Genomic DNA, 71,078 nt, shown 5'->3' on the forward strand with positions numbered 1-71,078 from the left:
TGTTGTCGATACCAGAAGAAATAATCAGAAGGTGACACTTTGTAAGTGTAGGTCAGAGTAACTGTGCTGCCTTCTACGCTGGACTCTTCATCTTTGACTGGAGTGAGCTGATCACATGTGACACCTGAAGGAAGAGAGAACGTTTTCAATCAATAATTGACGTTAATGAATCATTTAATTGAACATAGTTTCCTGTGTAGGTGAGCAGACCTGTGAGAGTGAGAAGAATCAGAGGAAACACACAGTGATGTAATGACAGCATGTTGAGGAACATAAAGTTTGTTTTGTGTTGAACTCTGTTGAATGTGGAGGTTTTTCTCTCTTCTATAGTTCAGTAACAGCTCAGCTCCTCCCTGAATCTCTGCTCCTCCTCTCTGCTCTCAGTCACTCCTCCTCCTGTGCTTCACACACTTTATAACCAGAGTTGCTGGTTGCTTCATCATCCCAACAAATGCTAGTTGGGATGATGAAGGTTTCAACTCTTTTGAAAACTTTTCCATTATGTGCAACAAAGAAAATTTGCTCTTTTGAATAAAAATGATTAAAACATGAAAATCTTATATCATCCATGTTTTCCTTCCAAAGCTGCTGCAGGACTTGTTGTTGCTTCTTTTAAAAAGGCTGATGAATTGCTAACGACTAACTCTTGCTGCCTGCAGTTTTGCAGTGCAGCTTGGACTTTGTAAAAATCTTCCACACGTCACATTTGCTTACAGAAGTTTTGTTCAGTATACCGATGCACATGAAACACTAATAATAAAAGTGTGATGTGAGCAGTGAGCCTCACATGAACAGAAAGTTTTGACTTATTTCTCTCAGATTAGTTGTCTTGATTTGTAGAAACGCACAGACACGTCACATTAGGCCTACGAGATCATTTCAAATGTCAGTTATTAACTGACGTATGTCTGTACGTGGGAGCCTTTGTCAAGGCGGCCTTTTGCCAATGGATTTACAGTGAGACCGAGTACGGTGGAAGCAGGGGGTGTTTATTTCCACACACATATATAACGCCATGGATAAGTAACGGCAGCTCAAGCAACAAAACCATGATCCTGCCTAATGACCAATGGCAGCCTTAAATCATTTCAGCTGTTAAAGGATTAAACCTTTACTTACTGTAAATGACTGTGTAAAAACAGTGTCAACGTCCAGCAAACATCATGTAGAAAAAGAGTTAAATATGTAACTTCTTTGCACTGAGAGAAAGTTTCACCGGTCTGACCCACTTAAGATCACAGTGGGCTATGTGTGGCCTGTGGTGGTCTAACAGCCCAGGCCGAGTGCTCAGTCCACTCGCTCATCGTTACAGTCTGACAGGACAACACAACAGCTTCTTTCTTAAAGACGTCTTGATGCACGGGCGAATATTCAGGTAAGGAAATCCCACAAGGTTGATTCTGTTCATCTGTAGCGTTTCAGTGGGAGAAGAAAGCAGCAGACACCATGAAGGTATCACTTTTCTTTATTGACAACAATTTCGAATATTTAAATTGAATTTAATATATTATTTACTATTATTGTAATTTTCTTACATTTAGGAAGACATTATGATGTAAATACATCAGTTCAATTAGTTGCCATAATTGTCTTTAAATAATGATAATAATTAGGGGTGGTTGATGTGAGTTTCCATCAACATCAATGTTATTTCTTATATTTTGCTTCATAAGTGAAATGAATCCAGTCTGTATCCACACAGACTGTTTATAAGATTAAAACCTGCAGTCAGCTGAGACTGAAGAAGTCACCTGATGATGATGATGATGAAACGTTTCTCCCACAAAACGCTACGAACAGATGAACAGAATCAACTTTTAGAGATATCCACACAGAGGTTTAACAGTGTGTGGCTCCCTCTAGTGGATGTTGTGGAGTATTCTGTTGTCTTTGCTCCAAAGGTTTTTGTACAGAGTTTTGCTGTTTCCTGTCACTGTGGGCTGCAGAGCACAGTAGTACACAGCAGAGTCAGTCAGCTGAAGCTTCTGGATCTTCAGAGGAACTGACTTTTCTTGTAGCGTAGCCGTAAATCTGCTCCTCTCAGAGTCTTCATGTTCTGTTGATCCAGAGAAGCGTCGTAGTATAAACTCTGGAAAGCGTCCTACTTTTTGTTTGTACCAGAACAATCTGGGGAAATTGTCTGATGTTTCATATCTACATCCAAGTGTAACTGTGTCTCCTTCAGCAGCAATGACATCTCCTTGTTCCTGGATCACTTTGTCTTCTCCTTTACACTCTGAGGAAGAACAGAACATGCAGAGGAAGAGATGGATCAATAAACATGATTAAAAACTCACCATTAATCAGACTCACACATTTATTTAAGCAGAGGAAACATGTTGATGTTTGTATCTCACCAAAGAAAAGAGCAGCAAGAATAATCCACAGCCAATGTTCCATCTGTACAACAAGGTTTAAATCAACAGGAGAAACTAGCTGATGTTCAACATTCAGTCTGAGAATTGTTCTCTTCACAGCAGCACTTATTATTGACACAATGGTTGAACACAGTGCAGAAGGAGAGCCCCGCCTACTGGATGATGTCGCCCTCTGTCTCCTCTTTGAGTCTCACTTCTCTCACTTCCTCTTCCTCCTGGTTCACAGACTGTTAGCAGCATTTGAATCACTGTGAGGAGGGAGGAGGGAGCACTTTGCACTGTGTGCAAGGACAACGAGCCAAATGTTCTCCATCACTGAGCTCCCACGAGAAGAGCATTGAAAGAAAATATAAATGGTCACAAACAGAACTTGTTTCTTTGGGATTCTGGTGGGTGGTTGGACTGGAGCGGTGTCTTGGGTAGATAATGATCACGACATGGATTTGGGCGAGTGGGCACTGGGTCGTCAGATTGTTGGTTTCTTTATAATATTGCAGGGTCTTTGCTCTTTGAGGCAACTTTGATGTTTTATGTGTTTATGCGTTGGATGTGACTGTGGACTTGGTTAGGTTGATCGGTGCTGTGAGTCTTATGGATGTGTAGTAAATACTTCAGCATCGACATGCGCGAGGCAGAAATAAAGAGCATGATAAAGCAGAAATGGTGGAAACGTTGGAAAAGCAGTGGGCGGAGGAAAAAGAAGGATGACGGTGTTACAGGACTCAGAGGAAAGCAGGAGAGAGAGGACATCAGCACTTTGATTTGGATGCTCTGGTTTAAACAGCACATGGTTCATAACAGGAAACAGGACACAAGGACATGTGACAGCGGTGAGGAAACCAAGCATCATCTTACACCAGGCTGTCAGAAACATGCGGCTGAGAGCTGCAGACTGACCCCAAACCTCATTAAAGTCACTGACAGCGAAACTTTCAGGTCCTGTTAAACAGAATCAGTTCTTTTTCTCAGTGACGCGCTCGTTCACACTTCCCACCAGCAGATGGCGCTAATGCACTATTTCCCTGTTTTCCAACCACTAATATCTGCCTTCAACTGACGGAACTTCACATTGTGACACCAGGCGGAAGTAAACAAAGAAAAGGCGGAAGAACCGTTAGCTTTCCTCCCGTGTGTCTGAGCACGAAGTGTGTGAGCTGAGTGTGTGAGCCGCGGCAGCAACGATGCCTTCAGTTCAGTATCTGAGAGAGTTCATCAACGAGCGACTAACTGCTGCTGCTGAACAAATATTCTTGGAGTTTGAAAAAACGATCGTCCAGTACGAGGAAGAGATCGACCGTCAGCGCAGACTGCTGGATATCACCTGGAAACCCCAAATCAAGCTGCACAGGACAGGTGAGTGTCCCTCTGAGGGAGGATCCTGATCACAGCTCTGCGGGACGTTTCTGATTGTGAGGTAGAAAAACCTGAATGCATCATTTTCACCGAGCCGGTGTGTGTGTGTGTGTGTGTGTGTGTGTGTGTGTGTGTGAATAACTCTGAGCTGATGGACTCTGAGTTTGTCTTTAATGACAGTTTAATCCGAGCAGCTGCTCAGTGAGATGCAGCTCAGATGCTTCTTATCTGTGATCAGTCTGTTTACCTTCAGACAGCTTGAACTTTAAAACTGATAGATGTAAAAACAGGGCTCAGAGTCTATTGGAGAAGCTGGCTGGTGTCATTTGTTGCCATCAGGCTGTGAGCATGTGCTGTTTATATCAGAGATAAACTGAGAACATGACACACGTATGAAATTATGAGTTTAGAGCTTATCAGTGTCTTAAAATGGAACTGCAGCGCTGGCTAGTGTGAAGCTTCTGACAATAAAAATTCATATATGAACTTTAATTTGTATCATATTTGTTACAGCTGGTTTTTTTCAGTTCATTGGTTGCATTTTTATTATTTATTTATTTTTAATTAATTTAGGATTTTCAGTGGAGAGAAACCCACTGATGATGTAAGTCTCAAAAACTCACAAAGACTCACAAATATGATACACCAGGTGTTAAGGAGTTAAAGACTTCAGCAAATGAAACAGAAACAATCAACAGTTTCTCCAGATCTCTGTCAGTGTCAGTGTATCTACAGGAAATGTTGCAAAATGATGATTTGGTTAAAAATGTCTGCCAGCTGACTTCAAACCTGCAGAAGCACTTTGGTTAACAGCAGCTCTTCTGAATGGAGCTGCTGATAGTTTTTAAGCTGCTTTTACTGCTCAGGGGACGAGCTTTCATGTTCCAGAGCAGCTGACATTAACTTCCACTATGGACCCGCCTCATCTGCAATAATTCAGCAGTCGTGAATGCACAAATACAAAAGTCAGCCATTACTTTTATGTAACTCTGGGTATAATCGGCTCTGCTCACAACCTCTTGAGATTCTGAGGAGCGAAGCTGATTTTAAAAAATGAGTCCAACGTCTAACATCATCACTTTTCTTCTTCTTGTGTCCTTTTTTTCCCTCCAGACGACCCACAGCAGCCTGTCTGTAAGGAGGAGGAGGAGGTTCTCCCTGAGCAGCAGCTCTGGAACCAGGAGAGGAGCTCCAGTGTGGAGCAGGAGGAACCAGAAGCTCCACAGATTAAAGAGGAACAGGAGGAACTGTGCAGCAGTCAGGAGCGAGAGCAGCTGGGACTGAAGGAGGAGACGGATACCTTTATGGTGACTGCTGCTGAGGAAGGAGAGCACAGTGAACCAGAAGCAAACACTGACCAGCTCCCCTCTCACAGCTCTGACACTTTTATGTTTCTTCAGTCCAAATCTAAAGAAATATTTGAAGTTATTAATAATTCTATCCTGTACGAGGAAGAGAACGACCATCAGCACAGACTCATGGATATCAGCTGGAAACCCGAAATACAGCTTCACATTACAGGTATGTAAAAGTCTGAATGAAGTCACACATGAATGGGACTCATGTAAGTTATGAATCTGAATCATGATCAACATGTTTGAAGGAGGTCAGGAGAGAGGTCTAACAGTCGGCGTCTGCAGCCTTCTGTTGAACACGGTGGAGGTGCTGTCATGGTTTGCGCTGCATTTCAGCCAGTGTTGGAGCTCATATTAAAACTGAAGGAATTATAAATGCAGAAAAGTACATGCAGATTTAATCCACCGTACAATATCACCTTGAGACTGGAAATGGCTTCATTTTCAGTCTGAGCATGATCACAAACAGTCAGATGATGCATCGGAAGGTCATCTAGATGGTGCTTTACTGTGTGTTTTTTCTATGAGTCATGGATCAGTCTCCCTGGAACTCAGACCTCAACATTGTTCAAGAAGTGTAGGGTTTTGACAGGCAACAAAACAAAATTCAGTCAATATCCAAAGAATATCTCTAAATCTTTTTCAGGAACCCTGGAGAACTCTTTTTTTCAACACTACCTGAATAAATGACAAAAGCTGCCAAACTGTTCAGTCTGTGGTGAAGATTAAAGGTAGCCAAACCACATTAATCAATACCAAATATTTAAAATTGTACAAACCTTTGCTTTGTATACTGTATAATGCATTTGGTTTTGCACACATTTCAATAAATCTGCCGTTTCATTAACTTGCTACATCATTTCCTCATTTTCCAGGCAAAACATAAATGAAGGATAGCTTTAGACTTTTGCACAGTATTACACTTTTATTTATCTCACTCGTCTGTAAATTTTTACCAACTGACATTTTTAAAATACACATGCAAAATATAAACATTTATTTAAATGTACTGGAAATGTATTCAAACTGAAAGTTCTTTAAAGAATCGACTAAAAGACAAAAACCTGCATGAATGCCATAAAAACGACACAAACACAATCTTTTTATTTTGTTACTGTTGGTTTGTCGTGTCATACTGATCATTTATTCATTCAGTATATGTTCACTGCCTGCAGCTTTTCTACCTTGCCATTTAACCTCTCTCTTCCTCTGTTGATTTCTGGAGTGGCAGCCTTTGTGGATGACACTTATTTTCTCTGTAAAAGTCTTATTTTGACAATGTGTTTTCTCGGGGATGTTTTTCTATTATCACATCACTTTTCTTTTTCTCGTGTCCTTTTGTCCTTCCAGACGTCCCACAGCAGCCTGTCTGTGAGGAGGAGGAGGTTCTCCCTGAACAGCAGCTCTGGAAGCAGAAAAGGAGCTCCAGTGTGGAGCAGGAGGAACCAGAGGGAGAGCAGCTTGGACTGAAGGGGGAGACTGATACCTTTGTGGTGACTGCTGCTGAGGAAGAAGACCACAATGACCCAGAAGCAAACACTAACCAGCTTCTTTATCACAACTGTCCTATGAATGAGAGCCAAAATCATGAAGGAAGCTGGAATTTAGATTCAGGGACAAATGGTAACTCAGAGAGTCGGTGTAACTCTGACACAGGTAAAAAGTCCTTAACGTGTGATTTTTGTGGAAAATCCTTTAAGAATAAGTACAACATGAATCAACATCACAGAATCCACACAGGTGAGAAGCCGTATTCTTGTGAAACATGTGGGAAAGGTTTTTATGTGTCATCATCTCTTAAAAGCCATAAGACTACCCATACAGGTGAGAAACCATATTCTTGTAAAACATGTGGGAAAAGTTTCACACAGAGGGGTAGTTTGACTATACACATGAGAACGCACACAGGTGAAAAGCCGTATCATTGTAAAACGTGCAGGAAAATATTCACATGTAGCAGTCATTTATCAGTGCACATAAGAACACACACAGGTGAGAAACCATATTGTTGTAAAACATGCGGGAAAATGTTCACATACAGAAGTCAGCTGTTCGGGCACATAAGAACGCACACTGGTGAGAAACCGTATCATTGCAAAACATGCGGGAAAATGTTCACATATAACAGTCATTTGTGGCGTCACATGAAAACTCACACAGGTGAGAAACCATAATGTTGTACAAAATGCGGAAGAATGTTCACATCCAGAAGTGTCTGTTTGGACATAGAAGAACTCACACCGTTGTATCAAGCGTATCATTTTCAGAAATTGTAGTCTTGAAACATGTGGAGAGAAGCCAAGCGTGAAAGAAGATTGGCAGATTATACGTGTTCACAGGAGAGCTTTCAGAGTTCAAATATCTTTAGACTGTGTTCCGACAAGCATCATTTATTGCATGATTATTATGTATAAAGCAGAGTTTCATCTAATCTGTTCTCATCTAATTCTTCAGTGAAAATATGGTGACTCTTAAAAAATGAATTTTAGTTTTGGTTTTATTTATTGATATACAGTCTTTATTTACAGGGGGATTGAAACTCAATTTGTATATTAAGTTTTGTATTTGCTGTCTATTAATGGATAACCAATGACTGTTGCTGGTTGGTGTCTTGTGATGTAAAACTGCATTCGAGGTATTTGTTTTTTAATAAATAGAAAATGTTGACTTTTTTTTATTTTGTTTTTTATATTTGAAGCTATTCACTTTATTTGGTTCATAATATCTTTGGTTATTTAGTTCATTTAGACTGACTTTGTTTTGTTGTGTTTTATCTGCATAGCAGTAACTAATGACAATAATAAAGTAGAAAGTTTCAAGGAGATGATTGTTTCCCTTGGACTCCTCCAGCCTTCAGCAAAGACCTCGTTCCTATAGCTGCACATATGTTTCTCTGCTTGAGAGCACAGTGTGAGGCAAAGATGTTTTTCCTGCATCAGGGGGACCTGCCAGAGCTGAGGAAGGCTGGTTTGAGCTCAACTTTCATTCAGCATCGCTTTAAAAGGTCAACGAGGGTTTTAAGCAGAGTAGAATAAGATGGAATAGGGATAAATGAAGATAAGGGTTTACTTCAATTTTACCTTTATAATGTTTGAATAGATTTTTATAGATTATTGCTGTTAGCCTTCTGCATGCATTAAATAAATTGAATCTGTTATTAAAGTAAAGCCCACCTGTCATTACTTATTTCATTCAATAGTTTCTTTCAGATTGTGTGTTAGAGAAACATTTTTACCCCTTTACCTCCATCATTTTGGTTTGTGTACACCTGAACTTTGTTGAAAACTGTTACACAGGGGTCTATGTCTGTTCCTCAGACTCCTCCCACCTGAATGCTGTCATTATACAGCCACTTGAGCTCGGTCCTTAAGATGTTTGAGATTAAATATCTGGCACTATGGCTCCATGAATATGGACTCTCAGAAGTGGAGAGTCCACTGCAGTCCAACATCAGGCTGGTTGTGCTTTGACTTGTGCAGACAGAAATCATCTCATTGGTTGAGTTCAACATCAGTGGGTGGAGTCAGAAACAGTTTCAGGTCAGTCTGTGAGGTTATTTCTGTCTTTACCTCTGTGTGTTACTCTACTCGATCTGTTTTCTTTTTCTTGTTTCCTTTTGTTCCTCCAGGCGTCCCACAGCAGCACATCTGTATGAAGGAGCAGGAGGAGGTTCTCCCTGAGCAGAAGCTGTGGAACCAGGAGAGGAGCTCCAGTCTGGAGCAGGAGGAACCAGAAGCTCCACAGATTAAAGAGGAAGATGAGGAACTCTGCAGCAGTCGGGACGGCGAGCAACTTGCATTTGAAGAGACTGATACCTTTATGGTGACTGCTGCTTATTAGGAAAGAGATCATAGACCATAATAGGAGTAGCTCCTCTCTCACAGCTCTGCCGTAGCTGAGAGAAAAGATCAGGAAAGAAAGAATAAAGATTTGGGATCATCTAAAAATTCAGAGTCAAAGTCAAAGAAGAGACTTCACATAAACTGACATCACAGCAAAAATGTAAAAGACTCTTCTATCAAAGAGTCAGTGTGACTCTGGTGCAGGTAAAAAGTCTTTAAAATGTGAAAAGGTTCCAAATGAATAAATTTCACAGAATCCGCACATGAAAGAAGTCTTGCTCTTGTAAAGAATGTGAGAAACATTTTACTCACAACAGTACTTTGACTGTCCACATGAGAACGCACACAGGAGAGAAACCATATCATTGTGAAACCCACGGAAAAACATTCAATGTAGGAGTTAGTTGTCAGTACACACAAGAACTCAGACAGGTGACAAACATGAATGTAAAGCATGTGGAAAAATATTCATATTGTGTAGAAATATTTTACGCCAGCGGTCTCCAACCTTTTTTGCACCACGGACCGGTTTATGCCCGACAATATTTTCACGGACCGGCCTTTAAGGTGTCGCGGATAAATACAACAAAATACAACTAGTACCGGTACCGAAAAAAAGATTTATTCATAACACACGTGAAAAGACCCAAGAAAAACGATAACAAAATAATGCTGAAAACCGATAAAAACCCTGAAAGCCATACATTTCACACCTGAGCCTCAACTCTCGCAGCCCGGTACCAAACGACTCACGGACCGGTACCAGTGTGAGGCCCGGGGTTGGGGACCGCTGTTTTACGCCACACTGAAAATCACATGGGTCAGAAGTCCTAGTCTTGACAGTTAAATATTAGGGAATCCAGCTTTGGGCAAAACATCCAAAAATGTGTACATGTTTCAGTTTTCAGAGTTCAAACTCCTTTTGTGTTTGAGTTTATTACGTGTAACACTGATCAGTCTGATCTGTTATCCATCTACATCAGGCTTCTCGGTGATGTTCAGTGAAGCTTTATTCTGATTAGATTTTGTTGTTAAAAAAAACAAAACATAGACAGTTGTTTAGTTTATTTGGCTCATTTTCGATTATGAAGTTAATTTAAATCAGTTTATTGTTAGCTTTATTTAGGACAGCTTCCTTTGAGCTCATCGTACAGCCATGCGTCACATGATCCCAGGCAGTCATGAGTAGAGTTGGATGAAAATAATGGAAGATTCATTTTTGTCTTCATGCATTTATTATTTTGAACATAATTTCACAGAATATTGCTGTTAGCTTCTGCAAGCTGTAAATAAAGCATTTAACTTGTTGTTAAAGTAAAACTCTTGTCTTTATTTTATTTGACTGTTTCGGTTTCTTTAAAATGCCAGTAGCCTCTCCTCAGTGATCTAAAATACAACTATGTAGTATGAGTGCGCTTGTTTTTAAAAAGTTCCTTCATGTAATGATCTGCTAGAGGGTGTGGGGGGGGGGGGGCACAGCCCCGTCCTCCAGGGCATGAAGCAGGTATGGAGGAGATCAAAACTCCAGACATCCAGAGGCCCCCAGAACACAAGAGACCAAGGAAGACCAACAGAGGGGCAGCCGCGCCACTGTCCCAGAAAGAGCTGAGGAGAGTCCCAGCCAGCTGTGCCAGAGCGACCGAGCCCCAGGCCGAGAGGCTGAGGGCACCCCACCCCCGAAGTGGCCCAAGTGAGCCCTAGGCTCCACGCTGGACAATCTAACACCAGACAATCAAAACTAGAAATACCGATAACTAAGCTACGAACAAGTCACACAGAGAAAACAATAATGAATGAACAAGACTCAAAAAAGCATAAAGACAAAACAAAGAGTCAGAAACCCAAGGACCCTAACAGTTTTATATTTAGACTATTATTTACTCGATTCTGTCAAAAAACAGACAAATATTCACATTGGTTGGTTGAATCTATGAAAATGCAAAAGATTTGACATAATGAAATGAATGAGGTGATTCTCAGCTACTAGCTTGAAAATGGGAATTTTATTTAAATATGAGAAGAAAGAGTTCTTAGTCTTTTATTTTATAAAAGAGAAATTACGCAAAGGAATCAAAAATATGAAAAAAAAAATGACCTAAAGACTTTTAGCTTCATGTGAGAGATTTTACCTTAAAGAGATAAACCTCTGTTACTCTGTTTATTTTGCTTCTGCTGCATTTCTGCATGTCCTCATCCACTAAATATAAAATAGTGTAAATGAGCAGCTTTTGATGTTTGACAGTTTTTATTGTGTCTGAACGTTCCTGCAGTTGGTTTGTGGTTGATGTGGATTTGCTGCTCATGTGAATCCTCCCACAGTGTTTCATTAGCAGCTGTAACCACAGTGACTCTGATAAAACAGGAATTAGCAGAATCCATCTGATATGAAGCTGTGCTTTGAATACCACTTCCCTCCTCTTTGAAGAGTAGTCAGATATCTGTGTTCAGGTTTTTGTACAGCCTCTTCTACACTTTGTATCACTGTGTTTCTAGAGCACAGTAGTAGAGAGCTGTGTCTGCCAGGGTTAGGGCTGCTATGGTCAGATTAGTTGTTGTAGGTGAGGTTTCTGAGTCATAACGTTTATCAGGAATATATTCAGCTGTCCATCCTTTTCCTTGTTTCCAGAGTATAAACTGAGGAGCCTGAAGGTCAGAATCATGTCTGTACCAGTGAAGCTCAACACCATCTGCATCTGTCTCATAGCTACATGTGAGTGTGACAGATTCTCCTTCTGTTTTAGTGACTTCAGGTTGTTGAGGAGTGATTGAGTCTCCAGCTGTTAGTCCTGGAAAAAGAAAGAAGAAAAGTAGTGAAATGCAGTCTGTATATCTGCTTAATGCAGCAGCTTCAACTAAACTTTAATCCCTGTTCTTAAACTCACCTATAATGTGAGATAGAAGCAAAAAGAGGTGCAGCAACATGTCTTTGGAGTTATTAAAGCCAGACAGACAGCACATGAACAATGTTCTTCCACTGCAGCACAATGACCAACAAATAATGTCATTGGATGAGCTCAACTTCAGTGGGCGGGGACAGTTTAATAGCTCAGCCAATCAAATCGTTTTGTGCTTCCACAGCAGCTCTGTCTCTGTCTCTGATCTTTACTGCTTCATGTTGTCTTTGTCATCAGTCCAAAGACAAAAACATATGTGAACTGCTTCAGTCTTTCCAGTCATGTCAAGGCTTCCAAAGTTTACAGTGAAATGATGACTTATGTGATGAATCTTAAATTATCTATTTTCACTAAATGATGATATATAGACAGATACTTTATATGTACAGAAAACCTAAAAAAAAAAACAAATAAAAGAAAAAAGGAAGTCAGTTAAAAACATTCGTGATATTTAAAGTCCCTGAACTGAATATTTCCTTTGTTTTTTGCCAAGTTACTGAATTAACAATGGAAATGAGTTTATTTGCTCTGTGTTGTTCTAAAGATGGTTTTTTTAGATGCCAAGACAGATTTCTCTCTTTTTTAAAACTGGCTTTCAAATGCATCACTGGCCTTGTCCCAGAGTTAGTGACCAATATGATTCTAAAAGTCAGCTCAGGGAGCCTGCAAACTACCAAAATCCAAAACATAACTTGGTGAGTCCTCGTTTTCTTTCAAATGTCCTCATATTTTGAATAGTTTACCATCTGCAATAAAACTAGCTGATGTTCAACATTCAGTCTGAGAATTGTTCTCTTCACAGCAGCACTTATTATTGACACAATGGTTGAACACAGTGCAGAAGGAGAGCCCCGCCTACTGGATGATGTCGCCCTCTGTCTCCTCTTTGAGTCTCACTTCTCTCACTTCCTCTTCCTCCTGGTTCACAGACTGTTAGCAGCATTTGAATCACTGTGAGGAGGGAGGATGGAGCACTTTGCACTGTGTGCAAGGACAACGAGCCAAATGTTCTCCATCACTGAGCTGATTAATACTTGAAATTTAAGAATTATATGAGGCTTAAGTTTGACATGAACAGAATTTCACCAAAACAGAATCTCTTACAGAATTCACCTGCTTGCTGCTACTACTGCACATTCACCTAATGTATATACTATATATATAATGTTCTTCCTCTACCCCCCCACCACCACCACTATTTTTGCACATGTCGAGGAGCGTGTCAGGTTACATTTCACTGTGTGTTATACTTGTATAATTATACATGTGACAAATAAAGACCCTTGAACCTTGAACCTCTTATGGTTATGATTAGAGAAAAATACACATGGCATAAGTCGAACAGGGAATTAAAAGCAAAACTAAAATTGAAAAGAACACATCATCTCATCTATATGAAAGTATGAGCACCAGAACTTCTGATTTATTAGACAAAAGGCCAAATATTTAAGATCTGAATATAATAAAAAATAATTCATGGCCAAATCGTAATAATAATTAACACATAATTTATTCTGGAAATGCTTTGTGAGTTCCTATGTAATCAAACTGTGTTTGTTGTAGTGGTGGATTAGCAGGTAGCTGAGCTAGCTCTCCTGAGCCTCCAGAACACGAGGAGAACAGCTGGACGGGCTCACCTGAGCTTCCAGAGAGGTCAGAAACTGCACCTGCCGGGCACAACACCCGAGGAGCAGTTTGTTTGTTCTGAACTCACCAAATCCAAACAGTAACTCCTTTTTTAAAAATAAGATTTAAAAATGTCATATTATTCTGTGGTGTCAGTTTAAGGAGGCAGTGGATTCAAGATAGGAATCATGTTAAAGTTCAACCTAAGAAAATCATTCAGATAATTTCAAAACAGAAAACTTCAAATTAAATTTATAATATTTGTGATTTTCTTGTTTTTCATGGATGTAGAAAAACATTGTTTTCAGCTGGAAACTGATTTGAAACAGAGAAATCTTCGACAGCGGAACAGTTAAAGGTAAATGCTCTCTGCCGGAACAACACCGTGTGACACCAAGCGGAAATAAAGAAAGGAAAGGCGCGTGTGTGAACAGAGCCGGGAGTGTGGGACCGAAAGAGTCAGCACATCACTGTGGTGTTAGCGGCTTTGCACTGACTCACCGAGCTCTCTGTAATACTTTACATTCATTAATAAGAGAGAGGGGGAGGTGCGTTAATCACGTGACACCAGGCGGAAGTAAACAAAGGAAAGGCGCAAATTGCGTTAGCTTTCCAGAGACTGTTGTTGTTGTGTGAGCTGAGTGTGTGAGCCGCGGCAGCAACGATGCCTTCAGTTCAGTATCTGAGAGAGTTCATCAACGAGCGACTAACTGCTGCTGCTGAACAAATATTCTTGGAGTTTGAAAAAACGATCGTCCAGTACGAGGAAGAGATCGACCGTCAGCGCAGACTGCTGGATATCACCTGGAAACCCCAAATCAAGCTGCACAGGACAGGTGAGTGTCCCTCTGAGGGAGGATCCTGATCACAGCTCTGCGGGACGTTTCTGATTGTGAGGACTTTTTGGAGATGTGAGCTAACAAAGAGCAAACAGAGGACAGGACTGCACTGCGCTCCATTCAAACAGCAGGCGCTGAAATCATTTAAAGCTTTGAAGTCTGAACTTTTTCCTCTTGATGGTTTTTTAGCTAAGGAATCAGATTTATATATAAGACCAAGCTAAGAGAAATCTGAGCATGGATAGTGTGTGAGGCTGCACATGTGTTACATGTACAGGGAGTGCAGAATTATTAGGCAAGTTGTATTTTTGAGGAATAATTTTATTATTGAACAACAACCATGTTCTCAATGAACCCAAAAAACTCATTAATACACTGAACAAAAATATAAACGCAACACCTTTGTTACTGCTCCCATTCCCCATGGGATGGACGTAGAGACCTAAAATTCATTCCAGATACACAATATAACCATCCCTCCCAAACAGTGGTCACAAATCAGTCCAAATGTGTGGTAGTGGGCACATCTGCCATATTGAGATAATCCATCCCACCTCACAGGTGTGCCACATCAGGATGCTGATCTGACATCATGAGTAGTGCACAGGTGTACCTCAGACTGCCCACAACAAAAGGCCACCCTGGAATGTGCAGTTTTTTGCGCTATTGGGGGTCTGGGGACCCAGAACCGGTCAGTATCTGGTGTGACCACCATTTGCCTCATGCAGTGCAACACATCGTCGCATGGAGTCCATCTCAATATAGCAGATGTGCCCACTACCACACATTTGGACTGATTTGTGACCACTGTTTGGGAGGGATGGTTATATTGTGTATCTGGAATGAATTTTAGGTCTCTACGTCCATCCCATGGGGAATGGGAGCAGTAACAAAGGTGTTGCGTTTATATTTTTGTTGAGTGTATCAAAGCTGAATGTTTTTGGAAGTAGTTTTTAGTTTGTTTTTAGTTTTAGCTATTTTAGGGGGATATCTGTGTGTGCAGGTGACTATTACTGTGCATAATTATTAGGCAACTTAACAAAAACAAATATATACCCATTTCAATTATTTATTTTTACCAGTGAAACCAATATAACATCTCCACATTCACAAATATACATTTCTGACATTCAAAAACAAAAACAAATCAGCGACCAATATAGCCACCTTTCTTTGCAAGGACACTCAAAAGCCTGCCATCCATGGATTCTGTCAGTGTTTTGATCTGTTCACCATCAACATTGCGTGCAGCAGCAACCACAGCCTCCCAGACACTGTTCAGAGAGGTGTACTGTTTTCCCTCCTTGTAAATCTCACATTTGATGATGGACCACAGGTTCTCAATGGGGTCCAGATCAGGTGAACAAGGAGGCCATGTCATTAGTTTTTCTTCTTTTATACCCTTTCTTGCCAGCCACGCTGTGGAGTACTTGGACGCGTGTGATGGAGCATTGTCCTGCATGAAAATCATGTTTTTCTTGAAGGATGCAGACTTCTTCCTGTACCACTGCTTGAAGAAGGTGTCTTCCAGAAACTGGCAGTAGGACTGGGAGTTGAGCTTGACTCCATCCTCAACCCGAAAAGGCCCCACAAGCTCATCTTTGATGATACCAGCCCAAACCAGTACTCCACCTCCACCTTGCTGGCGTCTGAGTGGGACTGGAGCTCTCTGCCTTTACCAATCCAGCCACGGGCCCATCCATCTGGCCCATCAAGACTCACTCTCATTTCATCAGTCCATAAAACCTTAGAAAAACCAGTCTTGAGATATTTCTGGGCCCAGTCTTGACGTTTCAGCTTGTGTGTCTTGTTCAGTGGTGGTCGTCTTTCAGCCTTTCTTACCTTGGCCATGTCTCTGAGTATTGCACACCTTGTGCTTTTGGGCACTCCAGTGATGTTGCAGCTCTGAAATATGGCCAAACTGGTGGCAAGTGGCATCTTGGCAGCTGCACGCTTGACTTTTCTCAGTTCATGGGCAGTTATTTTGCGCCTTGGTTTTTCCACACGCTTCTTGCGACCCTGTTGACTATTTTGAATGAAACGCTTGATTGTTCGATGATCACGCTTCAGAAGCTTTGGAATTTTGAGACTGCTGCATCCCTCTGCAAGATATCTCACTATTTTTGACTTTTCTGAGCCTGTCAAGTTCTTCTTTTGACCCATTTTGCCAAAGGAAAGGACGTTGCCTAATAATTATGCACACCTGATATAGGGTGTTGATGTCATTAGACCACACCCCTTCTCATTACAGAGATGCACATCACCTAATATGCTTAATTGGTAGTAGGCTTTCGAGCCTATACAGCTTGGAGTAAGACAACATGCATGAAGAGGATGATGTGGACAAAATACTCATTTGCCTAATAATTCTGCACTCCCTGTAGAGGTGACAGTATCTTCATGTAGTTGACTTTATTCCCCTTTTCAATTTTTTTTACTCGTACAAGCTTATGGTTGCAGAGGATATTTACTGATTTGTACATTTTTTTTAATCATCGCATCTGTTTTATTATTTTCATCCCTCCAGACGTCCCACTGCAGCCTGTCTGTGAGGAGGAGGTTCTCCCTGAGCTGCAGCTCTGTGACCAGGAGGAACCAGAACCTCCACAGATTAAAGAGGAACAGGAGGAACTGTGCAGCAGTCAGGAGGGGGAGCAGCTGGGACTGAAAGAGGAGATGGATACCTTCATGGTGACTGTTGCTGAGGAAGGAGAGCACAGTGAACCAGAAGCAGACCGTGAACAGCTTCCATCTCTCAGCTCTGATAACTTTTTTTGTACCAAACCAACAGACACGGAAGACATTAGAATTTTTTTCCAGTACAAAGAAGACATCAACCATCAACAAAGGCAGTTGGCTGTCACCTGGAAACCAGAAATAAAGCTCTACAGAATAGGTGAGTCAGTCTCAGGGAGGATCCTATCAGGAGGATCAGAGGAGCAGGTCATTGATCCATAAAGAAACTGACCACATGACTGAAACTATAGTCAAATGTCTGTAGCTCAGTTTGTAGAGCAGCTCACCTACCAACTAGAAGGTTGGTTTGATCCCCATTTCTGCCACTCAGGTGGGTTTTTGCTGTTTTGCAGCTTGCAGGCGTGTTTCACCTGCATGGAGAGCTCCTTTGACCGCATGTTGTATGTTCACAGCAAAATCTTCCAAATGCAAGCACCACAACTCAGATCAACTGCAGGCATTTTATCTGCTTAATTGATAATGACATAACAAAAGTATTGCCCATGAAATGGTATTTGAGTCAACTGTCCAATTACTTTTGGTCCCTTTAAAAAGAGGGTGGCACATGTTAAGGAGCTGAAACTCTTAAACCCTTCATCCAATTATAATTGGAATAAAATGTTTCATTTCATCTGACCAGCTCCTTTGCTGATTAAAATGAGAATCTTGGGCTTATTTTTACTATTTTCTATCCAGAAAAGAACTCAGGGTGTGACCACTGGATTATCAGACTGGACTGGTGGTACTGTCTTTTAAGAAGGGAGGGTGTGCTCCAGCTGTGTGGGGGATCACACTGCTAAGCCTACCTGGGAAGGTGTACGCTGGAGTACTGGAGAGGAGAATTCATCCATTAGTCAAACATCAGATGGAGGATGTACAGTGCAGTTTTCATCCTGGTCATCGAACGCTGGCTCTTTATCCTCTTGAGGCTGTTCGAGAGTGTGTGGGAGTTTGCCCAACAGTCTACAGTGCTTTGTGGACTTGGAGAAGGTATTCGACTGCAGTCCTTGGGGTGTCCTGTGAACGGTGCTTTGGAACTATTGGCTATTTTGCCGTTGTCAAAGGGCAGTTAGTCCCTGTACAGCTGCCCTGAACTTGGTCCATGTTGGCAACAATAAGTTGGACTCATTCCTGGTGGATGATGGGTTCCAGCAGTGCTGCCCTTCATCACCAGTTCTACTTTTATATCATCAGGACTTCTTGGTACAGCAAAGTGGCAGAGAGTCTCAGGTTTGGTGGTCCCAGAATCTTAACTGTGTTCAACAGACGACTTGTTTCTTTTGGTGGTGACTTGATGCACTTTGCAGCTGTAAGTCACCTGGTGCAGAGTGTGAAACAGCGGAAATGAGAATTTAGCATCTCAAAGTCCAGAGCCATGACTCTCAGCTGAAAAAGGGTGGCGTGCCCAATTCCAGGCAAAGGCAGATCTGATATCCTTAACTGCTGTCTTTGCACAGTCATGTGGTTGATTGTCGATTATTGCCATTCCTTCAGCCATGTTGAATGTGTGCCATAGGTGATATGCAGCTGTGTAAGCGTGCTGGAGATCTTTGTCTTCCTGGCTGGTGTCTAAATGAATGCACTTGAGCTCAAAAATGCCACTACTCCATGGTTTGTGTTGAAATCTCTCATGCCAAAAGCCACCAACCGACACCTCTGCCAGCATTCCATATTGGGACAAATCGTGGTCCTGGCTGCTGTTGCTGTAGCTTTGGTTCACGCTCAGGCTGTGCTCGTGTAGCCAATGCAGCAGCCACAGATTGTTGTATCTCTGTTTTTAAGTCAGCTGATACAGCCACCATTTGTTTAGCTTTTGTTTTGTTCATGTTAAACTCTGAGTCCCTTTCTTCCATCTAATGTTTAAGCAACCTTTTGGTTAATTGTTTAATCTTTTGCTCTGGTTTCTCTCCATGTCTCCTGACATGATGTTGCAAGTGCTCTCTCCATAACGAGTCTGTCATAGCACTCAAGTCGACCACCCCATCCAGCGAGTCTTGTACAGATCTTGGCACTGATTTCTCCACAAGAGTAAGGTTGCCTCACTCGTATCAGGCCGCACACTTGTGTGATGTTTTCAGAGTTTGGCTGCTTGTTCCAGATATTCAGCCAGAGACTCGTTGGCTTCCAGCTTCAATCATTTGAGTGCCCTTTAGGGCATAGTCGACTAGTCACAGATTATTTTTGCGATTAGTCGACTAATCAGATTATCATCCATTGGACGTAAAACGTACAGCTTATTGCACCAACATGAATCTGCTCTTATATGTGATTAGCTTACAGCTTTAAGTGTTTAGTAGGGGTGCAACGATACACAAAATTCACGGTTCGGTTCGATACTTTGGTGTCACGGTTCGATATTTTTTTCAATACAAAAAAATGTTCATGCCTTTTTAATTAACATTTATTAAAATTATAAATATATATATTTTAACTGAAAAGTACAGTTTTTAATTTAATGTTGCTGAAACTACAAAGTAATTTAAAAAATCTATCTGATTGAGGAATCACTCATCTTTGGAAAAGAGAGTTTATTACAGAGAAATGTCTCTTTCCAAAATAAAAGCTATACTATCCGCTTCTTCTGGGCTATATTCTCAGCAGCATATTAAACATGTCAGGTCCCCATAAGGAGAATCCTGTGCTAACGGCTGTCTAAATGACTCGGGTAAAGTTTGTAGCATGCTGCTTGTTGTTTTTGTCTGCTTCCACTTGTCTTTGCACTAGGATGATGTCGGAGTAAATGTGCAGTCATATTCGTTGTGTTCCCACTAGTGCTGTCAGCGTTAATCTCGTTAAAATGACGTTAACGTCACAACACGACAAATCTCCGTTAACGAGCTACCGTGGATCGCCCCGTGCGTGGGGCTGGACGGCCAACACGTTAACAAGCTAACTGCGCTAACACACTAGTTCCCACCCATGTAATTGAGCATTGCGTGGCACATCCAACATACTGTTTTACTTTAGTCCATGACGCGCTTACCTTCAGGGTCATACGTCACATGAAAACCAAATTAGTTCCAAACGCCAGATCTGAATGAGGGTGGGGGAGGTTCAATTTCGGGTAGCGTTGAGGCAGTTGCCATGTTGCAACGAGCTTAGTTTCTGTCTTGCTAGCTTGTGCTGTGCTCAGTGGATCTGCGCTCGACAGTGCAGCCTAGGCAGAGTAGTCGAACGCAGATCCACTGAGCTCTCAACACAGACAGCATCGTCAGGAGAAAAGTTGATAAAATAAATGAAAAATTTTGTATTGTTCGATACATATGCGTACCGAACCGAAAGCAGTGTATCGAACGGTTCAATGTCGATACGAGTATCGTTGCACCCCTAGTGTTTAGGTATGTACTAACTAAAAACAAAGACAAGATGATAGTTTATTAAGTTTTGATGATATTTGCAGATTGTTTCGGTGGAGTTTAATAAACTCACCCGTCTGATCCTTGCTATCTAAAATATAACAGGACACCGGAGTAAATTCTCGAGCATCTCACACTTCTGATAATCAGCTGTCTGCTTGACGTTTATTCAGCTGTGTAAAAACTTTAATCTCAGCCAAACCGATTTACTCAGGAACAAATAAAATACTGAAAAAAGCCAAACAATAACATTTTTAAGTTCTCTAAGTGACTCATATATCCTGTTGAACCAGAGTGGCAAAAAATCTTGAGGGGTTTAAAACAATTTGCCGGGAGTCTGGTGTTCTCACGGCTCTAGTGAGCCTAGCCCCCGGCTCGCTGTCGAGCTAGTGGGTAACAGACGTCTCCGAAAACGTCGGAGCTCTTTTGAAAATATGTGGTGTCCTGATAAACTGAGCAGATATTTGAGGTTTACACAGCTACATTCTCGCCTGAAAATATGTTAAACGTTTATTTTGTGACCCAGAAAGAATAATAAGAGTAACATTAAAACTAACTAGCTGCCGCCATTGTTGGAAACTGAGCTGGGCTATGAATTCTGGGGCAGGTTGGGCCACGAGGGATACACCCAACCCATCCTTCAAATCTGGGGAAATGAAGGACGCATTTGTCGGCCGCGTTTGTCGGAGTCTTTAAATTTGGACAGTCTTCGTTGTGTAGCTGTAACGTAATTGGCCTACAAATGCGGGCACAGGAGGATGCGGTTCCTCAATTTGGACACAGCTACGATACCGGACACTGCTTCTTCTTCTTCTTCGTGGATTAACAGCAGCTGGCATCCTTGTACATGCAGTGCTGCCATCTTCTGTTTCAGTCCGATATTACACTCTTAAATCCTGCTACTTATTCCTGCGTCTTTTGGGATCTTGCAAAGCTTCAAACGACGCGTCGACTATTAAATCAGTCGTCTACAATTTTGATAGTCGACGTAATCATAACTAAATGACTAATCGTGGCAGCCCTAGTATTAAAATACACCAAATGTTTTCCTTTTAAGCACATTTTATATAAATCCGATTTTACCAGTAGGCTACCATTGTTATTAACTTCTCAATGCACTCTGGGTAATGATGTCATACGGTTGCACAGCATTGAGTTCACAGTTAGCAGCGCACTGAAAATGGGTTCTGTTCAACCTTTCCAGTATGAACCAGTGCAAACCGAGAGAGGATGAAAATAGTCAACCATAGTCTATGCGGCTGCTGCTTGCCAATGGCAACGGTGACTGAGAGCATAAAGAGCTCAATTTTATGGCAGCAGCTATCCATGGTATCGCATAACTGCATGATCAAACCATTAACACATTTTAATTTTTATTATATAGTGAAATTACGATATTGTTGTTCTTACAGATTCTCCATGCAACACAGTGCACCAAAACTTTGAAGCCGTATGTCTTAATACAGATGTTCTTTAGGCAGCCCTCGTTAGCCTCCATGACCGGCATAGTACTGGTTTACCAAGTCGTAACCAGGTCACTAGTAGGCAAGTTAATTAACACCCTCGCCGACAACCAATACGTGTTATCGTCCCAGAATGCATTGTGTACGGAAAAACATGGCCGCTCCCACGGCTCCAAAAATAGTTTTAAACAACAAAGATTTAATGGAAAAACAAAAATTGTAGTTATTCTCAACTATGTTTTTATGTAGTGAAGATAATTTGTAACATATTTAGAGTAACTTGTCATAATAGCCGGGGGTCCTTCTAAGGCGTTAAAAAATTCAGCAAATGAAAACGAAACGATCAACAGTTTCTGCCAGATCACTGTCGCCAAAGTGCTGCTCATAGGGGGTCATATGATTGTTGGGATTTTCTCTGTATCTGTTATTATAGGATGTACTGTACAATATAAAGCGCCTTGAGGCAACTTTTGTTGTGATTTGGCGCTACATAAATTGAATTGAATCGTCGGCGTCAGTGTATCTACAGGAAATGATGATTTGGTTAAAAATGTCTGCCAACTGACTTCTTCCCCTCTTCTGTGGAACCAGCTTCCAGTTTGGATTCGGGAGACAGACACTATCTCTACTTTTAAGATTAGGCTTCAAACTTTCCTTTTTGCTAAAGCATATAGTTAGGGCTGGACCAGGTGACCCTGAATCCTCCCTTAGTTATGCTGCAATAGACGTAGACTGCCGGGGATTCCCATGATGCATTGAGTTTTTCCTTTCCAGTCACCTTTCTCACTCACTATGTGTTAACAGACCTCTCTGCACTGAATCATATCTGTTATTAACCTCTGTCTCTCTTCCACAGCATGTCTTTATCCTGTCTTCCTTCTCTCACCCCAACCAATCACAGCAGATGGCCCCGCCCCTCCCTGAGCCTGGTTCTGCCGGAGGTTTCTTCCTGTTAAAAGGGAGTTTTTCCTTCCCACTGTCGCCAAAGTGCTTGCTCATAGGGGGTTATATGATTGTTGGGTTTTTCTCTGTATCTATGAAGCGCCTTGAGGCGACTTTTGTTGTGATTTGGCGCTATATAAATAAAATTTAATAAAATTGACTTCTTCCTAAAGCCCTATCAGCTCGCTGATCACATGAAAACCTGCAGAAGCACTTTGGTTAACAGCAGCTCTTCTGAATGGAGCTGCTGATAGTTTTTAAGCTGCTTTTACTGCTCAGGGGACGAGCTTTCATGTTCCAGAGCAGCTGACATTAACTTCCACTATGGACCCGCCTCATCTGCAATAATTCAGCAGTCGCGAATGCACAAATACAAAAGTCAGCCATTACTTTTATGTAACTCTGGGTATAATCGGCTCTGCTCACAACCTCTTGAGATTCTGAGGAGCGAAGCTGATTTTAAAAAATGAGTCCAACGTCTAACATCATCACTTTTCTTCTTCTTGTGTCCTTTTTTTTTCCTCCAGACGACCCACAGCAGCACGTCTGTAAGGAGGAGGAGGAGGTTCTCCCTGAGCAGCAGCTCTGGAACCAGGAGAGGAGCTCCAGTGTGGAGCAGGAGGAACCAGAAGCTCCACAGATTAAAGAGGAACAGGAGGAACTGTGCAGCAGTCAGGAGGGAGAGCAGCTGGGACTGAAGGAGGAGACGGATACCTTCATGGTGACTGTTGCTGAGGAAGGAGAGCACAGTGAACCAGAAGCAAACACTGACCAGCTCCCCTCTCACAGCTCTGATATTTTTGCGTTTCTTCAGTCCAAATCTAAAGAAATATTTGAAGTTATTAATAATTCTATCCAGTACGAGGAAGAGAACGACCATCAGCACAGACTCATGGATGTCAGCTGGAAACCCGAAATACAGCTTCACATTACAGGTATGTAAAAGTCTGAATGAAGTCACACATGAATGGGACTCATGAAGCATCCTGATCACAGCTCTGCGGGACGTTTCTGATTGTGAGGGCTTTTTGGAGATGTGAGCTAACAAAGAGCAAACAGACTGCACTGTGTAAGTTATGAATCTGAATCATGATCAACATGTTTGAAGGAGGTCAGGAGAGAGGTCTAACAGTCGGCGTCTGCAGCCTTCTGTTGAACACGGTGGAGGTGCTGTCATGGTTTGCGCTGCATTTCAGCCAGTGTTGGAGCTCATATTAACCCTTGTGTGGTGTTCGTATTTTTGTTACTCAGCCAGTGTTCATGGGTCTGGTGGACCCGCTAGAGTTTTGGCTTTCCAAATTAACCCTTTAAGACCTACCATAGAACCAAGTCCGCCAGAGCTTATATTATATTTTTACATGCTGTGTAGCCATTTTTGGGAGCATTTCAAGTTGCTATACATCAATACAACCATTATAGCCCAAACTTTAATAATATGTCTGCATTAGGTGCATAGTAATTACATAAATTGCAAAAAAGTGCAATAAACTACAAAAAAATTGAAAATTGTTTTTGTTTTTTTAACATATATTTCTAGTTAGAGAAATTTAAGAGGCTTATCCCTCAAAACTGTAAATACAAAAAAGTTGCACAAACTAGTTTCCCACCACAGGAAATTTATTTTGAGTGTCTTCATAGTTTTATTTTTGAAATACACCAATTTTTATACACTGCAGGAAAAACGAAAATAAATATTATAGTGCAAATTTGCAAAATAACAGCATATGCATCAAAATAAACTATTTCCAGCAGTGCAATATGAGTCCTCAGCATCCCAGAAACGACACAGAAAGTCATAAACTCAAACATAACTTTTTAAAAACACCAGTATAGGCTCATAAGGCCCCGATCGTAAAAAAAACTAAATTTCCGCAAAATGACGTCACTTCCGGTTTCGGGCAGGTCATGCGGTCATGTGATAGTTCGCGCTGATGGACGTAGGAAGTGTTACAAACAGCTGATCAGATCGGCGAAGCGTGTTTCTGGAATATTATGTTTTTGTTGCTGCAAGTGATTTTTATGCAGTTTTTGCAAAGCTATATGTGGAAGGAAACTGTGACCGAGGACAAGCTGATGGCATAAGATGTAAGTACAACTCCTCTGGTTTCATATGCAAAAAAAATTATTGCGCTAGCTTACGTGGTTGCAGAGCTACCGGGATTTAAAAATAGTTACGCAAAATGGAGCGTGCCCGCTCCGATCGGCTGTAAAGGGTTAACACTATCAAACAATTTTATGTTAAATTACTCAACAGATGTTTACTTCATCCCAATTACAAGACATATGAACAGCAAACATGGTTAATTTTTTCCCTTTACCTTTGTTAGATCACATTTATGAATTAATGTGCTTCTCGTTTTTCTTTTATATAAAATGTTATAAATAAATCAGTTATAATCAAGTGGAGTGAGTGGAAAGACACAACACATTTACACGTGAAAAAATAATTAATTGTTTAATTTTTCTTTTGAAAAAAACTGAACACGGGTCTCACAGACCCGAACACCATACAAGGGTTAAAACTGAAGGAATTATAAATGCGGAAAAGTACATGCAGATTTAATCCACCGTACAATATCACCTTGAGCCTGGAAATGGCTTCATTTTCAGTCTGAGTATGATCACAAACAGTCAGATGATGCATCAGAAGGTAATCTTTGTTAATGTTGTTGTTACTGTTAGAAAGTTGGTTTGTCGTGTCATACTGATCTTTTTTTTTTTTTTTTCTTTTTTTTTGGCCTGTCCCGTTTGGCTCTTTTGCATCAGAATTGTTGTCTAAAGGCAAAGAAAGATGCCCAACGGATTTACTTTACCAAATTGACCATCCCAGCCTTGCCGTAATGGTCCATTTGATTCACCTTTTATTGTTTATTTTATTTTCACTTACTGAATACGGGACAGACTTGACTGGAGGAAAGAAGGGGAGAAAGAAAGAGGGAAAGAGAAAGAGCTGAGAAGAGGGACGGGGGAGAAGGGCAAAAAACAAAAACCAACAGAACGGGCAGAGAAAAAAAAAATGCATATATCAATCACCTGGATCACCTGCTGTGAAAGAAAAAAACAGTTTTGATCTCCTCCATACCTGCTTCATGCCCTGGAGGACGGGGCTGTGGCCCCCCCACACCCTCTAGCAGATCATTACATGAAGGAACCTTTTAAAAAAACAAGCGCGTCCATGCTCACAGGTGTACACACGGGTGATCACACCCACAAACTACACCCTTTTTGGCTCCTACCTCAAAGCACACTGTGTTCTGTTGATCTTATGTGCTGCACAATAATGTGTAATATTTAGTATTTACTGTCATATTCCCATATATCATTGTGATGTTGTTTATTCTATTACTCTTGTTCTCTTCTGCTTGCTTTCTTTTTTCTTTCTCAGCAGGTGATCCAGGTCATACTGATCATTTATTCATTCAGTATATGTTCACTGCCTGCAGCTTTTCTACCTTGCCGTTTAACCTCTCTCTTCCTTTACTGCTGCACGTCTGCTGATGTTCCTCTGTTGATGAGCTTATATCTGGAGTAGCAGCCTTTGTGGATGACACTTATAGTCTCTGTAAAAGTGTTATTTTGACAATGTATTTTCTCAGGCATGTTTTTCTATTATCACATCACAGAGGGAGAGCAGCTTGGACTGAAGGAGGAGACTGATACCTTTATGGTGACTGCTGCTGAGGAAGGAGAGCACAATGACCCAGAAGCAAACACTGACCAGCTTCTTTATCACAGCTGTCCTATGAATGAGAGCCAAAATCATGAAGGAAGCTGGAATTTAGATTCAGGGACAAATAGTAACTCAGAGAGTCGGTGTAACTCTGACACAGGTAAAAAGTATTTAACGTGTGATTTTTGTGGAAAATCCTTTAATGAAATGTACAAAATGAATCGACATCTGACAATCCACACAGGTAATAAGCCGTATTCTTGTGAAACATGTGAGAAAAGTTTCACAGTGAAGGGTAATCTGACTGTACACATGAGAACGCACACAGGTGAGAAGCCGTATTCTTGTGAAACGTGTGGGAAAAGTTTTCATTTGTCATCATCACTTAAAGACCATAAGAATGTCCACACAGGTGAGAAACCATATTCTTGTAAAACATGTGGGAAAAGTTTCAGAAACGGGGGTAATTTAAATAGGCACAAGAAAGCACACACAGGTGAGAAGCCGTATCATTGTAAAATATGCAGGAAGATGTTCATTCGTAGAAGAAGTTTATCTGAACACATAAGAATGCACACAGGTGAGAAGCCGTATTCTTGTGAAACTTGTGGAAAAAGTTTTTATTTTTCATATTCACTTAAAAGACATATGACTGCCCATACAGGTGAGAAGCTGTATTCTTGTAAAACCTGTGGGAAAAGTTTAACACAGAGGGCTAGTTTGACCATACACATGAGACTGCACACAGGTGAGAGACCGTATCGTTGTAAACGATGCAGGAAAAAATTTATAAGTAGTAGTTGTTTATCGGTACACATGAAAAAAGCACACAAGTGAGAAACCGTATCATTGCAAAACATGTGGGAAAATGTTCCCATACAGAAGAAGTCGTAGTCTTGAAGAATTTAGAGAGACTGACATCTGAGAGACCTAGCGTAACAGAAGATCTAAGGATTTATACAGGTTCACAGGAGAGCTGTTAAGAGAATATTTATCTACCGGGTGGTTGAAACTCAATTTGAATATCAAGTTTTATATTTGCTGTCTATTCGTTGATAGCTGATAGCTTTTGCTGATTTGGAGTTGGTGTCTTGTGATGTAAAAGTGCATTTGAGCTATTTGTTTTTTAATAAATAGAAAATGTTGAAGGTTTTTTTTAATTTTGTTTTTTACATTTTGTAGCTATTCAGTTTATTTGGTTCATATCATTTTTGGTTATTTAGTTCATTGACTTTGTTTTGTTTTTGTTTGTTTTTTACTTTTCAGTTTTGTAAGAATGTAGACGTTGTTATGCGTTGTTATCATCAGGTTATAACTGTACCAGCATTGGGGAGGGTCTTTGTTTTGTTGTGTTTTATCTGCATAGCAGTAACTAATGAAAGAATATTTTGACAGTGATAAAGTAGAACATTTGTTTCCCTTGGACTCCTCCAGCCTGCAGCAAAGACCTCGTTCCTATAGCTGCACATATGTTTCTCTGCTTGAGAGCACAGTGTGAGGCAAAGATGTTTTTCCTGCGTCATGGGGACCTGCCAGAGCTGAGGAAGGCTGGTTTGAGCTCAACTTTCATTCAGCATCGCTTTAAAAGGTCAAAGAGGGTTTTAAGCAGAGTAGAATAAGCTGGAACAGGGATAAGTGAAGATAACAGTTTACTTAAATTGTATCCTTTATAACTGTTGAATAGATTTTTATATATTATTGCTGTTAGCCTTCTGCCTGCATTAAATAAATTCAATCTATGATTATATTAAAGCCCATCTGTCCTTACTTTATTTCATTCAGTAGTTTCTTTCAGTAGTCTTTCCTGAGTGATGTAAAATCCAGATTGTGTTAGAGAAACAGTTTTCCCCTTTACCTCTGTCATTTTGTTACATGCCTATTGTTACAAGCTGGTGCCCTCGTGGTTTACTGTGGTGAAGCTCGCTCACTGTGAGAAGCTGATCATTGCATCCAATTCAAATGTTCCTCTACTCTGGAGAGGTTTCTGAAGAAAACAATACTGATGAAGAAAGGCATGAAAAACATTTATTTATTTTTTTGTTTTATCTTTTTTGTGCTACAGATGGTCAGAATCCCCTTTGCAGTAAAGACTTGCACCCATACCTGCAGAGGCAACTGTTTGTTTATAGTTTCTTTAATTTTCTTTATTTTGATATTTTTTTTGCATCATTTTAATACTGATGCTGTGCATTGGGGTTTTGTTAAAATCTAGACATGACTTTAGAATCCAAAGATGGGTAAAGGGCCACCATGCACTCGGGAGATTTTGGGTTGCTTTTTTTACACAGCGGCACAGGAGTGCAGTTTCTTCGCTTGTCTGTGTCAAAGATTTTCAAAAAGCAGATGCTGATTAAAAATCCTCACGGGCTGTTTTTGGTCGTTCGTACTCCCTCAGCCTGTTCCTGGACCCACCTAGATGTTTGGAGGCCTCTGGTCACTTAGCCAAGAAGCACAAATAAGGCCACAGCCTGAAGTAAAGATGCTTTTTCTCCTTCATGGGGACCAATCACAGCTGACAACAGCTGCCTCATTCAACTCATTCCCAATAAATCCTTCAACAATTTTTGTTTCAAACAAACAACTTTCACTTCAAACTATTTGTAACTTTTGTCACTGGACTGCTTCATTAGTTTGCTACACTTCTTCAAAAAAGCAACAAGTTAAACAGAACGTGAACGTGGCCAGACATGGGAAAGAAAGTTCAGTCTTATAAAATAAAATGTGGTTGGGTCTCGTGCCCCAGTCCTGGGTTTCGGCACCACTGTAAAAGATGCACAACAGACCTGACCACATGATCGCACTTTTTAGTACACTCCTTTATTGAAACTGTCAACTTACACACGTGGCCGCAGCTTTTCAGCAGATGCTTAACATGCGCAACTAATGTTGAACGTTAGTTATTTATTTGTTTTTCTGCCAGGTAACTGGTGCCCCACCTGTCAGAACCCCACCAGTGGCGCACGCCACATACTTTGAGAATAACTGTTTTAAGCTCATCTATTATCCAGCCATGTTTCAAGATCCAAGGTGGTTACAAGTACAGGGAAAGAGAACCAAGGACAGATTAGAATAGTTGACTTTTTTTTTTCTGAATGCATTTATAACTGCTGCAATAAAACAGAAAACCACTGGTTAAAATAAATCTCCCCTGCTTATTGTATCAGTGGTTTCTTTAAAATGTCAGTAGTCTCTCCTAAGTCATGTAGAAATACAGATTTTGTGGCTAAGTCAGATCCTTAGTTGAAGTTTCTAAACAGTTCCATCTAAATTGCACATAACTTAGTACTAAGAACATAAATTCACATTTTAGTATTAAATGCATAAATATGTATTTAAAGTCAGTGGGTTTTGAATTTCAGCTGTGTGAATTTGCTTTTTTATTTCTTTGTGCTTGAACGTTCCTGCAGTTGGTTTGTGGTTGATGTGGATTTGCTGCTCATGTGAATCCTCCCACAGTGTTTCATTAGCAGCTGTAACCACAGTGACTCTGATAAAACAGGAATTAGCAGAATCCATCTGATATGAAGCTGTGCTTTGAATACCACTTCCCTCCTCTTTGAAGAGTAGTCAGATATCTGTGTTCAGGTTTTTGTACAGCCTCTTCTACACTTTGTATCACTGTGTTTGTAGAGCACAGTAGTAGAGAGCTGTGTCTGCCAGGGTTAGGGCTGCTATGGTCAGATTAGTTGATGTAGGTGATGTTTCTGATTTATAACGTTTATCAGGAATATATTCATAACGACTGCTGTCCTTTGCTCCTTTCCTGAGTATAAACTGAGGAGCCTGAAGGTCAGAATGATGTTTGTACCAGTAAAGTAAAGCACCACTTGCATCTGTCTCATAGCTACATGTGAGTTTGACAGATTTTCCTTCTGTTTCAGTGACTTCAGGTTGTTGAGGAGTGATTGAGTCTCCAGCTGTTAGTCCTGGAAAAAGAAAGAAGAAAAGTAGTGAAATGCAGTCTGTATATCTGCTTAATGCAGCAGCTTCAACTAAACTTTAATCCCTGTTCTTAAACTCACCTATAATGTGAGATAGAAGCAAAAAGAGGTGCAGCAACATGTCTTTGGAGTTATTAAAGCCAGACAGACAGCACATGAACAATGTTCTTCCACTGCAGCACAATGACCAACAAATAATGTCATTGGATGAGCTCAACTTCAGTGGGCGGGGCCAGTTTAATAGCTCAGCCAATCAAACAGTTTTGTGCTTCCACAGCAGCTCTGTCTCTGTCTCTGATCTTTACTGCTTCATTTCTCTGTTGTCTTTGTCATCAGTCCAATGACACAAGAATCAGAGGTTTAACAGTGTGTGGCTCCCTCTAGTGGATGTTGTGGAGTATTCTGTTGTCTTTCATCGCTTAGAAGTAAACGTGGAGGTAAATGGACTGTGTGGAAATGAAACAACCTTGCCTTTGATTCAAAACAATGGCGATGAGCAAGCTAGCACACAGCTAAGGAGCACAGATAACATGACCAAGAAAGTAGACTCTGTGCATTATTATAAATCCTCAAGTGATAATCCCCCCTTAGACTGTCTTGGTGCAAAACCAAGACATAAATCATGTCTCCTGGAAGGGGGAGGACGTATCACAGGCAGGGCACAGCGAGCTGAAATCTCTGAAACCGACTGGCCTTCACTTCCTACGAGACAGAGAAGCTCTTCTACCCCTGTATACGGGAGGAAACAGGACTGGACAACCGTGAATAGGAAGGTTAACAACAAACCTCCAAAACAACTGAATGTGAAACTGCAGAACAGATTTGCTCCACTATCAAAGGACCCTGGATCTATATCGGACAACCATCCATCTAAAAGCAGCGAAATAAGGTCTGAAAATCTGTTGAAAAGTGAAAGGCCACAGGGAAAGCTAACGGCTAGGCCTGAAACTCTGATTGTGGGTGACTCTGCCGTAAAGGATGTACAAAGGATGTGTGGTAAGAACACTAAAGTCCTCTGCTTTCCTAAGGATATGGTCAACAACCTGAAGGAGAGAATTCTTCAAATTGCAGATGAATATCCAACTGTGACAAACATTGTTCTGCATACAGGGTCAAACGATGTGTCCAAACAACAGTCGGAGGTTCTGAAACGGGACTTTACTGGATTATTAAATACTGTAAACTCTCTGAATGCAGCTGTATTCATCAGTGGACCTGTACCGCCGGTCAGAGGAGGAGACGAGAGATTCAGCAGGTTGTTTACACTGAATAAATGGCTTATATCAGCATGTGCTGACCACTCAGTGCACTTTATCGACAACTTTAATATTTTTTGGGAACGCAGGCATCTGTTCAAAGCAAATGGATTTAATTTTAACAAGTCAGGGGTGAAACTGTTCACCTCCAACTTGTTTTATTCCATACGTCATCCATCCGTGCTTGGTGCCAAGGCTGAGATAAACGAGGAGTTATCTCATAAAGAGGAACAAACAGTACTCCAAGAACAGACAAAGCCCAGCAGAAACCTTGAGGAGGAGCTCCATCTGCCCCCACCCGGGAAGAGCCTCAGAAAGGAGAGACATCTAAGGCAAGAAGAGGGGTCCCTATTTGCCTCCAACTCTCTCAACAACACCAACGACCAGGACAAGGGACCACGACCTTCCCCAGTCCCCCAAACCCCTGACAGGCCATCACCCTCCTCCCCCTCCCTTTCTCCCTCCTCCCCACACCTGAAATTCACTGAGGAGATGATGGAGCGGGTCAATGCTGGGCTCAGATCTACCCCCCGTCCCAATCCCTTTTTGTCCCCCATAAACCCCCCACCAGAGCGGCCAAAGGTTCGCCATCGAGCCCCACCCTCAACAGAGCAATCGAAGTCACATTGCCCAGCCTCGCCCCCCTTAGTTCCTCTTCATGCCCTGTCTCCGCAGTCTGATGCGTGATGTGTGAAGGGTCCGGGCTGTGAGGATTATGGCAGTGATGACTTTTCCCAGGAGAAGCTGGGACCCTGTTTACTAGAAGGTTTTAAAATCTCTGTACTTTTAGGTGACAGGAGACATGTGGCCTGGTCAAAACACAGAGAGCTGCACTCTAAAAGATCTTTAAACATAGTAAACATACCTTGTGTGCCACAGACTGCTCCCAAACACGAGGGGACAAGTAATACCTCTAAAACACTTAAGTTGGCTTTATTAAACATTAGATCTCTAGCTGGGAAAACATTTTTAATTAATGATTTAATCACTGAGCACAGCCTTGATTTTATGTTTTTAACTGAAACTTGGTTGGACCAAAGTAACAGTGGAGCTGTTCTCATCGAGACGACCCCTCCTAACTACAGTTTTATCAGTGAGGTCAGGGCGAGCAGGAGAGGAGGAGGGGTTGCTGTCTTATTTAATGAATCATTTCAATGTAAGCAGCTATCTCCTGGAAGTTTTCAGTCTTTTGAATATGTGGCTTTACAGCTGAAGGCCCCATCCAAAGTTGTGTTTCTTAATGTTTACAGGCCTCCCAAATACTGCACAGACTTTTTTAATGACCTCAGTGAACTGCTGTCTGTGATCTGTGTTGATTTCGACTGTGTAATTATTGTTGGGGATTTTAACATTCATGTGGACAACCCTCAGGACAAAGGGACTAAAGACCTGAGTAACACTCTGGGCAACTTTGGGCTGACTCAGCATGTAACAGAGGCCACACATAATAGAGGACACACTCTTGACCTACTGATCTCCAAAGGCCTGAGCATTTCAAAGGTTACTGTGTCTGATGTGGGCCTGTCTGATCATTACTGTGTTTTCTTTGAAAGTAAAATCTCAGCCCACACAAATATATCAACAACAGTGATCACAAAACGGTGTATAACTGAACACAGTAGTGCAATTTTTAACCAGGTCTTCCCATTAACACCTGACCTGCCCAGAGGGTCAGTCAATGAGCTCGTCAATAGCTTCAATGCTAACATGTTAAATGTAATGGACACTATTGCTCCCATTAAGGTGAAGGTTATCTCTGGAAGGAAAAAGTCTCCATGGAGAAACTCCACACTGGTGAAAAATGAAAAAAGAGAGTGTAGGAAAGCTGAGCGCAGATGGAGAAAAACAAACCTCCAGGTTCATTATGACATTTATAAAGAGAAACTTCACAATTATAATTTACAACTGAGGAATGCAAGGAGGTCCTACTTCTCTGACATCATCACTAAAAACAGCCATAATGCTCGGGTCTTATTTTCTACAGTTGACAGGCTAACAAACCCTCCTGTGTCAGCGGCAGCTGAACTTCATTCGACCATGGCCTGCAATGACTTTGCCAAATTCTTCACTGAAAAAATCCAAAAAATTAGACAAGCAATTGGTACATCAACAGCAGATCCAGGATATGTACTGTGTCCACCAAAAAACTGTTTAAACACCATGAAACAGTTTCAACCTATTAACAGCAAAGACCTGGAGGACATCTTAGGTCAACTGAACTCCTCCTCCTGCTGTTTAGATGTCCTGCCAACAAGTTTTTTCAAAAAGGTCTCAAAGACTTTAGAGTCAGACCTGTTACAGATCATCAACTTTTCTTTATTATCAGGTGTGTTTCCAGAACCACTAAAAACTGCTGTAATCAAACCTATACTGAAAAAGGACAATCTTGACAAGACACAAATGAACAACTACAGGCCGATCTCAAATCTCCCGTTTTTAAGTAAGATCATTGAAAAAGCAGTTTCTCAACAGCTCAGTTACTTCTTAAAACAGAATAACTGCTACGATGCCTTCCAGTCAGGTTTTAGACAGAACCACAGCACTGAAACCGCTCTGACCAAAGTGTTTAATGACATATGTCTGAATACAGACAGTGGAAAAATGTCAGTCCTAGTTTTACTGGATCTCAGTGCAGCATTTGATACAGTTGACCACAACATATTACTCAAACGACTGGAGAACTGGACAGGTCTTTCAGGAACTGTACTAAACTGGTTCAAAACATACTTAGAAAACAGGAAATACTTTGTATCAATAGGTAACTTCACATCTGAGCAGACAAGTATCACATGTGGAGTTCCCCAAGGTTCCATCTTGGGACCCCTTCTGTTTAACATCTACATGCTCCCACTGGCACAGATTATAAACAACAACAAAATAAACTATCACAGCTATGCAGATGACACACAAATATATATCACAATGTCACCAGGAGACCGAGGCCCTGTACAGGCTCTTGGTAAATGCATTGAGGAAATTAATGACTGGTTGTGCCACAATTTTCTCCAGCTAAACAAAAACAAAACTGAGGTAATAGTCTTTGGCGCCAAAGAAAAACGATTACAGGTCACCAGAGAACTTCAATCTATACATCTAAAAACCACAAACCAGGCGAGAAATTTGGGTGTAGTGATGGATGCAGACCTAAACTTAGAAAAACACATTAAGACAATAACAAAGTCAGCTTACTATCACCTCAAGAATATATCAAGGATAAAAGATCTGATGTCTCAACAGGACCTGGAAAAACGAGTCCATGCATTCATCTTTAGTAGGCTTGATTACTGTAACAGCATCTTTACAGGTCTACCTAAAAAATCAGTCAGACAACTACAGCTCATTCAGAACTCTGCTGCTCGAGTCCTCACTAAGACCAAAACAGTGGACCACGTCAGTCCAGCTCTGAGGTCCTTACACTGGCTGCCTGTCCGTCAGAGGATAGACTTTAAAGTTCTGATGCTGGTCTATAAAGCTCTGAATGGTTTAGGACCAAAATACATCAATGACCTCCTGACCCAGTATGAACCATCCAGATCCCTCAGGTCATCTGGATCCGGTCTTTTATCAGTTCCCAGAGTCAGAACCAGACACGGAGAAGCTGCATTCAGCTTTTATGCTCCTTATATCTGGAACAAACTCCCAGAAAGCCTCAGATCAGCTGAAACACTCAGTTTATTTAAATCCAGGTTGAAGACTCACCTGTTCTCAGCTGCATTTGAATAAAGCACCAAATCCACACTTTTAAGATTAAACTTCAAAACTTACATTTAACTACTGATTTTATCTACTGTTCTGATTTTATCTGTTTTGATTTTATATACTGTTGTTTGTTTGTTTGTTTGTTAATTAGTTAGTTAGTTTATTTGCTTGTTTTATTCAATTTTAAATCATGCTTTTTAATTGTTCTTGTTTCTAATGTCTCTGTAAAGCACTTTGAATCACCTTGTTGTTGAATTGTGCTGTACAAATAAACTTGCCTTGCCTTGCCTTATTAAGTGGTAATAAGCATACGGTACTGCTTCATTTCTCTGTTGTCTTTGTCATCAGTCCAATGACACAAGAATCAGAGGTTTAACAGTGTGTGGCTCCCTCTAGTGGATGTTGTGGAGTATTCTGTTGCCTTTGCTCCAAAGGTTTTTGTACAGAGTTTTGCTGTTTCCTGTCACTGTGGGCTGCAGAGCACAGTAGTACACAGCAGAGTCTGTCACTGCAGCAGAGGAGATCTCCAGATGAAACTCACTTTTGTCTTGATCTTTTCTAAACTTCAGCTTTTCGTTTTGCTCTGAATATTCATTGATGAGAAACTGTGGAGATAAACTGGACTTTTGTTTGTACCAGAAGAAGTAACTGACAGAGCCTGAATAGTTGCAGGAGAGAGTCACAGTGCCTCCTTCCAAACTCATCACTACATCTTTAGATGGTGTCAGTAAATCCTCAGAGGATCCTGAAAACAACAAAGACATATTTCACCATCATGTTTCTGCATCTTTAAACTTAGTTTATAAAAAGTGAATCAATTCAAACAACATCCAGATATTTTCATGTCCATCATCTCCTTTTACATCTCACTCCATCTTTTGATGACTCACCAGTCTGAAAGGAGACTATCATCATCCAAATGAAAAGCAGCAACATGATTTTCTCTTGGACTGAATGAACAATAGAGAGAACACAGCAGCTCTTCAGCTCCTAAATGAAGCCTTTCATGTTCACTGCTGTAGCTCCTCCTCTTGCTGAGCTCTGTTTCCTGTCACTGTTTCCTCATATCTGCAGAGCGCAGAGTCCAACACCCACCAGGAACAAATTCGCTTTATTTCCAGCTATGTGGATCAAGCTCTTGGAATGGTTGCAGATGCCTTTGCTGGTTGGGGTCAGTGATGAATCAGGTGAGGAGGATTCAAGACTGAGGCGAGAGATAAGAATGTGCACTGAATGTACTCAGCTGCATGAAGAGTACATGAGATTTTCTCAGACACAATTAAATAAAACCTGAGGAAGGTCAAAGGTCGTCACTTGTATGTTTAACTACAAACTTGTGATCTGGAATTCTTTCACTGTTTTTTGACAGTAGCGTGTTGTTTACCACAAAGTAATTCAGACTCATTCATACCACAGTAACCAGAGATGATAATATATTTGTAAATATATAACTTTCTACAGGACTGAATATAATATCTTTATGTAAAAGTCCGGAGCCTCTGAGGAGTATCCGAGTATTTATAACATTACACAAACATCTCCATCACAGTGTTCATGAAATGCTGAGTTTATCCATCTTCTGGGTGGGCCTACGGAGGAGTTTTGAAGATTTCCCTGTGAGGGAGCTGGTGGTGACCAGCACCAGGGGCCTGTTCTTCGTACCTCGCTAAGTAAGTTAGCTGGATTAGATTGTTGACGATTTCGCGTGATCTTTGATCGTTCGGTTCCCCGAAGCTCATCCGGGACTTGCTGTCATAGCAACAGAGCCGTAAGCGTAAACCTGCTGGGGAGCAGGTTTACTTTATGTAAACAGGATTAGATCGCGGCCACGCAGGTATGCCCGCGTCATTTATACGAAAGCAACAGCGATATTCCACCACTGTTTCACCATAAATAAATAACATCAATGTAACTAAAGATAATGCAGCACCTGATCCATTTATTGATGTCACACAGATACATACAGGTCATTTCCTAAAAAAGGGAAATGTACTATTAACATTCTATTACATGTATGTGATTATTACAGATGTAATTCATATTTCAGAGTAGTAATAGTAAATTACTTCGTGTAATCAAGATGAGAGACCACGGCTATAAAAGCGAAGGTGGATTTGGGAAGCCTGTTGCAGCCATGTCCTGTCCGTATACGCGACCAACCCATTGCGGAAGGTGCAAGATTGATAAGGAGAGTCCTCAGAATTCAGCGTATATTGCGGGATAGACAGGATCCTTTAGCTCAGCGCGACAGTGTGCTCATAGAGAGATATCGATTTTCCCGTGAGGGTATTATTTACTTAACCAACTTGTTGACGAGGGGGTGCAGGACCACCACCTGTCTTTTTTTGCTCTGCCCTTTTCTTGGTTGCTGTTATGAACAAACTAACAGAGTATTAAAGGCCAGTATTACCTTGCCAAGAGACGCAAAGCAATCTAAGAGATAAATATTACCATTCTGTAGAATACTCCTGTATTCCACTTTTACTTGTTCCCATGTTCTTGTGGGTCCTGTTGTGGCTCTAATGTGAAAGGGGATATAATATAACATATTATAATATAATATAATGCCATATGATATTGGACAATATAGTGTCATATGATAGATCTACCCTACCGCCTACTGGTGTTGGCCAGAGGGGCCGATGGCGCGATATGGCAGCCTGGCTACAACCGTAGCTGCCTCCACCAGTGTGTGAATGTGGGAGTGAATGAATAGTGGCATTGTAAAGCGCTTTGGGTGCCTTGGAAAGCGCTATATAAATCCAATCCATTATTATTATTATTATTAAATTACTTACGAGTTTAATTTGTCAGCAACTTCCTGCCAGCCCTCTCTCCTTGCTTTTGCAGCCTTTGCAGTTTTCTCTTGCGTTTTAATTAAACTCTGAAACTCCTGAAATCCCTCAATCAAGAGTTCTTGCTCTGCTGCCGAAAAATACCGAGTGCGCTCCTTCGACATTTTCGCCGACCAATCAGCGGGTTGCCGATCAATGTTTCTACTATCGATGCGTAGCCCCTTTTACGACACCCAGTGATGTCACATTCCTGCGTCCAGCTGTACTAATCGTCAACAGCAGGTGTGTTCGGGGAACCGGATTAGCGAGCTCACGGTTAGCGCGATGGTTTGGTCTTGGATGTAGTGAGCGACGTACGAAGAACGGGCCCCAGAGGTTCTAATTTAATAAACAATATGCCGAATGTTTAACAACTGAATATAATAAAAATTTATTTGTGGCCAGTCAAACAATAATAATAATTAATAACTTATTCTGGCATTACTTTGTAAGTTTTTAATCAAACTTTATATATTTTGATCAGAAAGCACATTTTTGTTTGTTTGTTCTGAGCTCACCAGATCAAACAGTAACTCTTTTTATAGGGATCATGTTAAAGTTCAATATAAGAAACGTATTCAGATCATTTCAAACCAGAAAGCTTAAAATTCAAATGAGAATATCTGCGATTTTCTTGTTTTCCGTGGATGTAGAAAAAAATTGATTTCAGCTGGAAACTGATTTGAAACAGAGAAATCTTCGACAGCGGAACAGTTAAAGGTAAATGCCCTCTGCCGGAGCAACAACCGTGTGACACCAAGCGGAAATAAAGAAAGGAAAGGCGCGTGTGTGAACAGAGCCGGGAGTGTGGGACCGAAAGAGTCAGCACATCACTGTGGTGTTAGCGGCTTTGCACTGACTCCCCGAGCTCTCTGTAATACTTTACATTCATTAATAAGAGAGAGGGGGAGGTGCGTTAATCACGTGACACCAGGCGGAAGTAAACAAAGGAAAGGCGCAAATTGCGTTAGCTTTCCAGAGACTGTTGTTGTGTGAGCTGAGTGTGTGAGCCGCGGCAGCAACGATGCCTTCAGTTCAGTATCTGAGAGAGTTCATCAACGAGCGACTAACTGCTGCTGCTGAACAAATATTCTTGGAGTTTGAAAAAACGATCGTCCAGTACGAGGAAGAGATCGACCGTCAGCGCAGACTGCTGGATATCACCTGGAAACCCCAAATCAAGCTGCACATGACAGGTGAGTGTCCCTCTGAGGGAGGATCCTGATCACAGCTCTGCGGGACGTTTCTGATTGTGAGGACTTTTTGATGTGAGCTAACAAAGAGCAAACAGAGGACAGGACTGCACGAGTGAAGTTGCCCCCCACCTTCTACAAATCCAACAAAAGTGGTATCTAACGTTTGTGCTGCAAACATTTTCGTTTGTGCTGCTTTCATTTTAAAGATATTCAAGAAAAATTCTAGAGGTCATCAGAGGTCAACCAGCTCCCCCACATTAATGGAATCAAACAAATTTGATGTCAAACTTTTGTGCTGCAAAAATGTTTGTTTGTGCCGCTGTCGTTTTAAAGATATTATTATAAGCTTCTAAAGTTCAACCAGCCACTTTCTTTACTGTAAAAAACATTGAGAGATATTAACCAGCATTGGATATTTTTTTCTCATGATCACACTCTTAAACCTAGTAATCAAACTGCTATAACCTATTTAAAAACTAGGTTAAATATAGCATTTAAAATAATTAATGCATTCTGTTGGAGAAACAACTTTATTTGCTGGTAACAAAATACAAAACTACGAGAACAACGTGGTTTATGTTTCCTGTTAGAAAAGGTAAATACATGGAACTGTCTGAGCCTCACAAGTCTAATACAATAACTGAAAAATAACAGCTATTTCCATCATCTAACTCACAAACTAGAAAAGGACTTTCTTTCATGAAATCTTGCCATCACTCCTTTGTGTAGAGCACAGCGTGCGGACATGCGCTGGTGTTTTCAGATGCTATGGTTACATCCTTCCTTAGGTCATCATACATCTCCCAGATGTACGGGGTCCTGTTACAGAATGTCATATAATGCCCGAGTGTTTCTGGTGTTGGGCCCTCCTGAAATGTAATGACTGCTTTCAGTGTGAATTTCTCTCCTTGAAGTAGCAGAGTGGATGGGAATTCAGTAAGCAAAAACCTTTTTGGACTGTGAAAACTGTGCTCCAGAGTTTCTGTAGAGCCTTTTCCAAGGTCTGTGTCAATCCATACAAGCTCTCTCAGGGTGAAACTGTGACAAACAGTCCCTGTGCAAAGTTGCTTTCCTGATGAATCTGTTTTAAATGCTGTTGGAGATGCATCAGGACTTTCGATTGGTCTTAGGCATGGCGATGCTGGAAGGTTGAGCCCTTGTTCAACAGCAGACTGAAGGTGAGCTATGCCAGAAGCTGACAGATCAATGGAAACAAAAGGGATTTGCCTTGTGTTTGGTGTGTAAAGTTTGCAGTACTGGGAGGAACACTGTCTTGTGAAGTGAACACTTGGATTTTCCGTCATTGTTTTTTGAATTACTGTGGACACATGGCACTGTGCATCAACACGATGAACAGCAGTCTTCAACTGAACAGGGCAGAATATTGAGCTCAGCACCTCTGCCCTCAATGAATAGGCATGTTGAGTGACACCCTTTGAAGCAAGGGATTTCACAAGCTGGAATACTTTGTTCTCCTCTGAACTATTCAACATGTTTTGAGCAGTAAGACTGTCACAGAAAGCGCAGCACAGACTTTGACAGAAGGCATCAAAGGCACAGGTGTTCATGACACAGTATTGTCCTTTGCCAAGTTTGACTGGCTGTTGATTATTTCCATTTTTTAACAGCCATAGCTTTACTTTTTTCTTTTTCACAGCTGGATCTGAGTGGAGCCATTCAGGACAAGGGGAGAGGTATGGTTTGGTGGAACTGCAAGGCCTCTCCAGTTTTCCAAAGCTGCTGTTTCTTCAATGTCCATGTCTGTGTCAATTTTGGGCTCCTGAGAGGGGTTATCATCCACTTCCTGCTCCACAAAGGCTTTGTGTGGATCCTGACGCTTCACTGTACCATCCTGTCTGGCAACCTCTGCTTCTTTTCGTATTTGTGTTGCAGAACAGATCTGCATGTTTCCTTCAATGAAACCAAGATGTCGTGCAGTGAATTTATCTATCCTTATAGGGAGATTTTCATGCTTGAACAGACCATGTTTAATGTTCTTGAACTCTGCTTCAACATTAGCTGAAGTTATCTAATGTCTTCTTCTTCCTTGTCATCAGAAACAGACATAGTCTCATCTGCAATCTTTCTTTTCAGATTTGATTTGGACACTTCTGACATAAGGGGGATTTTTTTCCGAAGCAAGACACCAAAGCATTCATTAATGTAGCTTCAAATCTGAATGATGTGTTAAAGCCTTAACTAAAGCACCAAGTAAAGCTAAGGAGAAATCACAGATGGCCTCCTTTGGGATTGGTGCTCCAGCACGAATCCATTCCGATAACCATCTTGTGATTGCCTGGACATCATGTCTCTCTGACAACATTTGCACCACTGAGACGTGAGAGTTGTCCCTTCCTGTTAACACACCTTGATACAGGAAGATGTTTCCAGATAAACCATTAGGCCTGAGAAGCTTTTTTACAGCTGAGCCAGTCGCATCAAAGGCGACTATGGGTGCTTTGCAGTCTTGTACAGCATTTGAGTTTGACTCCAGTAGTGACAGAAGAACTTGTCTAATCCAATGTCCCAAATGCTTCCACTGGGAGGGGAACTGTATTTTAATGAGTGGAGAGACAGTATTGGGTTTTTATGAGCAACTTCTAGTTGATTTTGTTCGTGTTTGTCTTTGCGCAGAGTTGTCAAATTTGGTAGATGGCTTGGCTCTGGATCACCAAAGTCCATCAGCTTTGCTGCCTCTGATGCTCTCCACACATGGGGCTGCAGTCTGCCTTCACCAAGTTCTTTTGTTACTTGTGCCCTCAGACTTCCGGGCATGGCTCTCTTAGAAAAGCCAGTGTGCATGGATTCATCCGTGTTTGCCATTACACACTTCAGCACCATTGGGCAGTGATTTCAGGTTCCTTTTCACATGTAATGTACAGCTGGCCAGCTTCCCTTTTCTTGAAAGTATTCTTTTTGTATGTGACTTTATGTGGAATCATATGTATCCACTGTTCAAATGGGAGCTCCACAGTCTTGCAGTCTTTGTTTTGAAAAGGAGAGCTGCTTTGTTCAAAATCATTATCATTGTCACTGCTGTCTGTGTCAGTCTCTATTCGTCACTGTAATCCAGAGCAGCCCATACATTGTCTGTTTAATTTAACAAAAGTGTAAAGAGCTTTTGGTGTCATCTTTTCGCCAAGTTGTTTGCATAGATTTTTCTATATGTCACTTGGAGTTGAAACTTCCATCTTTTATGACTGCTTCTTTAGAAGCACGAAGGACTTCAAATACTGCAGTTTTGTCCACCACTGATTTCTTTGGCATCTGTCAAGCAAAAATGACAAATGTGATATATTACTGCCATAATTTGGTTATAACTTTAGTTCTACATCTTTAAGTGGACATAAAATTACTTTGATACACTGTTTTGACGTAGTGAATTGAAGTGTTGATGATTGCTGTTGCTCATGGAAGCTAGCTTAAAAATGCAAATGAGAGAGCTAGCACATGTTTTCTTCAACTCTTGTTTTTTTTCTCTCAGAAGTAGAATGTGTGTGATAGCGCCCCCTGGTGATCACAAACCGAACACAGGTCGCTATGTTTGCTTTTTTGGCAGAGTTGTACCAGTTTATCCTTAACAAGATCTAGTTCAAAATTCATTTGATCGGCATAAAAATGAATTTAGTCAATGTTCATAGCTCATCATCAAATACTTGTAGATAAATCCAGGCTCTGAGATAAATCTGTGTCAATGCCACACGTGTTTAATAGCCCTTTGGGACCATGGCTACAGAAGTTTGGCTCTTTCAGGTAACATTGACAGTTACCTGAGATTCACAGTTCTGCAGGCTGTTTGGAGCCGTTGAGCTCAGATTTGCTGAATCACTGAAGTGCACGTTAATTTTATACAACTTGCTCATGACAGCCCACATACAAATGACAGCACTTTTGTTAATATTAGCATTTGAATTAAAAGCTACAGTTCACATATTATTAGGTTAATGTTTTAACAACCATTAGCATTTTAGCATATACCCTGCTGGTAGCACACTAGATGGAGTAAGGTAATGTTAAGAAACATGGTAGTCAGTGATCCACAACCAGCTTATTGGCTCAAAACACCTTATCTAATTATAAACTGATACGCACCTACGGGCATGCCCCTTTAAATTTCTTCAGATAGGCTCCAGCGCCCCCGCGACCCTTAAAAGGATAAGTGGAAGCGAATGGATGGATTGATGGAATTTTATAAATATCTTTAAAATGAAAGCGGCACAAACAAAAAATTTGCAGCACAAACGTTTGACACCACTTTTGTTGGATTTGAAGAAGGTGGGGGGCAACTTCACTGACAGGACTGCACTGTGCTCCATTCAAACAGCAGGCACTAAAATCAGCCTGGATTTGAGTTTTCTTTATGCAAGTAACAGCATAAAGTTAGAACTGTGAAAGTATCGCTTTAAAAGAAAGTGTAATGTAAAATACCCTCATGTATGAATGCATTAAGATGCAGATGCAGATACAGCGATAGAAGTCCTCCTGTGGGTCTCCAATAATATGAACGCATCAGTGTCATTTCAGGCAGCTCATGGTCATTTTCATCACAGACATTCTGCTGATTGTGTCCTCAGTTCTCAGTAGCTTGGTTTGTAAAGGTTCAGACTCAGTGTGACTTAGCGTTGCTAAGTGCATCATATAGGTTGTTGCTTAGTTACAAGGCATCAACTCCGTTGCCTTTCTTTATCCCATCCATAAACAGAGACCAGTACTTGCTGAGTGTTTGTGTCGTGCGCTTGATTAGATGTAGGAAACATAAAACAGGTTTTCATCTTCAGATGTTTGAGCACTGAGGATGCAGCCTGGTCACATACAGGTAGATCCACCCTCTCAGTGTCAGGGCCTTCGTGCATCAGTATAAAACAGACACACACTTTCTTTGGCTCTCGGAGGAGGCGGACGCACTTTTCTCCTCTCCCTTATCTTTCCTGCTAGTTCTTATGTCCTTGTCTAGTCTCGTGTCTTTTTTTGTATTACTTTCCCTGGAACACTCTCTCACAGTCTGTGTCTAAAACCTAAAAGAGAATTATGGATTTGATCAACTGGTCTCTGAATGCTATTGACACCCTTTAACGTGAAGTCTGGGCTCGGGAGAACCCGAGTGCCCTGGAGGGACTTTCCCTGCCGGATACACGATGGACGGGTGGCAGAGGATCGTGTGCCTGGCGGGACTGTCGATCGAGGACGCTGAAGATATCGACCTATTCGGAACCACGATAACAGGGTTCTTGCTGATCGGAGCTGGCTTGGCCCTGACTTATCGGAGAATTAAGAGAGCGGAACCGGCTGTTCAAACCCCACCAAGGCTGCCCGCTGGGATTGGAACGACAGGTGCGACTTCTCAGAAAGGGCTCACTGAAGGCAGCATGGTTAAGAGCTTGGAGGCGCTAACGGCTGCAGTGAATGCTCAGAATAACACCTTTGAGCGTATGTATGTTGGATTATATCAGGAAAGAATCAACTCAGAACAACATCTCTGGGTGGAGCTGGATTACACCTCGGATCAGTTGGCTGCGGTCGTGAGGTCTCAGAATCTGCTCTATGAGCAAAAAGAGTGACAAGACCACAGAATCGACGGCTAATAACATCACGGAGAAGCTCGCAGCTATTAACGGGAGACTGAGAGACCAGTGTTGGAGTGTTAAAAAACAGCTTGAAATTCTCAATTACCATCATAACCTGGCTACCCCTTCGGCGCCAGCTCAAGGCTGGAGCCGAACAACAACACCCTGATAACGACTGTGTTGAGTCTGTTCCTTCCCACTCTATGCAAGGCCACCTGGGTTGGCTGGAAGACTGTTTACTTAGCCTGGCAGGGCGAAGGACACTGTGTCAGCTGAACTATAGACACGCACACACATACATGTACAGGGAGTGCAGAATTATTAGGCAAGTTGTATTTCTGAGGAATAATTTTATTATTGAACAACAACCATGTTCTCAATGAACCCAAAAAACTCATTAATATCAAAGCTGAATGTTTTTGGAAGTAGTTTTTAGTTTTAGCTATTTTAGGGGGATATCTGTGTGTGCAGGTGACTATTACTGTGCATAATTATTAGGCAACTTAACAAAAAACAAATATATACCCATTTCAATGATTTATTTTTACCAGTGACACCAATATAACATCTCCACATTCACAAATATACATTTCTGACATTCAAAAACAAAACAAAAACAAATCAGTGACCAATATAGCCACCTTTCTTTGCAAGGACACTCAAAAGCCTGCCATCCATGGATTCTGTCAGTGTTTTGATCTGTTCACCATCAACATTGCGTGCAGCAGCAACCACAGCCTCCCAGACACTGTTCAGAGAGGTGTACTGTTTTCCCTCCTTGTAAATCTCACATTTGATGATGGACCACAGGTTCTCAATGGGGTTCAGATCAGGTGAACAAGGAGGCCATGTCATCAGTTTGTCTTCTTTTATACCCTTTCTTGCCAGCCATGCTGTGGAGTACTTGGACGCGTGTGATGGAGCATTGTCCTGCATGAACATCATGTTTTTCTTGAAGGATGCAGACTTCTTCCTGTACCACTGCTTGAAGAAGGTGTCTTCCAGAAACTGGCAGTAGGACTGGGAGTTGAGCTTGACTCCATCCTCAACCCGAAAAGGCCCCACAAGCTCATCTTTGATGATACCAGCCCAAACCAGTACTCCACCTTGCTGGCGTCTGAGTGGGACTGGAGCTCTCTGCCCTTTACCAATCCAGCCACGGGCCCATCCATCTGGCCCATCAAGACTCACTCTCATTTCATCGGTCCATAAAACCTTAGAAAAACCAGTCTTGAGATATTTCTTGGCCCAGTCTTGACGTTTCAGCTTGTGTGTCTTGTTCAGTGGTGGTCGTCTTTCAGCCTTTCTTACCTTGGCCATGTCTCTGAGTATTGCACACCTTGTGCTTTTGGGCACTCCAGTGATGTTGCAGCTCTGAAATATGGCCAAACTGGTGGCAAGTGGCATCTTGGCAGCTGCACGCTTGACTTTTCTCAGTTCATGGGCAGTTATTTTGCTCCTTGGTTTTTCCACACGCTTCTTGCGACCCTGTTGACTATTTTGAATGAAACGCTTGATTGTTCGATGATCACGCTTCAGAAGCTTTGCAATTTTGAGACTGCTGCGTCCCTCTGCAAGATATCTCACTATTTTTGACTTTTCTGAGCCTGTCAAGTCCTTCTTTTGACCCATTTTGCCAAAGGAAAGGACGTTGCCTAATAATTATGCACACCTGATATAGGGTGTTGATGTCATTAGACCACACCCCTTCTCATTACAGAGATGCACATCACCTAATATGCTTAATTGGTAGTAGGCTTTCGAGCCTATACAGCTTGGAGTAAGACAACATGCATGAAGAGGATGATGTGGACAAAATACTCATTTGCCTAATAATTCTGCACTCCCTGTACTGATACTGATAAGCACTCACTGACGCATCACCCTCCCTACCCCGGATCCAACGCCACCTCCAACGCTTACCTCCCCCATGATGTGGACATCGGGTCAGCTGGAGGCGCAGTCGAAAGATTGCAGCGGTTCCAGATCAGATGTCCACACTGGAACTCTTTCCCCTGTTGCTTGTCTGTGTTTATTGTGCTGTGGTGTGTTGATATCTGTGCATTCCTGTATTATCCTTTTGTGTTGCACATTTCAATGTTTTTTTTTTCCTCGCTACCTGGCCTGACCTGTCTCCCCAATGTGATGTTTGTATTGTATGTACGGTCGGCAAGGTCTGTCATCCCGGTTGTGGCCAAAAGACCTGCAACTGACAAATAAAGGCCATCTCATCTCATCTCAATGGCTGTATCCCAATTCAGGTTCAGGCCGCATTTTTTTTTTTTTTTTTTTTAATTTATTTATTTTTTTTTATCGCTACTGCTGTTCAAAATCCCATAAGGCTGGCTGACATGATAGACGATGGGCAGCGCTGTGAGTACTCAGACTGTGTTTTGATAAGATCTTGGAGAAGAACAACGGGAATTGAGATAATTGGTGACCAGTGACGGACATTAGACCAACTGTAAAAATTGGATGCAGTTGTTCGCACTAAACCCAAACATTCACCATCTTCACTCATGCAGCTATCCCACTGGCGCCAAGGTCGAAGCTGACTGGAACAACAAATTGTTCCCATGATTACAGGATTGTTGTCAGAACTCTTTGTCCCTCCTTCAAGGCCACCTGCGTCCACTGGAGACTGTTGACCTTTGCTTAACCGGGCGTGGTGACACTTTCTCTCAGCTGAACACGGGATACACATGCACACGCACGAAACATGTACACTGATACTGATGCGCCCTCACTATCACCCTCCTTCCCCTGAATCCAACGCCTCCCATCCAATGTGGACTGATCAGCTGGAGGCGCAGGCGAAGATTGTCCCAGATCAGCTGTACACACTGGAATACTCTCCCATGTTGCTTGTCTGTGTTTTATTGTGTTATGGTGTGCTGATATTCCTGTATTATCCTTTTGTGTTACACATTTCACTGTTGTTTTTTTGTTTTTTGTTTTTTTTTTTCCTCACTACCTAGCCTGACCATCCCCAATGTGATGTTTGTATTGTATGTACTCTCTCTCTCTCTGTCTCTCTCTGTCTCTCTGTCTGTCTCTCTCTGTCTCTCATAATCTCATTAGTTGTCTTTTTTTTCCCCTCCAGACGTCCCACAGCAGCCTGTCTGTAAGGAGGAGGAGGTTCTCCTTGAGCTGCAGCTCTGTGACCAGGAGGAACCAGAAGCTCCACAGATTAAAGAGGAGCAGGAGGAACTGTGCAGCAGTCAGGAGGGAGAGCAGCTGGGACTGAAGGAGGAGACGGATACCTTCATGGTGACTTCTGCTGAGGAAGGAGAGCACAGTGAACCAGATAATGATCGTCTCATCACTAATAACGCCCCTCTTGCTGAGAGCCAAGATCAGGGAAGAAGCAGGAGTGCAGATCCAGGATCAACGAGAAATCCAAACAGTAAAAATGCAGAAAGCTCTGAAGGACTGAAGGAGGAGACGGATACCTTCATGGTGACTGCTGCTGAGGAAGGAGAGCACAGTGAACCAGATAATGATCATCTCATCACTAATAACGCCCCTCTTGCTGAGAGCCAAGATCAGGGAAGAAGCAGGAGTGCAGATCCAGGATCATCGAGAAATCCAAACAGTAAAAATGCAGAAAGCTCTCGTTTGTGCAAAAATCTCTGTAAGACTTGTGGTAAAATGTTTTCTAGGCCATCAGTACTTAGAAGGCATACACAGATCCACACAGGTGAGAAGCCATATTCCTGTAAAACATGTGGGAAAAAGTTTCGTCGAACTTGTCATTTGACCGTCCACATGAGATATCACACAGGTGAGAAACCGTACTCTTGTCAAACATGTAGTAAACAGTTTTCTGCGTCATCGTCACTTAAAGAACACGCAAGGCTTCACACAGGTGAGAAGCCGTACTCTTGTCAAACATGCGGTAAATTGTTTTCCAGGTCATCGTCATTTAAAGAACATGTACGGCTGCACACAGGTGAGAAGCCGTACTCTTGTCAAACATGCGGTAAAAGGTTTCCCAGGTCATCGTCACTTAAACAACACGCACGACTTCACTCAGGTGAGAAGCCGTACTCTTGCAAAACATGCGGGAAAGGTTTTTATCACAATAAAAGTTTGTCTTTCCACATAAGAACTCACACAGTTGAGAGGTCACATGTTGGTAACACCTCCAGTAAAAAGTTTTCAAATTCAACATCACTTAAAAAACACACAGAAATTCATTCAGGTAAATAGCTGCATTCCTGCAAAGCGTGGGGAAAGTTGAAATCCTCATTTGACTGGCCACGTAAATGTTGAACATCAGCTGTTTCCTCCTGCTGAGAGCTCACACAGGTGAGAAGCTGTAGTCTTAACATGTTTTTAGAAAAGGTCAAATATTTGGAGCTAAGTTTGACACAAATGTACAAATTCATGCTGGTTCAAATGTTTTTGCTTTTGGCTTGAAAACCTATTCAGACAATGATCGTTTGACTGTATTACATGTCGCAATGTGTGAACTAAATCTGATGATACCTATCATGTTGAAGCTTTTTCATTCGTCAGGGAACATATGATAAATCTTTTTTTTGAAATTGATGGCAGCACCAGGTCTCAAAAAAGGTTTGATAGAGGATTCTAGAGGCTCAGCAGTCCCCCGGCTCTTTGTTGTGTTTTTGATTTTCTGATGCTCCAGAGATTTCAATTTGTCTTTGATTAGTCAACGATTATTTCAATAAATCTTGTCTCCGCTTCCTGTGGGAAGACTTCCTGTTCTAGGCTTTAGTACCTCACCTGCTCAGGTCTGCCCACCTGTGAGTATCACCCTCTCGTCTCGTCCCACAGAAAATTAAAACAATGACCCAGGAGACATGAATTTGAAAATAATGTATTTTTAACATCAATACTTAAATATTTAGTCCTATTTTACTCAATAAGACTGTCCAAATAAAAATGAAATAAATACAAATATTAAGTAATATGAATTAAATTCTAGTAGTATTTGAACCAAAAATTCAGCTTTAACGTAAATAAAAAAAGATTTTGTTTTCCAGTCCAAAATAACAAGTTTCCAAAGTTTACAGATGATGCTGTTTTGCTGTTCCACTGCATTCTTCGTCAGTGTTGAGTGCAGTCTTGGCAGACAACATACAGTGGGGCAAAAAAGTATTTAGTCAGCCACCGATTGTGCAAGTTCCCCCACTTAAAATGATGACAGAGGTCAGTAATTTGCACCAGAGGTACACTTCAACTGTGAGAGACAGAATGTGAAAAAAAAAATCCATGAATCCACATGGTAGGATTTGTAAAGAATTTATTGGTAAATCAGGGTGGAAAATAAGTATTTGGTCAATAACAAAAATATAACTCAATACTTTGTAACTAGGGCTGAACGATATATCGCATTTGCGATAATATCGCGACATGATCAAGTGCAATTTTCTAACCGCAAAGGCTGCGATTATACTCTGGACATGTCCAAATTCATGGGCTGCATCCTCCTGAGGCCGCATTTGTAGACCGATTACGTCACAGCGACGCGCCGAAGGCTGTCCAAATTACTACCATATCCCAGAATTCATAGCGCGGCCCAGCCAAACTCCAGTTTCCAACAATGGCGGCCGCTATTAAGTTTTAAAATTACTCATACTAATCTTTCTGGGTCACAAAATAAACTTTTAACATATTTTCAGGCGAGAAAGTAGTTGTGTAAACATCAAATATCTGCTCGGTTTATCAAGATATCCCATATTTGCAAAAGTGCTTCGACGTTTTCAGAGGCGTCTGCTACCCACCAGCTCGACAGCTAGCCGGGAGCTCGAGGGTTACTGATGCGGCCGAGAACGGCACAACTCCCGGCACATCATTTTCAGATCACCGCGGAGTTTCGCTGCTCGGGTTAAACGTAATATATAAGTCACTTAGACAACCTAAAAATGTTATTGTTGGGCTTTTTTCAGTGTTTTGTTTGTTCGTGAGTAAATCGGTTTGGCTGAGATTAAAGTTATTAGATTAGATAAAATAAAACTTTATTAATCCCCCGGGTGGGTTCCTCCTTGGTTTTCACACAGCTGACTAAACGTCAAACAGAAAACTTATTAAACAGAAGTATGAGACAGTCGAGAATTTACACCAGTGTCTGGTTATATTTTAGATAGCAAGAAGCAGACGGCCGAGTTTATTAAACTCCACCGAGACAGCGGTGACGCTAATCAGAACTAGACCGTCCAATTCCACGCCTTTAAATTTTAAAGGCGTGTTTGTGTGTGTGTTTATACAATTGCTATTATGTTTGCACTTTATGTGTAATGTTACTGACTGCAGAGATCAGTAAGATGTGTGTATTTTTCATTTATTAGTTTTATTTATTTAATATTATTTTTTAATTGAATGACTGTCTAGTAGTTCACAGATGTCGAAAAACTGAGTGTGGTAAAGCCACTGATTTTGTTTATGTATATTTCTGCAATCTGCACATTGTACTGACTTTCATTTTAATGTTTACACCAGGGTTCCTTGTCAGCACTTTATGCTCAGATGTTTGTAAGCTAAAAATAAACTATTGTGTATGTTCAAATATACTGTTGTGATTGAAGAAGTTAAATAAAAATGTCAGTCATCAATTCATGCATCACCTCATGTCATCATAACAGAGGTCTGTCTTCCAGGAAAGAACAGTTTAAAATTAATGTAATATAGTATTGGCCATACTATATGATGTATTGCTTGTCTTTGTTTAATAATACAGAAGACAAAGACCTTAAAAAATAATCGCATATCGCATCGCAATCGCAATATTGGGGCAAAAAATCGCAATTAGATTATTTTCCATAATCGTTCAGCCCTATTTGTAACATAACCTTTGTTGGCAATAACAGAGGTCAAACGTTTACTATAGGTCTTTACCAGGTTTGCACACACAGTAGCTGGTATTTTGGCCCATTCCTCCATGCAGATCTTCTCGAGAGCAGTGATGTTTTGGGGCTGTCGCCGAGCAACACGGACTTTCAACTCCCGCCACAGATTTTCTATGGGGTTGAGGTCTGGAGACTGGCTAGGCCACTCCAGGGGCCCGTTCTTCGTACGTCGCTCACTACATCCAAGACCAAACCATCGCGCTAACCGTGAGCTCGCTAATCCGGTTCCCCGAACACACCTGCTGTTGACGATTAGTACAGCTGGACGCAGTAATGTGAGATCACTGGGTGTCGTAAAAGGGGCTACGCATCGATAGTAGAAACATTGATCGGCAACCCTCTGATTGGTCGGCGAAAATGTCGACGGAGCGCGCTCGGCTCGGTATTTTTCGGCAGCAGAGCAAGAACTCTTGAGTGAGGGATTTCAGGAGTTTCAGAGTTTAATCAGAACGCAAGGGAACACTGCAAAGGCTGCAAAAGCAAGGAGAGAGGGCTGGCAGGAAGTTGCTGACAAATTAAACTCGTAAGTAATTCAATAATAACAATAATAATGGAGTGGATCTATATAGCGCTCTTCAAGGCACCCAAAGCGTTTTACAATGCCACTATTCATTCACTCTCACATTCACACACTGGTAGCTGTCACAGCTGCCCTGGGGCAGACTGACAGAAGCCAGGCTGCCATATCGCGCCATCGGCCCCTCTGGCCAACACCAGTAGGTGGTAGGGTAGATTTATCATATCACACCATATTATCCAATATTATATTACATTATATTATATTACATTATGTTATATTATATCCCCTTTCACATTAGAGCCACAACAGGACCCACTAGAACATGGGAACAAGTAAAAGTGAAATATAAGAATATCCTACAGAATGGTAATATTTATCACTTATATTGCTTTTAGTCTCTTGGAAAGAGACCCTGAAATACTCTGTTTGTTTATAACAGCAACCAAGAAAAGGGCAGAGCAAAAAAAGACAGGTGGTGGTCCTGCACCCCCTCGTCAACAAGTTGGTTAAGTAAATAATATCCTCACGGGAAAATCGATATCTCTCTATGAGCACACTGTCGCGCTGAGCTAAAGGATCCTGTCTGTCCCGCAATATACGCTGAATTCTGAGGACTCTCCTTATCAATCTTGCACCTTCCACAATGGGTGGCTCGCGTATACGGACAGGACATGGCTGCGACAGGCTTCCCAAATCCACCTTCGCTTTTATAGCCGTGGTCTCTCATCTTGATTACACGAAGTAATTTACAATTACTACTCTGAAATATGAATTACATCTGTAATAATCACATACATGTAATAGAATGTTAATAGTACATTTCCCTTTTTTAGGAAATGACCTGTATGTATCTGTGTGACATCAATAAATGGATCAGGTGCTGCATTATCTTTAGTTACATTGATGTTATTTATTTATGGTGAAACAGTGGTGGAATATCGCTGTTGCTTTCGTATAAATGACGCGGGCATACCTGCGTGGCCGCGATCTAATCCTGTTTACATAAAGTAAACCTGCTCCCGAGCAGGTTTACGCTTACGGCTCTGTTGCTATGACAGCAAGTCCCGGATGAGCTTCGGGGAACCGAACGATCCAGGATCATGCGAAATCGTCAACAATCTAATCCAGCTAACTTACTTAGCGAGGTACGAAGAACGGACCCCTGGACTTTCAAATGCTTCTTACGGAGCCACTCCTTTGTTGCCCGGGCGGTGTGTTTTGGATCATTGTCATGTTGGAAGACCCAGCCTCGTTTCATCTTCAAAGTTCTCACTGATGGAAGGAGGTTTTGGCTCAAAATCTCACGATACATGGCCCCATTCATTCTGTCCTTAACACGGATCAGTCGTCCTGTCCCCTTGGCAGAAAAACAGCCCCATAGCATGATGTTTCCACCCCCATGCTTCACAGTAGGTATGGTGTTCTTGGGATGCAACTCAGTATTCTTCTTCCTCCAAACACGACGAGTTGAGTTTATACCAAAAAGTTCTACTTTGGTTTCATCTGACCACATGACATTCTCCCAATCCTCTGCTGTATCATCCATGTGCTCTCTGGCAAACTTCAGACGGGCCTGGACATGCACTGGCTTCAGCAGCGGAACACGTCTGGCACTGCGGGATTTGATTCCCTGCCGTTGTAGTGTGTTACTGATGGTGACCTTTGTTACTTTGGTCCCAGCTCTCTGCAGGTCATTCACCAGGTCCCCCCGTGTGGTTCTGGGATCTTTGCTCACCGTTCTCATGATCATTTTGACCCCACGGGATGAGATCTTGCGTGGAGCCCCAGATCGAGGGAGATTATCAGTGGTCTTGTATGTCTTCCATTTTCTGATGATTGCTCCCACAGTTGATTTTTTCACACCAAGCTGCTTGCCTATTGTAGATTCACTCTTCCCAGTCTGGTGCAGGTCTACAATACTTTTCCTGGTGTCCTTCCAAAGCTCTTTGGTCTTGGCCATGGCGGAGTTTGGAGTCTGACTGTTTGAGGCTGTGGACAGGTGTCTTTTATACAGATGATGAGTTCAAACAGGTGCCATTCATACAGGTAACGAGTGGGGGACAGAAAAGCTTCTTACAGAAGACGTTACAGGTCTGTGAGAGCCAGAGATTTTCCTTGTTTGAGGGGACCAAATACTTATTTTCCACCCTGATTTACCAATAAATTCTTTACAAATCCTACCATGTGAATTCATGGATTTTTTTTTTTCACATTCTGTCTCTCACAGTTGAAGTGTACCTCTGGTGCAAATTACTGACCTCTGTCATCATTTTAAGTGGGGGAACTTGCACAATCGGTGGCTGACTAAATACTTTTTTGCCCCACTGTAGGTGATACTGCCCCCACAGCTTCCTGTAGTGTGTTTTAGTTTAAATAAAAACAAAAAAAACATTTATGTGGTTTTAGGATGTGACAAGAAATTTCTATGTCGTGTGATCGATTATGTCGACGAATCATTGTAGCCCTACAAATGAACCTTACTGTTTTCAAAATGCTCCTCCACCTGTTTTCTTTAGCACCACTTAATTCTCCAGCCTTTGTTCTTCCATCGTGAAACATGTCGCTGCATTAAAGTCAAAACAAGTTCATAGTTTTCTTATAATTGTAGTTTTTTCCACATTTTGTTTTTTTTTTCTGTCCTATTTTGAATAAAACGTGTTTCTGAGATGTGCATTCTGTTTTTATTTCCATTTTACACAAAGTCCCAACTTTTTTGGAATTGGGTTTGTATAACTGCTGAAGGACAACATTCAATTGTTGAGAACATGGTTCGATCCTGGATTGTAGTCCAGGAAAAGACAAACAGTTTCCTCTGTGTCTGCCTTAGTGTCCTGAGATAAAATCATGCAGTGAATTTAGTTTTTCCTTTATATTGCTGTAATAAAAGTTTGTTTACTTATAATTTTGTATTTTTTATGTCTTCGTGTCTGAACGTTCCTGCAGTTGGTTTGTGGTTGATGTGGATTTGCTGCTCATGTGAATCCTCCCACAGTGTTTCATTAGCAACTGTAACCACAGTGACTCTGATAAAACAGGAATTAGCAGAATCCATCTGATATGAAGCTGTGCTTTGAATACCACTTCCCTCCTCTTTGAAGAGTAGTCAGATATCTGTGTTCAGGTTTTTGTACAGCCTCTTCTACACTTTGTATCACTGTGTTTGTAGAGCACAGTAGTAGAGAGCTGTGTCTGCCAGGGTTAGGGCTGCTATGGTCAGATCAGTTGTTGTACGTGATGTTTTTGATTCATATCGATTATTGGGAATATATTCATTGCCACTCCATGATCTTGCTCCTTTCCAGAGTATAAACTGAGGAGCCTGAAGGTCAGAATCATGTCTGTACCAGTGAAGTAGAAGACTGCTTTCACTCGTCTCATAGCTACATGTGAGTGTGACAGATTCTCCTTCTGTTTTAGTGACTTCAGGTTGTTGAGGAGTGATTGAGTCTCCAGCTGTTAGTCCTGGAAAAAGAAAGAAGAAAAGTAGTGAAATGCAGTCTGTATATCTGCTTAATGCAGCAGCTTCAACTAAACTTTAATCCCTGTTCTTAAACTCACCTATAATGTGAGATAGAAGCAAAAAGAGGTGCAGCAACATGTCTTTGGAGTTATTAAAGCCAGACAGACAGCACATGAACAATGTTCTTCCACTGCAGCACAATGACCAACAAATAATGTCATTGGATGAGCTCAACTTCAGTGGGCGGGGCCAGTGTAATAGCTGAGCCAATCAAACAGTTCTGTGCTTCCACAGCAGCTCTGTCTCTGTCTCTGATCTTTACTGCTTCATTTCTCTGTTGTCTTTGTCATCAGTCACACAAGAATCAGAGGTGTAACAGTGTGTGGCTCCCTCTAGTGGATGTTGTGGAGTATTCTGTTGTCTTTGCTCCAAAGGTTTTTGTACAGAGTTTTGCTGTTTCCTGTCACTGTGGGCCGCAGAGCACAGTAGTACACAGCAGAGTCAGACACTGCAGCAGAGGAGATCTCCAGATGAAACTGCTGTTTTTCTTTGTCATGTATAAACTTCAGCTTTTCTGTTTGCTTTGAATAGTAGGCGATGAGAAAGTCTGGATGTGAATTAGGTTTCTGTTGGTACCAAAAGAAGTAAGTTTCAGAGCCTGAATAGTTGCAGGAGAGAGTCACAGTGCCTCCTTCCAAACTCGTCACTACATCTTTAGATGGTGTCAGTAAATCCTCAGAGGATCCTGAAAACAACAAAGACATATTTCACCATCATGTTTCTGCATCTTTAAACTTAGTTTATAAAAAGTGAATCAATTCAAACAACATCCAGATATTTTCATGTCCATCATCTCCTTTTACATCTCACTCCATCTTTTGATGACTCACCAGTCTGAAAGGAGACTATCATCATCCAAATGAAAAGCAGCAACATGATTTCCTCTTGGACTGAATGAACAATAGAGAGAACACAGCAGCTCTTCAGCTCCTAAATGAAGCCGTTCATGTTTACTGCTGTAGCTCCTCCTCTTGCTGAGCTCTGTTTCCATTCAGGCTGATGAAGCTTTGACAGTGATGCTGCAGTCATCATCATCATCATTATCATCAAGAAGGTCAGACTGAAGGAGGAGCCTGCAGAGCTCCGACTGCATCCTGCACACATGGTCTAACTGAAACATGTTCGAGCAACAAAAAGAAGTTTACAAAGTTAACAGCACAGAGCTTCAATTATAGTTTTAAAATGAGCAACAGGAAAACTTCTGAAACTCCTGACAGTGTTCTTGTTCTAAGACACCAACTGTATTTGGTGAGACAAACTTACTCTTCTCTGCGTTTAATCATTAGTTGTTAATCTCTGGCTCTCTGCCACAGCGTGACTTTGTCCTGGCTTCCTCCTCTCACCTGATGACCGCCCCTCCCTGAGCCTTTTCCTGCTTGAAGTTTATTCCTGTTAAAAGGGAGTTTTTCCTTCCCACTGTTGCCTTTGCTTGCTCATAGGTGTTCATGTTATTGTTGGGGTTTTCTCTCTGTCTCTGTTCTTAATACTCCACTGAATGTCTGTTTGGAAGTTTCTCCTAAGATTTGCAATGATTTTCTGAACTTTTTATTGAAAAGGTTGTCACCACCAGGGCTCTTATCACAGCTCCTGACTGTGAGCCCTCTGTCTCTGTCCCTTGCGCTGCTGTTTTCACTCAGTTTGAGCTTGTGACGCTCTCCACTTTAGAGGATGTGGTTCGCCATATTAAGCCCACAGGTTCCCCTCGTGGTCCTTTCCCTCCACGATTCTTTAAAGAAATTTTTCCTGGTATAGGGCAGTCTGTCCTTGACATTATTAACAGCAGTCTGTCTTCTGGTATGGTTCCTCCAAATTTCAAACATACAGTAGTGCAGCCACTGCTTAAGAAACCTGGCCTTGATCACACAGTTTTAGCGAACTATAGGCCTATTTCCAAGCTGCCTTTAGTCTCCAAGGTTTTAGAGAAAATAGTTTTTAGTCATCTGAAAGATTTTCTAGATGGTAATGACATCTTTGAGGTTTTTCAGTCAGGTTTTAAAACACTTCATAGCACAGAATCTGCATTATTAAGGGTTTTTAATGACATCCTTCTGGCATGTGATTCTGGTAGCCATGTTGTTCTTGTCTTGCTCGACCGAACTGCTGCCTTTGACACCGTAGACCACAATATTCTAACTTCTCGATTAAGTGATGTAGTGGGTATTGGTGGCACTGCACTTAATTGGTTTAGGTCTTATTTGTCAGACAGAACTTTCTCTGTCAGCCTTCTCGGTTACGAATCGTCTTCTGCTCCTCTGTCATGCGGCGTCCCACAGGGCTCAATTTTAGGGCCACTACTCTTTTTACTGTATCTTTAGAAGGCATGGGATCTCATTTCATTGTTATGCCGATGACTGCCAAATTTGTTTGCCACTAAAGCACAAGGATGGCATCTCCATAAAACCTCTCTTGACATGTCTAGATGACATTAAAGCTTGGTTGGCTCTAAACTTTTAAAATTTTAATGAAAAGAAAACAGAAGTGTTGGTGTTTGGACCCAGTGGTCCCTGTGAGTCCTCCTCTGTTGTTTTAGGATCCCTGGAAGTCTATTTTAAATCTGTTGTTACTGACCTTGGTTTTAAGTTGGACAGTGATTTTAAATTGGACAACCAAATCAGAGCAGTGGTGAAGTCCAGTTTTTATCATTTAAGGCAACTGGCAAGAGTAAAATCTTTTCTTTCGAGGCAGCACCTTGAAACAGTGATCCATGCTTTTATTTCTTCCCGCCTGGACGACTGTAACTCACTTTATGTGGGGGTCAGTCAGTCGTTGCTCTCACGTCTGCAGCTGGTTCAAAATGCGGCTGCACGACTGCTAACAGGAACTCGAAAAAGAGAGCATATAACCCCCGTGCTAGCCTCTCTGCACTGGCTGCCTGTGTCTTTTAGAGTTCATTTTAAAATTCTCATGTTTGTTTTTAAATGCCTTCACAGTCTTGCCCCGCCTTACCTCTCTGAGCTTCTTCATCTCCACACACCCTGTCGGTCTCTCAGGTCAGCTGACCAGCTGCTCCTGGAGGTACCGAGATCCAGGAGGAAGCTCAGAGGGGGCGGGGCCTTCTCTACCGTGGCTCCTAAATTATGGAATAATTTGCCCATGCATGTTAGAGAGGCGCCTTCACTGTCCACTTTTAAATCCCGTCTTAAAACCCACTTTTATTCCTTGGCTTTTAACCTCAGTGAGACTTAGTTTCTCTTTTAATTGAAGTAGTTATTTAATTAATGATTTCACTCTTTTATTTGTTTTTATTTATATCTCATGTAATTTTATTTTACAGTTCCAGTGTACAGCACTTTGTGTCAGCTGTGGTTGTTTTAAAGTGCTTTATAAATAAAGTTGATGATGATGATGATGATCTTTACCTTACAGTGTTCAGCCCATTGAGGTGACTGTTTGGTGCTATATAAATAAACCTGAATTGAATACAACCATGTGTTACTCCCTCTACAGCACAGAGTTCCTGTTGCACGCTGAGCAGTGGACATTAGAGATGACCAGTATTGCAAAAAAGTAATTAGATTACTGTTACTTTCCCGTAGCCATGCTGCATTACTAAACTGTGATTTTGTTTGTGAATGTGTCTCATGACAGTGACGTCCGTGGCAGCAACAGACGTGTGCAGATCAACATGTATAATATGGTGTGATGGAGAGAGTACAAACACGCAGTGTTTAAAGTGTGGAAGTAATCGCATTACTTTGAATTTGAGTCTGTAAAGAGTGACAAAAATATTAGCGTCCACTGTACACTCTGTGTGGGCAGAAAACTTCCATGGGAGGAAGCATTTGAGCGTAAGAAGCTGCGCTATGCCAACAACAGCTGAGGCAGAGGAGAGAGGCTGGAAGATCATGGTGGGCCCGGTGGAAGTGGGGTGCAGGGGCTTTGTGGCCAACAGCAAAACTGCTCAGAGAGACTGGGATCAGAGGACAGGCGCAACAGCAGGCTATAAGAGAACTAGCTAACAGTGCTGAGAGGAGCAGTCACTGGCCATGGTTAAAAAGGGCTGACATCACTTGGGGAGCTAAGGCAGTCAGCTAACCATGAGAAAATAAATATTCTGTTCTTCTTCCCTTTTTTGGGAGGCAGTGGGGAGGTAGAGCGTACAGCCCGATCCGGCGGGGAGGTGTGGGAAGCCAGACCGGGCGCCCCCCTTCCGGCTCTTCTCTTTCCTATCTTGTCCCGTTTGTCTTACTTCTCTCGATCACCTTTTCTATCCCTTTGAAGAAGTTAGGCTCCATAAATGCTAAAGAGGTAAGTATTATTTCTCAGTTGCAGTAGATAGAAATAGATAGAAAATAAACTGTAGGAAACTAAACAGAAGAAAGAAGGAGAGAAATAACAATTTAACACAAACCACTGACACTCCGGGGCCTGACCAACCCTGGCAGGGCCTCCTTGGATGAGGGTGTCTGGTGATAATGGCCAAAACACCCGATGAATCCAAGGTCCACAACTGATGATGTGTCCCAAATTTAAAATGATAATCTAGATCAGATCTCTAATCCCTAAACCTAACCAAGGAAGGAAAATGGCAGATTAGCCTGGGTAAAAGACCGAAAGTTGAGGCACAACGATGCGTGCTGCTGACAAAGTTTCTGGGCTTTCCTCATAACAGCCGTCCCTCAAGAGTCTCTCCATCTGAAGCAATGCATTATCAGGGACCGTAACATCGAGTCCTTTTACTGAATCTACAGCAAAAAATTAAACTTCAAATCTGTGCGAGCAGCGAGCACGCTGCCACGGGAATGTGACATTCACAGACAGACACCCGGATGCCCCCACTGACACGACCGCTGTGGGCAAACCTCCACCCGCCCCACTCCTGCTAAACAGGTGACAATAGATTTAAGAGCGACAGGACTCAGTGCTGCTGAATCTTTCATTTTATTTATTTTTGCTGTGTTTTACTTGCATCTATTTGAAAAAGTGTAAACACAAAACTTTATTTTATGCTGGAATATGCAGAAAATAGGTTTAAATGTTAAACACGTTTCTTCAAGTCAAAGACTGTTGCATATAATTTAATTTTTGCTTGATGCATAAAGTTAAAAGATTAATACTAATAAAACAAATTTTAGAAAGAGACTTTCATTTGATTCAGTTTCATATGATGGATTATGGGCTAAAGGTCTATTTCTTTATTACGTACTGAGCTTGTGTATCATGTTTTTAAAAAGTAACTAAGTAATAAGTAACTAATTACTTTTGAATATAAGTAATCAGTAAAGTAACAAGATTACTGTCTTTGAGAAGTAACCAGTAATTAGTAACTAATTACTATTTTCATGTAACTGGACCAGCGTCTGAGTCATTATTTGAAAAACAGACTCCTTACAGGTCCTCAGCTGACAGCTTCATAATACCGGATTGCAAAGGGACTAAAATACATTGTTGTATAACCCTTGATGTCCCAAAGCCATTTCTTTGATCAGCAGTTGTGCAAATGTACTGTTTATAAAGTTGAGGAAACCTAGAGTCAGCTGAGACTGAAGAAGTCACCTGGATGAGTGACGAATCGTTTCTCACACTGATGAACAGAATCAACTTTTTGGAACTTGGTGTCCCAGCTTTCAGTCTGTACACAGGCTGTTTGAAAAGTTCTTTCTTCAGGTGTTATTGTGAGAGTAAAACTGAAGCCACTAAAATTGATGCTCAACACGCTCAGTTTGCTAAATGGTTCATATCAGGCCAAGAATAACTCTTTATGAGAAATAATAAATCACCTAGTTTCTGCTATACTTGCTTACTTTAGACTCACAAAACTTACAACAGCACTTAATGATTTACAGTGGACTGAGTCACATGTCACACTAGTGAAGTGGAGTGAAAAGAAGGGATTATATCCAACCAAAGCACTGAGGTTTAACAGTGTGTGGCTCCCTCTAGTGGATGTTGTGGAGTATTCTGTTGTCTTTGCTCCAAAGGTTTTTGTGCAGAGTTTTGCTGTTTCCTGTCACTGTGGGCCTCACAGCACAGTAGTACACAGCAGAGTCAGACACTGCAGCAGAGGAGATCGTTATTTGTCTTTGATCATCAACGACTTTAAAAGACACTCTGGAGAATTCTCGCTTCAATAAATCTCCATTTCCCAAATGAGAGATCAGGAACTCTGGTGGGTTTCCAGGATATTGTCGATACCAGAAGAAATAATCATTGACATTAGCTTGTCCAGAGAATCTGTAGGACAGAGTGAGAGTGTTTCCTTCTACAGTGGACTCTTCATCCTTGACTGCAGTGAGTTGATCACAGCTGACACCTAAAGGAAGAGATAAATGTTGTTAAAGACGATGTTAAACTGTGAGCGCCTGTTCCAGTGATTTCTAGCAAACAGATCCTTTAAAGACATTTCTTCTTCCTGCTTTAACCGACCTGTTAGTGTGATCACAAACAAAGGAAACATGAGCCAGTAATGCAGTGACAGCATCTTCCACACACTATCTGTTCTGTATGCTTCACATATTGAATGTATCTGACAGTGGGAGTCCTTTTCTGCTCTGTGACAGTGTTGCTCCTCCTTCAGCCTCTTCCTCCTCTCATATCTCTGCATGTTCAGTCTTATCTTCATTTAGCTGCAGAAAGTTGCAGCTCATCGGGTCGATTTGGTGAATCTCACATTCAGACAGTTTGTTCATGTTCAAATGTCACCTTCACCTTAATGTGAGCACAATGTCAGAAAAAGGCTTAATAAAGATTATTGTGACCTTTATTTTAGCGCAGTTATGAACTTTATTAATTCATTGATGTGCGGGAGCTCTGGTATATGTTTGTGTATTTTTCATCTTCTATTTGAAGAACAAACTGGGAATTTAAAAGAACATACAGACACGAGAGCGGAATTCAAAGCAACTTTCCTCATCGACAGGAAGCGCTCTGTGTGACAGCAGGCGGAAGTAAACAAGGAAAAGGCGGAAGTGGTTCCGTTTCTTGTGTGTCGCGCGAGCAGCAAGGCTGTTGCGTCTTCAAAGGCTTAATTTAGACTTTATGAGACATTCACACCTGTGCGGACTGAACGTGGAGCAATTTCTGTGCGTTAGGGCGCAATTTATGTGTGTGAGCCGCGTGTGTGAGCTGAGTGTGTGAGCTGAGTGTGTGAGCTGCGGCAGCAACGATGCCTTCAGTTCAGTATCTGAGAGAGTTCATCAACGAGCGACTAACTGCTGCTGCTGAACAAATATTCTTGGAGTTTGAAAAAACGATCGTCCAGTACGAGGAAGAGATCGACCGTCAGCGCAGACTGCTGGATATCACCTGGAAACCCCAAATCAAGCTGCACAGGACAGGTGAGTGTCCCTCTGAGGGAGGATCCTGATCACAGCTCTGCGGGACGTTTCTGATTGTGAGGACTTTTTGATGTGAGCTAACAAAGAGCAAACAGAGGACAGGACTGCGCTGTGAGGATGAAGTATAAATTTAAGAAAGAGGAAGATGATGAAGTGAAACTGTCTTTGATAGAGCAAATAATGTCAGGTGACCAGATATTCATAATAATAAATGTATTTTAATATTATTTATTTGAAGTGAAGTAGTAGTTATGTAGCAGACATTAGTAAATGTCTCTATGGTTGTCTACACCAGGGGTCTCTAACTCGCGGCCCGGGGGCCACTTGCAGCCCACGTCACCCCTCCTTACTTATATATTGCAATTTGGCCGTTAAAGTGACTTTTTGTGTTAGGGAGGATTTGTTTGTTGTTGAGTGCAATGTTAAAATAAGTTCTTTAAAAGCCAAAAATGATTTGATATGAAGGCAATATGAGCAAAGAGTACAAACATGTTGAGGTGTGAGTTCAGGGAGAGAGTCAAAGACGAATGTGTTCTCTTATGTCTGCATTTTTATTTTGTTAAATACAAACAAAATGATAGAAGTGCTGCCACGTGTCTGAACAGGAAGAGAGGACCGATGGGTTTGTTTGGTAGATCAGTGAAGGCTGCAGTTAGTGAAGAGTGGGACAAAGTAATGTGTGTTCATGTTTGCTGTTTTGTCTTGTTGTAGAACAGGCACGTGAGGGGGGGGGGGGGGGGGGGGGGGCTAGAGGGGCTTGAGCACCCGCCCCTTTCCTGATGGGTGCCCAAAGTGCCCTTTTGATAAGGCAACTTTTAAAAAAATATGTATATATATATATATATATATATTTTTTTTATGTGTGTGTGAGTGCGGAGTCCTGTCTGTGCCCCTCAACAATAATATTTAACTATTAATCACAGTTTTGCTAAATAAAAGGATCTGGCTTGCATCAGTCACATGATCACATTTAACCAATGATCGCCCTCGACGGCAGAACGCGCTGGTTACGAGCCGGGAACGAGCTCACAAAGAGCACGCGCATTTTTAGCGGTCCGGAGCTGCAGGAGAAACACAAGTTAACTCAGAGACACAGACTGATGCGACACAACCAGTAAGTAGGTGTACAGCGTACACTGTAGTGTGTAGCACCCAGGAGTATCAGCTTATTACGTACACGTTGGTAAGCTGTCTTGTTGCAACTGACGAACTGAAACAAACGAGCGTGCTGTGTGTGCAACAGCGCGACAAACATTACCTGTCCTTTTATTAACTGCACAGGTAGTGCTGGTCACAGCTGCTGGCTACCTGTGTAAGGCTGTCATGGGTCTGTAGCTCTGTCACCGTTTTAGGGAACATATTTAGTTTTAAAGTATTTAGAAACATGTTTAGTTTTAAAGTAAGTGTCCGGGCTTTTCCTGCCTTTCTGGAGGGATTATATTTCACTAAAAACGATCTAATATGCATGTCCAAATATAATATATTTAAAAACACGCTGTATTTTAAAGAACATACATTAAGAAGCAGATTATAATAGATTTATATTTTAAATAAGACAAAAGTTGGATTTTACAGCAGTAAAATGATTGTATGTCTACAGTTTAAACATGTAATAAGCTTTGCCCCTGCACAGAGTGGATAGTGAAACAAATGGAATCATCATAAATACATTATTTCATATTTATTACTTCCCCCTCCTCATTGCTTTATTATTGTAGCTCTAGTAATAAATAATAATGTAAGGATGCCCATAGTATATACAGTATTCTGAAGAAGGTCTAACATGTCACTGTGTGTGCATGTGTGTGTTTTATTTAGATGGACTTTTAAAAAAAATATTACTCATGATATAACATTGTCCAGACATGGCTGGTAAGGACATGAGGAGGAAACAGCAGAGCTGTGTGAGGCTACTAAAGGCAGTGCTATAACATTTTTCTGTCATCATTTTATTATAGATTAAGTGCTGGAGTTGTTAGGTGTGGATAATTAGATTATAGTTTATTGCAATAGCAAGTTGTGCCTTGTTCTCACATAGACAGCAAGTGGAGAGTGATATATGAAATGATGGAAGGAAGAAGAGAAGCAAAGAGTGATTCACAGGCAGAGCCTAAATTATTTCTCACAGTTTTTTGTTGCCTTATGGTTCCAAGCGCTGTCACCAATCTTTGCATTTTGTTATTATCTCATGACACTTGTTTAATCAGCTACCATCTCTCCTGTGGACTTTTTACTGTCTACAGTCTCAGATCAACACAGCCCCGCCCTTCCCATATTAGATTCTTGATGAATGTGTGTTGTTGTTATTCAGCCTGGTTCAAGGTGCCCCTTTTTAACTTTGAGCACCCGCCCCTTTAAACCTCTCTGCACGGCCCTGTTGTAGAATATTTGAAATTTTAAAAACAAACATTTTCAGAAATATTTGTGGCTGTTTGTTTGTTTGTTTGTTTGTTTTTGTACTACTTGATCACTAAAGTTGCCCTCCAATGAGATGACAGTGCCAGCAGTGGCCCACAGCTCGTTTAAGTTTGAGACCCCTGGTCTACAGTGTGCAGCATTAAACATGACAGAAAATATGATAAATTAATTAATTTTTTTAATATAAGGAAATATCTTAGTAAGCAGTCTCTGTTGAAGTAAAAAATGGACTTTTTTGCTGTCACCACAGTTTCCAGTGGAAGTAGCTGATATAGTCATGTATCGTGTGCCATGTCCTGATCCAGAATGGCGGCTACATCACTGCATTAGCTATAAACACCTGTGAAGTGCCCCCCCTGGGAGGGTTAGGGTTAGCAGCATCAGTCTCATGAAATCAGCTAATCTAGGTACATGTGTGTGGTTTATCAGGTGTGTTACACAGGAGGAGGACAGGGAGCACACGTGCTTTTCTGTAAACTCAGTTAGTGCAGTAACATTCATCCATCCCTCCACTGTCATGAACTATACTCACTCTACGTTCGTGAATTCATGATTTTGACTAAAAACAATACTAGCTTTACCTCATGCCATTTTCTTTAGGCTACATTTTTCAGTGTTTGCTCCCTTGAATATACCACCAGAGAAAAGTGAAGGTTGATTGTACCACATAATATCGATTATATGCTATCATAGCGAGAAAAACAGTTTTCACCTCCCTTGATTACAGGTACCTGAAAGAGTTTGAGTTTGTGTCACAGTAGGGTAACACCTTGATACAAGTCACCAGAAACTATTTTAAGCCGCTGGCAGGGAGACACGTCTGGCTTCTATCGGCCTACTTTTGAGTAGGCAGGCTAGCTCAGGCTCCTTCCCCATTGTCACTGCAGAGAGGTGACATTCCATGTCCCAATTGCCAGTCTTGGTAGCCAGGGATCGGTCCACCAGGGCTTCCGCTCCGCTCCTAGAGGTTGGGTTCCTTACACCGCCTCCTGCAGGTGGTGGGCCTGCAGGACGATGGGCCTGTGTCCCGTTTTCAGGCTGGGCCCCATGGACTAAGGCCCGGTCACCAGACGCTTGCCCATGAACACCCTTCCCCATGCCTGGCTCCAGGGCAGGGCTCTGGTAACCCTATCCAAGGAAGGGTGAACTGTTCCCTTGATCTTACACTCAAATCAAATCAAATCACTTTTATTGTCACATCACATGTGCAGGCACACTGGCACAGCACATGCGAGTGAAATTCTTGTGTGCGAGCCCCACAAGCAACAGAGATGTGCAAACACAACAACACAAACGAGCAAAATACAAGAATGGCCAACCTGAAACTAATAAATATATGTACAATATATAATAGTGTATGCATTTCTGGATGTGTATACTAAATATTTTCCTACGTGTGTGTGTGTGTGTGTGTGTGTGTGTGTGTGTGTGTGTGTATACACATTTTTACAAATTAAATAGTAAAAAAAAAAAAAAAAAAAAAAAAAGTAATAATAATAATAATAATAATAATAAAATATATAAAATATACAGAGTTGAATATGTGCAAAACAAGTGGCGTTACTGTACAGTATGGAGTGCATAATGTTGAAGTTCCAGTAGTGAAGCTGAGGTGTCTATGACGTGTTCAGCAGTCTGATGGCCTGGTGGAAGAAGCTGTCTCTCAGTCTGCTGGTACAGGACCGGATGCTGCAGAACCTCCTTCCTGATGGAAGCAGTCTGAACAGTTTATGGCTGGGGTGACTGGAGTCCTTGATGATCCTCCCCGCTTTCCTCAGGCAGCGCTTCCTGTAGATGTCTTGGAGGGAGGGAAGCTCACCTCCAATTATCCGTTCAGAGCACCGCACTACTCGCTGGAGAGCTTTGCAGTTGTAGGCGGTGCTGTTGCCATACCAGGTGGTGATGCATCCAGTGAGGATGCTCTCAATGGCACAGTGATAGAAGGTCCTGAGGATGCGGGGGCTCATGCCGAATCTTTTCAGTCTCCTGAGAAAGAAGAGGCGCTGCTGCGCCTTCTTCACTGTTTTGTTTGTGTGTACTGACCACGTAAGATCCTCAGCCAGATGTACTCCAAGGAACCGGAAGCTGCTCACTCTCTCCACAGCAGCGCCGTTGATGGTGATGGGGGTGTGTACTTCTCTGCACCTCCGGAAGTCCACTATCAACTCCTTTGTCTTTGCGACGTTGAGGGTGAGATGGTTGTCTTGACACCAGTGGGTCAGGGCGCTGACCTCCTCCCTGTAAGCCGTCTCATCACCGTTGGTGATAAGACCCACCACTGTAGTGTCGTCCGCAAACTTCACAATGATGTTGGAGCTGTTAGTGGCTGTGCAGTCGTAGGTGTAGAGTGAGTACAGGAGAGGGCTCAGTACACACCCCTGTGGAGCACCAGTGTTCAGTGTGATGGGGGATGAGGTGATGCTGCCCAGTCTGACCACCTGGCATCTGTCAGACAGGAAGCTAAGGATCCAGCTGCAGAGGGAGCTGCTCAGTCCTAGAGCCTGCAGTTTCCTGTCCAGCTTCGAGGGAACAATGGTATTCATAGGGGTCTTCTGAATCTCTCTTTGTCTAGTCCCTTACCCTGGACCAATTTGCCACATGAGACCCTTCCAGGGGGGAAAAGCCCCCAGACAACACAACACACAAACCCCTCCACCACGATAAGGTAGCGATTCGCAGCACTGACAACAAGTGGAAACCTTTTGTGCATTTCAGAGAATCATGTTCAGTTCACTTTTGTTTTTGTTGTCTCCTTTAGTCCCTCCAGACGTCCCGCAGCAGCCTGTCTGTAAGGAGGAGGAGGTTCTCATTGAGCTGCAGCTCTGTGACCAGGAGAGGAGCTCCAGCCTGGGCCAGGAAGAGCCAGAACCTCCACAGATTAAAGAGGAACAGGAGGAACTCTGCAGGAGTGAGGAGGGAGAGGAGCTTGGATTGAAGGAGGAGACTGATACCTTAATGGTGCCTGCTGCTAACGAGGAAAGAGACCACAGTGAATCAGAAGGAGGCTCTGCTGTAGCTGAGAGCCAGGATCAGGAAGAAAGCAGGAGTGCAGATCCAGGATCAACTGGAAATAAAAATGAAAGTCAAGAATTTCCTCCCAGATCAGGGAGTCAGTATAATTTTGACACAGCTAAAAAGTTTTTAAAATGTGACGTTTGTGGAAAATGCTTTAAAGATAATTATGAAATGAAACGACATTACAGAATCCACACAGGTGAGAAACCGTATTCTTGTGAAATGTGTGGGCATCGTTTTAGTCAGAAGAGTACTTTGACTGTCCACATGAGAATCCACACAAGTGAGAAGCCGTATCCATGTCAAACATGTGGAAAAATGTTTACACGCAGTAGTCGTTTGCTGGAGCACGTAAGATCTCACACAGGAGAGAAACCATATCCTTGTAAAATGTGCGGGAAAATGTTCACACGTAGTAGTTACCTGTCGGTGCACATAAGAATGCACACAGGAGAGAAACCACATCATTGTAAAACATGTGGGGAAATGTTCACCTATAGTAGTCAGCTCTTGCGCCACATGAAAAGTCACACAGCTGAGAAGTCTTAGAGTATGTTGGAACTAGAGATGCACGCACTAAATTATTTTTTGGCCATTTCAGATTTTTCTCTGGGTGTCCTGCTGGTACTGATTTTTGATAATTGATGTTTAACTTTGACCATATAGAAACACCAATCACCAATGGTTTTCTCTGAACTCTGGATAGATTCGATAGATGAAGCTGATTTGTTAGGTTTGTAGCTACAAATGTTTTATGTGGGTCCAAACTGAGATATTATGGTACATAGTGGGGGATAAATAACTGACAGTTGTTACTTTATTAGTGTCTTATGGTGTGAAATAACATGTATGAGCTGTTTGGTTTTAAATAAATGGCAGATGTTGAAGCTATTATATATTTGTATATTTTTATTGCTCTATTTGTTTCACTGCTGTTTTTCATTTCATTGGGGGGGGAGTGATTAAAAAGTCAAGATAGAATATGGAAATCTCAGGTTGTATAGATAGGGTAAGCAGGTATAGGACCAGCATGCACTGGTTGTTTGTTTGTTTGTTTGTTTGTTTTTTTAAATACCTGCACAGGAGGGGCAGCAAAGAGAAAAAGTCTGCATGAAGGGATGAGGTCACTCAAGACCTCACTCCTGTACCTGCAGAGGTGTTTGGAGACCTCTGCTCTCTGAGCCAAGTAGCCACATGAGGCCACAGCCTGAGGGAAAGATCGTTTTCCTTCTTCCTTGGATCCTCTCAGAGCTGAGGACAGCTGCCTTTGAGCTCATCTGTTATCCAACCAAGCTTCATGAGGCTCACGGTGGTTGTAAGTAGTGCAGGATAAGATAAACTAGGGGTAAATGGAAATAATGGTGGGCTTGGTGATAAAGATGATAAAGATAATTATCGCAAAATAACATATCATGATAAAAATATGACATTGTTAATTTAAATTTTTTAGAAATACTGACAGAAACTGACATGAATGACTCGAATATTCCAGCCCACAGTTATTCAACACCAGTAATTATACCGTACCACCACATAGGAGAAATAACATCAACAAAAATATCACAAATCCTTGTGTCAAAGTCAATTAATGTAAATATTTAAAGAACAAAAGCTTGAGTCCCAGATGTGTTTGGAATAAGAATAGGTCTATATCAATACAAAAGTCAGCGTCTCCAACAAGGGCAAAGGTCAAAGCAGCTCCTCATAGCTCCTTTTGTTCTTGAAGAAGACATCTTTGCGATGAGCCTATCGAGATAATCCTTGTGTTAATGTATAGCCACTATACAAGCCATCTGCTGTCAGGAAGTATGTCTTTCAGTCAGCTATGAGTACCGAGGCACTTAGTCATGATGATAACATCTCCAGGAGCGATGCTTTTTTTGGTTCTCTGACAATTCTGACTGTCCTGAAGTTGAGGCAGATACTTCTGAAACCAGTGCTTCCAGAACAGGTCAGACATGTACTGCTCTTGTTCCCATCAGCACTGACCTCCGTCTTTCTGAAACACCCTGGTGCTACAGAGGTTTAGACGAGGGGTATCAAACTCATTTTACACCACATGACACATACAGCCCACTTTGATGTTAAGTAGGCAAGACTGGTGAATTTTTCTGTCAGTGTAAATAAGTTACATGAAGAACTGTGAGAAATACAACGACAGAAGAAGTTCTGGGAGCTCATTGCCCAAACTGTCCAGTTTTTTTTAACTGTAGTTGTAAAAAAAATCTAAAACTTCTATAGCAGAAAGTGAAAAAGATCAACTTTTCTGTTTCTCACAAAGTCACAGAGGTTTTGTTAGAGACACAGCTGAGCACTTTGTAGTTTGGCATCATTTGTGAAAGCTGAAATTTCTTCTGTATTGAAAAGCAAAAATGAGGCTTTCTTGTCAGAAGCCATTTTGGGGAATAAACAAAAACAGCGGCTGACAGCAGCATACACAACGGTAGACTGGTGTGTAATAAGCAAGCACATAATGCAGAAAACAGAGATTTTTGATGGTCTCAAAGCAGAA

At 41.7% G+C, this 71,078-nt stretch overlaps 4 protein-coding genes and 1 gene segment (V, D, J or C); 4 read left to right on the plus strand and 1 right to left on the minus strand.

Moving 5' to 3' along the window:
* The first annotated feature begins 3,454 nt into the window (after positions 1-3,454).
* Positions 3,455-8,253, plus strand: LOC113010271 (uncharacterized). 2 transcript variants are annotated; one of them, XM_080292387.1, is made up of 4 exons: positions 3,455-3,731; positions 4,845-5,252; positions 5,733-5,817; positions 6,437-6,575. In XM_080292387.1, exons 1-3 carry the CDS (start codon positions 3,560-3,562, stop codon positions 5,774-5,776), a joined length of 624 nt encoding a protein of 207 aa, XP_080148513.1. In that variant the 5' UTR covers positions 3,455-3,559; the 3' UTR covers positions 5,777-5,817; positions 6,437-6,575. The 2 variants fall into 2 exon arrangements, with proteins under 2 accessions (XP_080148513.1, XP_026005066.2); XM_026149281.2 differs by lacking the exon at positions 5,733-5,817 and having other exon boundaries at positions 3,468-3,731; positions 6,437-8,253.
* A 5,592-nt stretch (positions 8,254-13,845) lies between these two features.
* Positions 13,846-28,201, plus strand: LOC113010234 (uncharacterized). Its single transcript, XM_080292367.1, has 4 exons — positions 13,846-14,284; positions 16,815-17,183; positions 23,312-23,719; positions 26,408-28,201. The coding sequence occupies exons 1-4, from the start codon at positions 14,113-14,115 to the stop codon at positions 27,289-27,291; spliced, it is 1,833 nt and encodes a 610-aa protein (XP_080148493.1). The 5' UTR covers positions 13,846-14,112; the 3' UTR covers positions 27,292-28,201.
* A 10,263-nt stretch (positions 28,202-38,464) lies between these two features.
* On the plus strand, positions 38,465-55,238 carry LOC113010319 (uncharacterized). Its single transcript, XM_080292389.1, has 2 exons — positions 38,465-39,380; positions 48,048-55,238. Exons 1-2 carry the CDS (start codon positions 39,209-39,211, stop codon positions 49,154-49,156), a joined length of 1,281 nt encoding a protein of 426 aa, XP_080148515.1. The 5' UTR covers positions 38,465-39,208; the 3' UTR covers positions 49,157-55,238.
* A 785-nt stretch (positions 55,239-56,023) lies between these two features.
* Positions 56,024-56,881, minus strand: LOC145421726 (T cell receptor alpha variable 18-like). The segment is given in 2 exon segments: positions 56,024-56,541; positions 56,687-56,881. Coding segments are annotated over 2 exon segments (399 nt in total).
* Positions 56,882-62,731: 5,850 nt separating this feature from the next.
* LOC145421720 (uncharacterized) lies at positions 62,732-69,460 on the plus strand. The gene is made up of 2 exons (XM_080292412.1): positions 62,732-63,133; positions 68,310-69,460. Exons 1-2 carry the CDS (start codon positions 62,962-62,964, stop codon positions 69,113-69,115), a joined length of 978 nt encoding a protein of 325 aa, XP_080148538.1. The 5' UTR covers positions 62,732-62,961; the 3' UTR covers positions 69,116-69,460.
* Positions 69,461-71,078: the final 1,618 nt, after the last annotated feature.

The sequence above is a fragment of the Astatotilapia calliptera genome, chromosome 18, assembly GCF_964374335.1.
Source record: "Astatotilapia calliptera chromosome 18, fAstCal68.1, whole genome shotgun sequence".
In the NCBI taxonomy this organism is placed as follows: domain Eukaryota; kingdom Metazoa; phylum Chordata; class Actinopteri; order Cichliformes; family Cichlidae; genus Astatotilapia; species Astatotilapia calliptera.

What these genes read in the sequence shown, in the direction of transcription:
- LOC113010271 (XM_026149281.2), top strand. Translation starts at nt 3,560, where the DNA reads ATGCCTTCAGTTCAGTATCTGAGAGAGTTCATCAACGAGCGACTAACT. An exon ending in AATCAAGCTGCACAGGACAG is followed by an intron (nt 3,732 to 4,844) that starts GTGAGTGTCCCT and finishes TTTTCCCTCCAG; the next exon opens with ACGACCCACAGCAGCCTGTC. An exon ending in AATACAGCTTCACATTACAG is followed by an intron (nt 5,253 to 6,436) that starts GTATGTAAAAGT and finishes TTGTCCTTCCAG; the next exon opens with ACGTCCCACAGCAGCCTGTC.
- LOC113010234 (XM_080292367.1), top strand. Translation starts at nt 14,113, where the DNA reads ATGCCTTCAGTTCAGTATCTGAGAGAGTTCATCAACGAGCGACTAACT. An exon ending in AATAAAGCTCTACAGAATAG is followed by an intron (nt 17,184 to 23,311) that starts GTGAGTCAGTCT and finishes TTTTTCCTCCAG; the next exon opens with ACGACCCACAGCAGCACGTC. An exon ending in AATACAGCTTCACATTACAG is followed by an intron (nt 23,720 to 26,407) that starts GTATGTAAAAGT and finishes ATCACATCACAG; the next exon opens with AGGGAGAGCAGCTTGGACTG.
- LOC113010319 (XM_080292389.1), top strand. Translation starts at nt 39,209, where the DNA reads ATGCCTTCAGTTCAGTATCTGAGAGAGTTCATCAACGAGCGACTAACT. An exon ending in AATCAAGCTGCACATGACAG is followed by an intron (nt 39,381 to 48,047) that starts GTGAGTGTCCCT and finishes TTTCCCCTCCAG; the next exon opens with ACGTCCCACAGCAGCCTGTC.
- LOC145421720 (XM_080292412.1), top strand. Translation starts at nt 62,962, where the DNA reads ATGCCTTCAGTTCAGTATCTGAGAGAGTTCATCAACGAGCGACTAACT. An exon ending in AATCAAGCTGCACAGGACAG is followed by an intron (nt 63,134 to 68,309) that starts GTGAGTGTCCCT and finishes TGTCTCCTTTAG; the next exon opens with TCCCTCCAGACGTCCCGCAG.